Source organism: Capsicum annuum, chromosome 3 (genome assembly GCF_002878395.1).
Source record: "Capsicum annuum cultivar UCD-10X-F1 chromosome 3, UCD10Xv1.1, whole genome shotgun sequence".
NCBI classification, from domain to species: domain Eukaryota; kingdom Viridiplantae; phylum Streptophyta; class Magnoliopsida; order Solanales; family Solanaceae; genus Capsicum; species Capsicum annuum.
The window spans coordinates 157,782,308-157,854,396 of record NC_061113.1 but is presented as its reverse complement, the minus strand read 5'-3'; positions in this window follow the sequence as shown (position 1 = coordinate 157,854,396).

The window sequence follows — 72,089 nt, the reverse complement described above, 5'->3', positions numbered from 1 at the left end:
AAAGTTGATTCCATACCTAAGCTAAGATCAAAAGGTCAAATCTTTGTTCAAAATCTAAATATAAGAAATCATGGCATGCTTAAAAGCATAATCTTCTTGAAATAACATCATTCAAACTAGGGATAGTAACCCATGCATCAAATTCATGTCAAATCATCAGAAAGTTTATGTTTGATAATGAAAATATTGATAATTCGATTCTAATTCTGGAAATTTATGACACAAGCATGAAAATAGGAAAATAAACATGTATTTCAACATTTAAATCACTTGAAATCTTAGAATCTTGCAAATAACACTATTGGGTATAAACCCTTATTTGAAATTCACATAAATCATGTGAAAATAACTTTAAAAACTAATTCTATGCACAAGAATGAAAGAAGTATCCTTGTTGAAAACCTCACATAACTCAATTGATGAAGAAACTTGAACTTGAATTCCTATTTGTGCTTTTGAAGATGATTTCTTGAATATCTTAAATTGAGAATCTTGAATTTTGGGTTATCTTGGAAAAGAATGGAGGAATTTAGATTTCATGAGGGTTAAGATTTGAGTTCTACAGTGTTCTTGGAGTGTAATTTGATTAAAAGTGAGCATATAATGCTTAGAATTAGTTAAATCTTGTGTTTTACACGAATTGGGGGCTTGGGGAATGACTAAATTGCCCTTTTTAAAAATTTTACTTAAAACTGGAAATCCCTATTTTGAGCCCCACCGTGACACGTTACAATCGTGTAGGCTCACTTAAAAATGACAAATGCCATTTTTAGCTCAGGTGTGATATGGTGTAATTGTGTTGCATCAATGTAAAAGAAAGACTTCTATCTTGCACTCCACCATGGTGCGGTGTCTATCTAATTAGGAATTTTGACGCGATACAGGAAAATCACATTGAGCTACTAGAAAGGGATGAATGGGAACTGGAACATCTGCATGGCATAAGCTAATCATGATACTCTACTTAAAATCGGATAATTGTGAATTTGTCCTTTTTCGGAAGATGGTGCTTATGGCGATGTTCTACTGTTTTTACTAAAATTACCATAACTTCTTAACCAAGTATCAAATTGAGGCAAAATTGGTATCTTTAAAAAGATGATTCAATTATCTACAATTCGGTAGGTCTAGAGCTAGGAAATTCTAAATGTACCAATAATTATTCACTTTTCAAGTTGACCCTTGACACACTCGGAGCTAAACTAAGCTATGAAAAAATATAGGGTATTACAGTAACAGTCATACACTTGAATACGACTTTGGTTAAGGTGTCTCATTCCTTGAATATTTTTGGGTCTAAGGAGGAAAGTCTTCGGAACAAGTGGAGGGAACCACTCGTACATAGAGGATACAACTCATAAGTGTTAGTTGTATCCCGGTGACAGAATTTTTGAGCAATTTATTTTAAGTTATTTTGGATATTTCCCCACATATCCTAATAAGGTCCTATATTTTGTATTGCACTTGGGTTGTTATTTTTCCTATTATTATATTCTTAAACACTTAGAATACTCTCTTAAATTCTCTCTAGAGTTCTTGAGCAATGTAGGCTAGGTTTTTACTGTGAGGAGTAAATTGGGGCTTTTCTTGGTGATTTATATCCATCATCATCTTGGTTTAAGGCATGTTTTCTCATTTGATTTTTAGTTCCAACAAAATTCATGGTTTTATACCATGTTTTCATGATTTTAATGTTATATATTTTTGGGTTTTTAAATGTGATTTGGGGGTTTTTGGTTATAAATTCTTTGTTATGGTTTTTCTATGTTTTAATTATGGTTTTACATGAATTAAAGGTAGTTTTCGATATTGGTTGCATGAGAATGGTTCTTTGGTAATTGACTTTGGTTTTGGAAATACTATGTTCCCAATGTGTTTGATAAATTGTCTTTAACAATGTTTTCCCTATAATATTATTTTTTTCAATGGAACTTATGCATGATTTAAACTTTTTAATGGAACCATAAATGATATGAACAATTTTAATTTTTTTAAATGGATTAGAAAGCCCTTGGTGGCCTTTGTTTTTGTTAATTTTAAATCATATGGGGTACATGGGAATCCCCTAAATTTTGGCGAAGGACAATACTTACAAGTTATTATTGGTATGAAAATGCCACTTTTAATCGCCTCGGTTAATAATAATGGAATAATGGTTTTGCTGGAATATGGTTTTAATTAGGCTTAAAGAAGAGAGGTGTAGCAAAGCAGTGGAAAGTAGAGGTACCAGGGGGATATAAACTTGAAACTCATATTTGTCAATGTGAGATTTAGTCCTACTGATTGGGGAATAATATCACACTATATATCTGAGAGATGTATTAGGCATCCCTAGTTTTCTGCTCTAGTCATGTGGTTTCATGCCGTAGGGTCCTTTTAGCAGGGGGAGCTGAACCTATATAGACCGTGGGTGGGACGGCAAAGATACACAACTCAGGTAAAGGTTTTAATGTCTTGCTAAACTCGATCCCCTTTCCCAGCATGGTAATATATATGTATTATTATGTGCATAAGGATGGTTTTTATTTAGTTTTATAATTGGCATTATTTTATCCTTATCATGAGTTCATGCTAGAGTTCACCTGCTATTTTATCTTAGGGCGTTGTCTCCCTATGCAATGCAGGAAGTAGCCATTATACTTCCCATACTTACTGATTCAAACTCTAGTGTCTGTATTTGGATTGTAGAGTTAAGCTTCCATCTCTTCAAAAGGATTTATTTCATGAATATTATTTTACACTTTGGATTATTTATGGATATTTCTTTTGGCTAGGGTTGGAGGCATGTCCTAATAAAATTTTTGTATTCTTTTGGTTAGAGGCTTTGTGGTACTGCTATGGGTTGGAATGGGTGGCATCGGTAATGGTGTCGACCTTAATATTTACATTAGTATTAGGGATGACATCATTGGACATAATTTCTCAGTGTTCCATCATATTTAAATTTAGGATTAACCATATTATATTTTGGATATCTTTTTATATTGCCTAGTTTATGGCCCTTAGTGTGGTATTAGTTTTGCTTGGTGATTTGATTGGTATGGTTTGATGGACGGGATGATATGGTTGGACTTAGATCAGCAAGGTTCTTAGTTGCAAGGTAGTCGAGATGGAGGAAAATGGCTAAAGAAGAAGTGGGAGAGTTATGGTTCCTTTTCTACTGCTAGCGCTCCTTACCTAAGAAAGTTAGGTGATAGGCATCAGCAAGGTGGTGATAATTTTAGAGCACATTGTGCCCAATATCAGGTAAATGGGGGTCCATTGACTTCAGCATCCCCTCCTTGTAGGTTTTATGGTCGTTTTCATCAAATTTTTTATGATAAAGGAAAGGACAAGTGTTTTATAAGTGCCAGCCAACCTATATGCTAAGCTCTAGTTGCTTCATCTCTCTCTCCTATGCATAGTGGTGCTACTTTGGTGTCTACTTCTGTTTCTTGTACCGACACTGGCCAGAATAGATTGTATGCTTTTTCATCTCGATAAGAATCTGAGGTATCACCTAATGTCATTACTGGTGTGTTAAAACTTTTTTTCCGTGATGTGTATTGTCTGCTTGATCTGGGGTCCACTTTTTTTATGTGACCCTATTTGTGGTTGTATGTATTGGTTTTATTCCTGAGGTTGTTTCAGATCCTTTTTCTATTTTTATCTCGATATATGACTCATTTATTGCTAAGAGAGTCTATAGGGGTATATAGTATCTGTTAGATATAGGCAAACTTTAGTGGATTTGTATGAACTTTATATGGTGGATTTTGATGTTATTCTAGGGGAGGCTTGGTTACACTCTTATTAGGAGTCCATGGATTGTTGGACCCATAATATTTTCTTGAGGTTTCCTGATGAACCGGTTATAAACTGGGAGAGTGATTCCCTACATCCTAGGAGAAGGTTTATTTCTTATCTTAGACCTTGGAGGGTGATCTCTAAAGGTTGTATTTATCACATGGTCTAAATTAAAGATTCTACCTCGAAAAGTCCTTTTATAAAGTTAGTGTTGATAGTAAATAAGTTTCCTAAGGTGTTTCCGGATGATCTTCCTGGTGTTCCTCTAGATTGGGAAATACAGTTTGGTATTGATATAGTTCCTGACACCCGCCCAATTTCTATTCCTCTGTATAGAATCGCTCTGGCTGAGTTGAGGAAACTCAAGGAGCAACTTAAGGATCTTCATTATAAGGGTTTTATTTGTCCTAGTGTATCTCCATGGGGAGCACCGTATTGTTTGTGTGAAAGAAGAATGGTTCCCTTTGTATGTGCATTGCCTATTGGTAGTTGAATAACGTAATAGGGAAGACAAACTATCCTCTTCCAAGGATAGACGAATTCTTTGATCAGTTGCCAAGTGCCAAGTTTTTTTCTAAGATAGATCATCAGTTTGGGTATAACCAGTTTTATATTAGGAAAGAGGATATCCTTAAGATGAATTTTTAGAATCAGTAATGGAACTTTGAATTCTTGCTGATGTCATTTGGTTTGACTAATGCCCCTGTGGCATTTATGGACTTGATGGACATAGTTTTCAAGAAGTTCTTGGATTTCTTCATCATTTTATTTATTGATGACATTCAAGTTTATTCCAATAGTGAGGTGGATCATGCTAATCACCTTTGTGTGGAATTGAAGACCTTAAAGGAACAACTGTTGTATGCAATGTTCTCCATGTATGAGTTTTGGTTGAATGCTTTGACTTTTCTAGGTCATAGGATTTCTAGCGAGGGGATCATGGTGGATCCATAAATGGTGGCTATGGTTAAAAGGTGGCCAAGACCCATGACCCAATCAATATTCGAAGCTTCTTGGATTTAACTGGGTATTATTGCCAGTTTATGGAGAGCTTTTAGACGACAGCCGCTCTTTTGACTATGTTTACTCAGAAAATGGTGAAGTTTTCTTGGTCGGATGCTTGGGAGGGGAGTTTCAATAACTTGAAAGATAAGTGAACTTTGGCTTTGATTTTGACATTCCCTGAGGGAACTGAGGGGTTTGTGGTTTATTGTGATGTATCTAGAGTGGGACTTGGTTTTATTTTCATTCAGTAAGGGAAGTGGATTGCTTGTGCTTATCAGCAGTTGAAGATGCATGAGAAGAACTATCATACTCATAATTTAGAGCTTTTGGCTGTAGTTTTTGCTTTCAAAATCTGCCGACATTATTTGTATGGAGTGCACGAAGATATCTTTTCTGATCCTAAGAGTGTAAGTATGTGTTATCTATTAAGGAGATAAATCTCAGGCATAGAAGATGGTTGGAGCTTCTCAAAGACTACGAATAAGACTTCACTATAACCTAGGTTTGGCTAACGTGGTTGTAGATGCTCTTAGCAGGATATCCATGGGGAGATTGGCTCATGTGAAGGAAGGAAAACGGGAATTACTGAATGATATTCACCGCTTACATAATCTTAGAGATCATCTTATAGAATCCAAGGAGGGTGGGGTGATGGTATAAGAATTGGTTTGGTCATTTTTTTGTGTAGAGATTAAGGAGAAACAAGTGCTTGATCCTATCTTGATGAAAATCAAGTGTAATATGGTAATGCAAAAGGTAATGGCATTTGAGATCAGTGGCTATGGTACTTTATGATACCAAAAGAGGTTGTGCATTCCTAATGTCGGGAGTTTGCAACAAAGGATTTTGTCTGGGGTGCCTGAATAGCACTACATAGTACATCCCAACTCAATAAAGATGAATCAGGATCTCAAGCAGATACGTTGGTGGAAAGGTATTAAAAGGGACATGGCTGATTTTCTTTCCAAGTGCTTAATGTTTCAACAAGTTAAAGTTAAGCACATGAGACTTGGTGGGTTGTATCAAGAGATTGTTTTGCATAAGTGGAAATAGGAGGTAATCTATATATATTTCATTACCAGTTTTCTTTGGTCTTAAAATCAATATGATTTGATTTGGGTCATTATGGACTGGGTGACAAAGTCTGCTCACTTCTTGCTAGTGAGGACTACATTTTTCGTGAAGGATTAAGGGAAGTTATATCTTCAGAAGATTGTGAAGCTGCTGGGGTACCTTTTTAGATTATCTCTTATTGCGGTTTACAATTTTGTCTAATTTTTAGAGGTCTTTTTAGAAGGGATTGGGTACTAAGGTGAGTCTAAGTACTTCTTTTCATCCTTAGATAGATGGGCAAGCGGAAAGGAAAAATATTGGATGATACGCTTTAGGCATGTGTGGTTGATTATGGTGGTAGCTGGGTTGAGCATCTACCTTTTCTAGAGTTTGCTTAAAACAATAGCTATCATTCTAGTATTTGTATGGGCCCTTTTAAGGCATTGTATAATAGGAGGTTTAAATCTCCTACTTGTTCTTTCAAGCTTTGTGAGATGGATATCTTTGGTCCATATTTGGTCAATTAGTCAATGGAAAAGGTGAAAGTAATTTGGGATTGGTTTAAGGTTGTCTAAAGTTTCCAAAAGTCCTATATTGTTGTAAGGCGTAGATACTTGGAGTTTGAGGTTGGGGATACAACGTTGATCAAGGTATCTCTCATGAAGGGAGTAATGTGGTTTATAAAAAAGGGAAAGATCAGTCCCTGGTATAGTGGTCCTTATGTGTTTTTTCTGAGGGTAGGAAATGTTGCATATGAATTAGAGTTGTCTTCTAGTTTTAACTCCATTGATCCAGTATTTCTTGTCTCCATAATGAGGAAGTATCTTGGTTATCCTACTTCGATTATTCCTTTAGAGGGGTTGGGTATCTCAGACTCTCTGTCTTATATATAGTTTCCAATTGATATCTTGGATAGGCATGTTTGTCTATTGTGAACCAAAAATGTAGCTTCGGTTAAGGATCTTTAGAGGAACCATAAGCTACATTGAAAGCGGAGAAGGATATGAAGTCCTAGTATTCGAATCTATATTTTTCTCTAGAGATTCGTACAACAGGTATATGTCTTAAATATACAATTATTTTATTACTTTGTATAAGGAAAGATTGTAAATATATTACATAATGTAAATGACTCATGTGTGTGAATGTTCCAAGTGGGGAAGACTGAAATACCCTAGTTTCTGGACCTTACAAATTTTCATGGAATTTTGGTCTCTGGACCTAACGTAACTCATGGGTATGAGCCATATGTTAGGGTATGAATTATATGGTCCAGTCATATGCTGGCAAGTATTGGTTGGTAGGATGGATTTTTTTCACTTAACTGTATATGACTTATTTGTACGAGTCGTATGGCTGGATATAGATCATTTAGTTTCCTTCACTTAACCTTATACTTTGTAACTTAAGTTGGATTTGAGTATTAAGGGGTCACCAAGAGCCATAATCGAGGGTACCAGTCATACCCAGGACTTTTATGGTGGTCAGTGTTCAAAACTCCTTGATTCTTTTCTGCCAGGGGTAAAGTTTTGAGGTATAAGGCGTACACTTGAATAAGACTTAGTTTATGGTGTGCCGTACCTTAGATAGTGTTGGGTCAAAGGGGGAAAGTCTTAGGTATGAGTGGAGGGTACCACTCGAAAAGAGAGGATACGACTCGTAAGGGTCAATCGTATCCCTGTGTTAGGATTTTTGTTCATCTTAAGTGGGGGTATTTGGATATTTCCCACTTATCCTAATAAGTTTCCACGACTTATATTGCACTTTGGTGGTTATTTGCCCTATGATTATATTCTTAAACACTTGGAAAACACTCTTAAATACAACCTAGAGTTCTTGCACAGAATAGGCTAGGGTTTCATCTTAAGGAGTAAATTAGGGCTTTTCTTGGTGATTTCTCTCCATCATCATCTCTTTTTAAGGCATGTTCTCTTCCCTCATTGTTAATTCCAACTAAAGGATTCTTTTAGACAATATTTTAATCATTTGAATATTGTATATTTTTGTATTTTTAAATATGATTTGGGGGTTTTGGTTATAAAAGTCGAGTTATGGTTTTCCAATGTTTTAATTATGCTTTTATATGCATTAATGGTGGTTTTGAATAATTGGTTGCATGGGAATGGGTCTTTGGGAATGAACTTTAGATTTGGAAATAGTATGCCCCTAATGTGTTTGATGAAATGTCTTTAACAATATTTTCCCTATAATATTTGTTTTTAAATGGAACTTATGCATGGTTTAAACTTGGTAATGGAACCCTAAATGATATGAATGGTTTAAATATGTTAGAAAGGCCTTCGTGGCCATTGTTTTGGCAAATTGAAAATCATATGGGATACATGGGAATCCCCAAAGGTTTGGCTAAGGAAAATGCTTGCAAGTTATTGTTGAAATGACGATACCACTACTAATAACATCGGTTAATGATAATGAAATAGTAGTTTGGTTGGAAAATAGTTTTAATAGGGCTTAAAAGAGGGAGGTGTAGCAAAGCCGTTGAAGGTTGATATCTCGAGGGGTTCTAAACTTAAAACTCATATTTTATTATGTGAGTTTTTGTTCTACTCATAGTGTGCATAATGTCACACTACATATTTGAGGATGTACTAGTTATCCCAGGTTTTCTTCCCTTGTTGTGTGGCTTCACATATTGGGGCCTCTCAACAGGGGGAGCTAAACCCATATAGACAATGGGTGGTTTATGATGGCGAAGCTCCTTAACCCAGGTAAAGATTTTAATGGCATGCAAAACCCGGTCCTCTTTCTCGGCATGATTATATATATATGTATGGTTTTATGCAGATGGATGGTTTTTAGTTGATTTTATAAATTGCACTATTTTATCCTAATCATGAGTTCATGCTAACATTAACCCGCTAACCCATCTTTAAGCATTGTATCCCCATGCGATGCAGGACCCAGCCCTTTCACTCTTGGTACTTAGTAATTAGAAATATGGGTCCATATTTGGATCAAAATGGTGAGCTTTCATCTATTTGGAAGGCCCCATTTTATTGATGTTATTTTATACTTTAGCTTATATATGGATTTTGGTTTTGTCTATGGTAGGGGACAGTCCCAATAAGATTTTTGTATTCTTTTTGTTAGAGGCTTTATGGTACTGCTGTGGATTAGAATCTGCAGGATCATCATTAGTGTCAGCCTTAATATTGATACTAGTATTAAGGCTGACATCATTGGAAGTAATTTCTCACTATAACTTTATATTTAAATTTAAGATTAATCATCTTATGTTTTGGATCTTCTTTGGTTATGGCCTAGTGTATGGCCTTTGTTTTGGTATTTGTGTGGCTTGGTGATTTGGTTAGTATGGTTTCATGTATGGGATACATTGAAGGGATGGTCTAGGAATAGATCTATCCCATAGTCAGTCCTTGTCCAGTTATGCTATTTTGTTATATGTGAAAAATTCATCCAACTCAAGGTGGGGGTTAGAGGTTGGGTTCGGTAATATGGCTGGTATCCTATCCGAGTTGGACTTGGGATGCCCACTAGGACAAGGCCCTTGGTCGGTTCATGTCAAGATGGTATCAGAGTTTTAGGTTCATGGTCAATCGGGAGTCCACAAAGTTATGTCTGGTAGAGTCTCTTTTAGGGGTGATTAGTGTGTTACACTCTTAAAATAGAGGCTACAAAGCATTAAGGCATGTTTTACTTTCTTGGTATTTTATTTTAAATCTTAGAGTCTATTTCCTAGATTTTTTTTCTAATTCTTCATTTTTAACTTTGTTGATCATGCCTTAATGATTTCGAATACAAGGAAACTCTTCAGTCCCATCCAGGGAAAATGTTGAAGGGATACGTCCGACATCTTGAGTTTGTCTTTGAACTTAAGGTCCTATCCCCAATAGTTTTGGAGTTCCTCTGATTGATACTAGTCCTCTTCATTTTGAGATGACTAATGTTGAATTTTTCTAGTCTATTCATACTATTTCTGAGTTGATTACTGCTTATGCTCAGAGAGATATGTCTAGTGGGTTGTCTGCTGAAGTCACAAGGGTTGGTTAGTTTATGAAATTAAATCCTCATACTTTTATCGTTGTGAAGGTGGAGGAGGATCCTCAAAATTTCTTGGAAGAAATGGATAAGATATTTCAGGTGGTGTAGGTTACTAATATGGATGGTGTCAACTTTGCAGCTTATCAACTAAATGATAATGCGTACCAAAGGTATGAAGAGTTGCATAGAGATAGAGGTAATATGGAGGAGATGTCTTTATGGGATGCCTTCTCTTGTGCTTTTGTGGATCATTTCTTTCCCTAATAAATTGAGGATAAAAAAATAGAGGATTTTGTGAATCTTACTAAAGGGAGAATGTCTATCAAGGAATATACCTTGAAGTTTCACTAGCTTTCAAGGTATACTCCTAATTTGGTGGCTGGCATGAGAGCAAGGTTGAGAAAGTTCTCTTCTGGGCTATCTCAGTATTTGATCTTAGAAAGAAAGACTGCTTTGATGATTTAGAATATAGACATTTGGAGATTAGTTGTCCACATGTAGCAATTAGAGAATAAGTAGAGGAAATAGGCTGAGTTTGGAGATAGGCAAGGTAAGAGTAGTAGATTTTTAAATCAAAGAGGTTCTCAGTTTCATGGTTGTTAGAATGTAGGAAAATGGCTAAAAAATAAGTGAGGGAGTTGTTGTTCCTTCTCTACTACTAGAGCTCCTTACCCGAGGCAATCGCGTGATAGGCTTTAGTAAGGTTATGATAATTTCTGGGCATAGGGTGCCAAATATCAGGCAAGTGGGGGTCATTTATTTTTTTTATACCTTTCTCGCAGGTTCTGTTGTCATCTATATTTGGGTTATTGTGAAGAAGGAAGGGACAAATGTTTTAAATGTGGCCAGAAAGGCCATATGCTCAAGAATTATCTAATTGCTAAGGGAGCTTTGGGAGCAGTCAAGGCTCTCTTTGATTCCTCACCTACTCTTGTGTCTAGTGGTGTGGCTTTAGTTTTTGTTCCTATTTATCATACTGGCACTGAAAAAATAGATTGTATGCTCTGACATCACGTAGGAAGTTGAGGCATAACCTGATGTAGTTGATGGTACATTATAACTCTTTTTTCGTGAAATGTATTATCTGCTTAATTTGAGCTCCACTCTTTTTTATGTGACCCTATTTGTGAGTGTATGTATTGGTTTTAAAAGTGAGTTTATTTAAGATACATTTTCTGTTACTACCTTGGTAGGTGACTCAGTTATTGCTAACAGAGTCTATAGGGGTGTGTGGTATCATTTGGTGGTAGGCAGACACTGGTGGATTTGTTTGAAGTTGATATGGGAGATTTTATATGTTATTATGGGGATTGATTAGTTAAACTCTTATTATGCGTCCTTAGATTGTCAGACCTGTAAGGTTGTCTTTAGGTTTCCTGGTGAACCAATTATAGAGTGGGAGGGTGGTTCCCTAGATCCTAGGGAAAGGTTTGTTCATTCTCTTAGAGCTTGAAGATTTATCTCTAAAGGTTTTCTTTATCACTTGGTCTGGGATACAGATTCTAACATTGAAGGCTCTTTCTTATAGTCAACTTCAGTGGTAAATTAGTTTCCTGAGGTCTTTCCGAATGATCTTCCTAGTGTTCCTCCAGATAGGGAAATAGAGTTTGGTATTTACATAGTTCCGTATGCTAATGCAATTTCTATTCCTCAATACAGAATGGATTTGGTTGAGTTGAGGGAACTCAAGGAGCAACTTAAGGATAATCTGTATAATGGGTTTATTCTTCCTAGTATATCCCCATGGGGTGCATTGATTTTGTTTCTGTGCAAGAAGGACAGTTCCCTTCAGATGTGCATTGAGTATCAGTAGCCAAATAAGGTAAAAATTAAGAACAAGTATCCTCTTCCAAGAATAGATGACTTGTTTGATCAGTTTTAAGGTGCCAAGTTCTGTTCTAAGATAGACCTTCGGTCTAGGTATCATCATATTAAGATTAGGAAGGAGGATATCCCTAAGAACACTTTTCATACTCATTAGTGGCACCTTGAATTCTTGATGATTTCATTTCATTTGGCTAATACACCAGTGGTATTTATGGACATGATTAATAGGGTTTTTAGGCAGTTCTTAGATCTCTTTTTCATTGTCTTTATTGATGACATTCTTTTTATTCCAAAAGTGAAGTGGATAAGGTTAATCACTTCCATGTGGTATTACAGACCTTAAAGGAAAAACAATTGTAGGTTAAGTTCTCCAAGTGTGACTTTTGGTTGAATGATGTGACTTTTCTTGGTTATATTATTTCTGGCGAAGGGATCATAGTGGATCTGAAAAAGGTGGTTGTGGTTGAAAGGTGGCCTATACAAATGACTCCAACTGACATTTAGAGCTTCTTGGGCTTGTCTAGGTATTATCAGCGGTTTGGGAAGAGCTTTTCTATAATTGATACTACTTTTACTATGTTGACATAGAAAAGGTAAAGTTTTCATGGTCAGATGCTTGTGAGGGAAGTTTCAAGATGTTTAAAGACATACTAATTTTGTCTCTAATTTTTACATTACTTGAGGAAAGTAAGGGGTTTGCGGTTTATTGTTATTCACCTTGGTGGGAATTAGTTGTGTTTTGATATAGCATGAGAAGGTGATTGCCTATGCTTTTAGGCAGTGGAAGGTGCATCAGCAGAATTATCGTAGCAATAATTTTTAGATATTGGAGGTGGTTTTTTCTTTGTAACTCTGCAGACATTATCTTTATGGAGTACACGTAGATGTCTTTTCTGATCATAATAGTCTGCAGAGTGTGGTCCCTCAGAAAAAGCTAAATCTTAGGTAGTGGAGTTGGTTGGAGCTTTTCAAAGACTATGACATGAGTCTCCATTATCACCTAGGGTAGGCTAACATGGTTGCTGATACTCTTAGCGGGTTATGCATGGGGAGTTTGGCTCATGTGGATAAAGTAAAGATGGAATTGGTGAAGGATATTAAACCCTTGGCTAATCCTGAGGTCTGTTATTTGTCCTCTTAGGATGGAAGGGTAATGGTACAAGCAGTGTTTCGGTTATCTCTTAGTGTAGAGAACAAGAAAAAGCAAGTGCTAGATCCTATCTTGATAAAAATCAAGAGTAATATGGGTAGGAATAAAGTAATGGCATTTGAGATTATTAGCGATGGTACTTTATGGTACCAAGGAAGGTTGTTCTTCCCTGATGTTGACGATTTGAGTCAAAGGATCTTTACTCAGGTGCATGAATTTCACTACGTGGTACATCCTGGCTCGACAAAGATGTATCATAATATCAAGGAAATGTATTGGTGCAATGGTATGAAAAGGGATGTCGCTGATTTTGTGGACAAGTTCTTGGTATGTTAACAAGGTTAAGTTGAGCACATGAGACCTGGTGGGTTATATCAAGAAATTGTTTTTCCTGAGTTGAAATAGGAGGTAATCAATATAAATGTCCTTATCAGTCTCCCTCGATCTCAGAATCAATATGATTCAATTTGGGTCATCAAGGATAGGATGACAAAGTCTGCTCACTTGTTGCTAGTCAGTCTGAGTATTGCTTTTCATCTTAAGATGGATGGGCAAGCGGAATGAACTATTTAGAATTATAGGATATGATTTGGGCATGTGTAGTTTATTATGGTGGCAGTTGGGTTGAGCATCTGCCTTTGGTAGAGTTTACTTACAGCAATTGCAATCATTTTAGTATTGGCATGGCCCTCTTTAAGTCATTGTATAGTAGAAGGTATTGATCTCCTATTGGTTGGTTCGAGCTTAGTGAGGCATATATGTTCGGTCTGAATTTGGTCTATCAGGCTATGAAAAAGGTGTAGGTAATTCAGGAAAGGCTTTAGGCTGGCTAAAGTCTCTAAAAGTCCAATACGGATGTAAGGCATAGATACTTAGAGTTTGAGGTTGGGGATAAGGTGTTACTCAATGTATCTCCCATGAAGGGAGCAGTGAGGTTTGAAAAAAAAAGGGAAGCTTAGTCCCCGAAATATTCGTCCTTATGTGATTTTGTGGAGGGTTGGAAATGTTGCATATGAATTAGAGTTTCCTCCTAGTTTGAACTCCATTCATTGATTATTTTATATCTCCATGTTGAGGAAGTGTCTTGGTGATCCTTCTTTGATCGTTTATTTGGAGGGGTTAGGTATCCCAAACACTCTATCTTATATGGAGGTCCCGGTTGAGATCTTTGATAGGAATGTTCGTCGGATGTGAACCAAGAATATGGCTTCGATTAAGGTTCTTTAGAGGAACCATAAGGTGGAAAAAGCTACATCTAATGCAAAAGAGGACATAAAGTCCAAGTATCCACATTTGTTTACTACTCTTGGGATTCATACATTAGGTATGTATCTTCAACACATGTTTATTTTCTGAATTTGTTACAGGGAAAACTAATATATTTGCCTCTTTGTTTTCAAACTTTATTAAAGATTTGAAATATATTAGATAATGTAAATGACCAGTGCATATGGTTACCCCTACCTTATCCGTTATTGAAGGATGAATATTCCTAGTGCGGGAGACTTAAACAACTTAGTTTCTGGTCCTTTGAAAATTTCCTGGAATTCTCGTCTCTAGACTCAATATGAATCATAGGTACGAGTCATATATTGGGGTACAAATAGTGTGGTTATTTCATATGTTAACCACTGTAGGTTGGTGGGATTGAATTTGGTCAATAGAATGGGAATGACTTGCTGGTAGGAGTCGTATGGTTAGATACAGATCATTTCGTTCCTTCACTTAACCTTAGACTTGGTAACTTAAGTTGGATCTGATTACGAGTGTCTCACAAGGAGCTGTAAAGAAGGTTACGAGTCGTACCTAGGATTTGTATGGTAGTCTGTGTTCAAACCTTTGGGATTCTATTCTGCCAGGGGTATGGCTTATGGGCACCAGTCATACACTTGAATAAAACTTTGGTTTGGGTGTGTTGTACCTTCGACAGTGTCGGATCAAAAGGGGATTTTCTTGGGTACAAGTGGATAGAACCACTCATATAGAGAGGATACGACTCGTAAGGGGCAGTCATATCCCTATAATGGGATTATTGTTCAACTTAAGTGAAGGTATTCTGGAAATTTACCCATATATTCTAATAAGGTCTGACGACTTATATTGCACTTGGGAGGTTATTTTCCCTATTATTCTATTCTTAAACACTTGGAAAACACTCTTAAATCCTCTTTAGAGCTCCTTGGAAAAGGAGGCTAGGGTTTTATCTTAAGGAGTAAATTGGGGCTTATTTTGGTTATTTCTCTCCATATTTATCTTTGTTTAAGGCATGTTCTCTTCCCTCATTGTTAGTTCAAACTAAAGGTGTGGTTGTATACAATGTTTTCATGATTTGAATGTTATATGCTTTTGGATTTTAAAATATGATTTGGGGGTTTTGGTTATAAATGCTTGGTTATGGTTTTCCCTTATTTTAATTATGCATTTACATACATTAATGGTAGTTTTGGATAATTGGTTGCATGGGAATGGTTCTTTGGTAATGGACTTTGGTTTTGAAATACTATGCCCCCAATGTGTTTGAAAAAATGCCTTTAACAATGTTTTTCCTAAAATATTGGTTTTTCAATGGAACTTATGCATGGTTTAAACTTGATAATGGAACCCAAAATGATATGAAATCTTTAAATGGATTGGAAAACCCTTGGTGTCCATTGTTTTGGTTTATTGGAAATCATATGGGGTATAGTGGAATCTCGTAAGGTTTGGCTAAGGACAATACTCTACAGTTATTGTTGGTATGACAATACCACTACAAACGGCCTTGGTTAATAATAATTGAAAAACAGTTTGGGTGGAAAATGGTTTAATTGTGCTTAAAGTAGGGAGGTGTAGAAAAAATATATAAGGTAGAGGTCCCGGGGGTATCTAAACTGGAAACTCATATTTGTCGATATGAGGCTTGGTCCTAGTGACCTTGTGCATGATGCAACACTATATGTTTGGGGGATGTACTAGTCATCCAAGGTTTTCTTCCTTGTTCATGCAGCTTTACAGACTGGGGCCCTTTTAGTAGAGAGAGCTAAACCCATTTAGCCGGTAGGTAGTTTAGGATGGAAAAGCTACATAGCCCGTGAAAAGGTTTTAATTGGATGCTAAACCCGGTTCCCTTTCCCACATGGTTATATAAATATTTATGGTTGTGTGTATATGGATGGTTCTTACTTGGTTTTATAAATGGCATTATTTTATCCTTATCTTTAGTTCATGTTTGCTTTCACCCACTAACCCAACTTCGATCGTTGTATCCCAACGTGATGCTGGAATTGACCATTCCACTCTTGCTGCTTAGCTATTCGGACTTTGGTTTCAGCATTTAGATTGAAGTGGTGAGCTTTCTTCTATTCGAAAGGCTCCATTTCATAGTTTGTCTTATTTATGGATATTGCTTTTAGCAATGGTTTGGGTATGTCCTAATCAGATTTTGTTATTCTTTTGGTTAGAGGATTTGTGGTACTACTATGGGTTGGAATATGTGGGATTGCTGTTGGTGTCGGCCTGAATATTGGCATTGGTATTGGGGCTGACATCATTGAACATAATTTCTCATTAATCCATCATATTTAAATTTGGGGTTAATCATATTATTTTTTGGATCTCCTTTGGTTATATCCTGGTTTTTGGCTCTTGGTTCGGTATTTGTTATACTTGATGATCTGGTTGGTATGTTTTTGTGGATGGGATGACTTGGTAGGGCTGGTCTTTGAATAGATCTATCCCATAGTCAGTCCTTTTCTAGTTATGCTATCTTGTTATACGTTCGAAATTCAGCCAACTTAGTGCATATAGCTGCTGGTTGGGTTGGGTAACGAGGGTTATCTTTGGTATCGGTTGAACTTGGGACGCCTATTACGACAAGGCCCTCGGTCGGAACGTGTGACAAGGCCTCTTTTCTAGATCCCAATCATTGTAAAAATTTATTTTTAGAACTAATAATATGTAATTTCTATAATTAGTCAAGGCCCTGACTCACCCTCTTCTTTCTATATTTTTCAATAGTTATGATTTGATCTCACAAAATATTTCTAGTACAAACTGCCCCAAAATTTTTGTCTTGTTATTGAAAATGTTAAAGTTCTACTTAGAACCCACCTAAAAAATGAGACCTTAATTTTCAACTTAGGACCCTCCTTGAAAATAGGGCTTACTTTTCAACTTAGAACAATTCTTGTAAATGGTAATTTAAGTTTCAATTCATGACCATTTAAAAAATTTGACATTAATTTTTACTCAGGTCCCTCCAGAAGAATAGTACTTTACTCTTCAGCTTACGACCCCTTAATAAAAAAAAGTTTACTTTTCAACTCAGTACCATTTTGGAAAATGAGACTTTACTTTTCAACTAAAGACCCTCTTGGAAAATTAGACTTTAATTTTAAACTTGGGACCATCTTGAAAAATTAAACATTACTTTTCAACATAGGACCCTCTTGGAAAATGAGATATCAAGTTTCAACTTAGGACACTCATCATAAAATTGAACCTTACTTTAAAATGAAAGACCTTCCCGAAAAATGGGATTTAGATTAGCAAGACCCTCCTGAAAAAAAGGATTTAGATTGGCAGGACCTTCATGGAAAATTTGACTTTAGTTTTCGATTAGGATTTTCTTAAAAAATTGGACTTTGTTTTATGATGAAGACCATCTTGATATATGGGAAGTTATTTTTTTTCACAAGAACCTCTTGAAATTGCATTATTCTTTCACATCTCAAATCCCATGAGACAAACATACACTAAATGCTGTAAGGGTCCGTGAGAATAACTTTATTACCTATGCCTACCATGCATATAAATGTGATAATCATGAGGCTGTAGAAGACTACCTTTTCATATACTTGTGCAATAATGTACCTTACATTATTTTTTTTATTGCTCTTCTTTTCTGTATTAACTTTGTTATTATTAAAAACAATTAACCAACTAATAAGTAATAGAAAAGTATGACCCAAGCTAGGAATTTTAACCCATGGGATACAATCCTCATAAATATATTAATTAGGATCGGCCTATGAAAGGTATAATAACCCCTGAGTTGCCACCCATAATTACTCAGATTCACTTTACCTTATTTATTAATCTTTAAGATTATTCTTTTGGTGATCATAATATTATTGAGCTTTGGATCTATGGACCAGCAGAGAAGACATGTATGTGTAATATTATTGAGGTAACAACAATTATATAGGAAACAAATGTAAGATCGATGTAGAATAGATAGTGTAATGATCCTCCAGGTAATTTTTTTGTATTTTTTTTGCATTTTCTATATTAAGAGATTTCCTATAGCTTCAATAAGTCATTTATGACTTCATGGAACTGAAAATATGGTTATCAGGTAATTTATACTGAAAGTATGGTTATCGGGTAATTTATTTGGTTTTTACAGCCAATTCCCCATTTTGAAAACTTTATTGTTTCAAGTTAGCTACTAGGGAAAAAATCAGTTAAACGACCTCATGTGCCAATTTTGATTGTTCCAATACCTTTGAAACATCAATTTTAGGTTAGGAGAACCCTTGGTCTTGTCTTGAGGATCTCAAACTCATTTCAAGCTATTGATTAGAAGTTAAAAAAATGGCTAGTGGCTACGAGATCCACTTTTTGTCAAAATAAATTTTGATGGAAATTCTGACTGTGCCATTGAGTTTGGAACGCCAAATTTTATAGGTTAACATAGTCCGCTTTCATATAGGGGATTCTGGATTAATACCGAGGTATTGGCAGAGACTTGGAAAATTCCAAGTCACAGTTGTTATTGGTGTATTGTGTAACTATTGCCTCTGATCACTTAAGCGATCTTCCAGACCCAACAGATGTCATTTAAATGATACTTTTTGTCTTTTAAGTGATGAGCTTAGTAGTGGAGCAAGTGTTGCCTTTGTGATACAATTGTCGCGTATGTGTTGTCTTCTTGACTAAGAATATATCATGTAAGCGATTGGAATATGGGTTCCAGGACACATATATTGCTTAAGTGACCTGAAGTTTGCTTAACTTATACCCATGCACTTTGGAAGGATAAAAATATCCCACTTAGCATATTTTTCACCATTTTTATCTATGTCAAAAATATTAGGACCCTAAAAATTGGGAAAAGCTTAGACAAAAATTTTATGGGTGATTTTGGAGCTTGAATAAAGTTTATTTATTTAATTTTCCATTGAATTGGAGGTAGGATTCCATTTTTTTGAATAGTTTATTTCTTCATACTTTTCTAAAATCCCTATAACCATGGTGTCTTGATTTTTGCACCATTAGGTCTTGGAATTCACCCATATTTGTGGTTAAATATTCCTTGAGCATAGAGAGACATTGTGTTGGTTTTGAGTGTGTGATTCCACAAATGGGACCCACATAAAATTTTCACTTAATATTTGATTCAAATCATAATAGAGTAGTATGGGTATCATTGTTCTCACATTGATGATTAGATTATGACTTTTATAGTGTGGCATCTTGTGAAAGCCTCTCGTAAGGGAAAATTGTTCGGTTAGCAGAATCTTCGGTCTTTTCTTCGTTGTTTATGTATAATAGGTTTACCCTCCTCATAGATTGAGGTATTTAGTAGTATGCTTATGATATTACGCCAAATTTGAGATTGGATTTAGGTGTTGGTGGTATTACCTCCAATATTTGGGGATTAGTTTTATTGTTTTGGCTGTCTTGAAGTGGTAATATAGGCTTAGTTGACATAGTTACTCATTCTTTAGGTAGTATTTATATATTAGAATTAATTATGGATTGATTAACATATAAATGTTGATCTAGAGTCCGGGTAAAAGTTTCCTTAATGGACTTTGAAGACTAGATGAGGGTCCCTCTAGTCCGCTCAAGGCCAACAGTTGGTCTAGTTTTGGTAGACCCTAACGTGCTTGTTTTACTTTTCAAAAATTCTTACTATGGGATTTAAGGAAATAATATACTTAGCGGTCACGATGGTTTGACTTAGAAGTACATGCTATTTATTATAAATTCGGTAATTTAATTATATTGATATGAGCATTAGTTCAAATTTGACAATTGATTATGATATTGGTGATATGAGTGATCACGTTCAACTTACTCCACTATTTTTAGGAAAGACAATTGTTGAAAATAAAATAACGCATCATAACTTGGGGTTGAATCCACGAGGGGTGTGACTAGTTTTCCAATCCTATGTATGTTAAAAGTCACTAAGTATTGATACGTAGTGCACACTTAAAGCAAGCATACATTCAATTGGGGGTAGGAATTGAAATGTGTTTGAATCAAATTAGCTTGTGAAACTAAATGAGAACAATAGTTTTTTATTGCAATCCAATGAGAGAAAGTCTTGGGGCTATTCTTTCCTAGGGGAAATTAGTGTATAGGTGCATGAGAGCGCAAATCCAATTCTAGTTAATGACTATATGGTTAGGCTACGTTAGAGGTTGGTGTTAGTCTTTCAACATAACAAAAAAATTTCACCCATGGATTCTTTGGAATACCTCATGGGCGTGTCAAAATAATCAAAACAAAACTACAATTTGGCATCCCTATTTCTACTAAGATGATGCCCAAGATATAGCAAATCCACAAACCATCATTATTTCAAAGATAATGTTAAGGAGTAAGCTACAATTTGCTTTATTGTTCACTAATACTCATCACCCGCACCCCTCTTTCAAGAATAGTGTGGGATCTGGTGACATACCCGCATCCATATTTTAAGGATGATATGGGATATAAAGAAATTAGGGATTCACTTACAAATTCCAATTTAACAATCAATCATTAATGAAACCCAACATCGTTAACTAAGAATCAAGATTAGCAATCATTACCCATAAACATTAACCATTATTGAATATTGAGAAAAGTATTATAGCCAAGTTGGCTTTCAAAGCCCTCATTGACGCAAAGCAAGAATAATAATAAATCCAATTGCAATTGTAGCCCAAATCACTTTGAATCTAAAGAATAATTGTTCTTTCCAAATTTAGAAGGGTTTCACACTATACAAAATTTGTATTCTAGTTAGAGGATTCCTCCAAAGTGTAAGGGTTATGCCCTTTTGAGAGTTGGAACTAGTTGTGTGAATTTATAAATATGCCCCTAAAATTTTTCGCACCATCACGATCGCCAATAGCTGATCGCAAACTGTGATTGCAGCTAGCCTATCGCAATTGCCAAGCCTTGACCAGGCATTGACTAGTCAATGATCGCTTCCCTCAAACCACGATCTTAGTAAATAAGGTCGATCCCTACTCTGGATTTTCCATCTTTTGCACTAACATTTCCTTTTTTGTTTTCTTTTTAGCTTAATCACTTGTTTTCTTCCAATTACTTGTAAAGCTGCAAACCATCAGAATTAGTGCATTCAAATGGAAAATTCTCCTTATTTACACAATTTAATCATAGTAGTGTGCAAAAATTTAGATGTCAATGAGTGGTAAGTTTACCACTCATAAACACCCCCAAATAATAAATCAACACTACTTCTTATTCAATGAGGCTATGCAATTATAATCCCATTCATACGTCCAAATAATCACAATTATTTCGAACTTGGTTAGCACCAACAAGTTCTTCTTAGTCATAGGCAAAACTATTCTCAGAACTCCTTTCAAACTAAATTACACTTTCAAGGATGCCAAATACTTTGATGAACAATTTGGTAAGAATCACTAACTCTCTAAAAGTGACTCTCCATCAATAGCTACTCAGCCATACTCCTTCCTCAATTAGTCAACATGCCTCCTCACGAAAGAAAATCTCATACACCAAAGTATCTATCATGCAACAAGGGATTTAAGCTCTAGCACTCACTCTCCCAAATAATATCTAAATGAGAATAAGAATATCATATGCTTGCCCTTATTTTCAATTGCCACTATATTGACTAGACTTTATTGGAGATCTCAAAGGACTTTTTCAAGCTTGTGATAAAGGCTCGGGGAAAGCTATGATAACCTTTAGGGACAAAGTGACTACGCTTTTCTTGGATATTTACATCACACTAAATTAAACTTTGGACCATGGGCCACTTCATTTGTTTCCAACTTCACACATTTGCCTTCTTTCACTACCTTAATTCACTCATTTTTTGAAAGACTTTTCTTCTCATTTATTTCTTTTCTACAATATTTGCTTTTTCCCTTTTCTGATGGTTTCTTTCTTTTTCAGTTTTTCACTTGCTTAAATTTTCGTTATCTAATTACAATACAATTGACCAAGGTCACCTCTTCTAAGACTTACCACCCCTAACTTAGTCTTTTGGCCACAAGTTGCATTTTTAAGTTCAAGGAGGGTAGGGTTCAAAAGAGGGGTAAACTTCAAATGATTCAAGGTTTATAATGAGGTTTCCCAAAAAAGGTTCAAAGGCTCAAATTGTGTGACTAGGGATACTATTCTATGCATGGGTAGGATTTTTAGGCTAAAGTGGGTTTCTATGTTGACAAAGAACGCCTAAGATTATTTCACCAATCAGGAATAATCATACTTAGGCTTAAGAAAATAATGGGGAATGTTTTAGCTGATTCAAATAAGCATGCGAGTTAAACAACTATGCTTACCGCACATGACATGCAAACATTTCAAGGAGGCTCGATTTTATTTCATACTAGAGACAAAATTAGGTATGTACCATATAATACCAACTAAGAACTTTGGATTCACAAAAAAAAAGCAAAGTATTGTTACAAAAATTTGCACGTCCATAACCTTTTCTAAAAAAAATGTTTGGACAAAGGGTGTACTTGCTTTGCATTCACACCATGAAAAAATCATTATTAATGGCACAAAACCAAGCCATCATCTCATATTATAGCTCTCGTGAGGGAAAAACATATGGCTATTACGAATTCACCGTAGGTATAAGGGCGATCAAAAAACTCAAATGCTAAAAATAGTTAGACTTCCTTTGCAACTATGGCTCCAAACACAAACATGATGATATTCCCGTAATAATGTCATTACTCAATCTATCATAGGGTAAGGATCATCCGACATTACCTTGAAAAAATAAGAATAAACTCAAATCTAAAAGTAAAAGCTAAAGATTAAAATCATTGATCAATGCATTAAATATAGGCACCATCGGGGTGGCCAATTATTAAAACCCAAAATAAAAAATAAAAATTATCCAAATTAACATAAAAACATCAAAACAATATCCCATAATACATAAAAAGGCATCAAGAAAAATTAATATAGAGATGATCACCCCTAACTAAAAACTTGTAGCGACCTTACCACATAATCAAGAAAGTATAGAAAGAGTAAAGGGTTCTCCATGTAACCGCAACAAGAAATGTTGTCACCCTCAGTATCAACATTATCCCTAGCATTATCCGAGTGTGACCATACAACTGGGACCTCATCCTCACCACCAGCTCGGGGAGAAGGAGTCTATATTTGGGATTTAGGACCTCATAAAGAACCTTCACTCCCTTCTACATCTTTGTGAATAATTTGTACTTCTATGTCTCTCTCTGTTGCATCTTCTCATGTGACTCATGTAATAACTGATGGGATCATTACAATAAGGAGTAGGCCCTCTCAATCCTTGAAATAATATCCCCTTACTTTTTTTGGTCCTCCAATAGTTTCTCATAGTTGGATTGAGCAACATAGGAGTGATGGACGGTGGAAGGCTCTCATGAACCCTAAGGTATCTTGGACACAAGATACCTAAGCTTTCTTATCTCATTTAAGAATTCATCAAATTACCTTAATATGGATGGCTTGCATGAATCTTTATCATCCTCCACTGACTTCCCAAATTCTACCTTACTCTTCCTGCACTTTCCAAGTTCTCCCACTCCTCAGGTCTTTAGTGGGTAAATTAGATTCTTGGGGGAGAACCAACTACCCTATGGATACTCATAAACCCCCACTCACCTACACATTTCCATGATTAATGATGGGCAAAAAGCATGGGCCCCTTTTTTTCCTATAGCATCAAATCTCTATGAGCACAAAACAACCAATATTTAGAGGAATTTAGTCCAAGTGGAAGGCCACTATCAGGTCACACATAGTTGGGACATTTGTTATGTTGTTGGTGGGAGAGACCCTGCATCAAAAAATTGTCAACCCGATCCTAGCATCAACGGTGATGTCACGAATAAGTATCCTAGTCTAAGTTGTTATGCAAGGGACGTCTCTCATCAAGCATAGATACTCCACCAACCAGATCCTAAGAGAACAATCCTTGGCCTCATATTCCCTCATGATTATGTTGTGAAATCCATAAACTCCATTAATATACCTAGCCCCCTAAATGAACTTCTTTGCCCTGATTCTTATTACTGAGTTAGAGAAATCTACTACGCTTGATATGGATAGAATTCTTTTAAAAAGTGCTTATTTTCCTAACATGGTTTTGGGATAAAGCATATCTATCCCGTGGACTATAGCCTCCCATAGAAAATTAGGAGTTTCATGGGCATATTTTCTAGGGAAATACACCTCTCAGGTAGCAACTTCTTTTTCATAAGGTCCTCATAATAATTTATCTTACCTTTTGGGGTAATGAATTGATTAGTATAGTAGCCTGCCATTTATTACATAGTATTCACACACAGAGGGAGTTATTCATCAAGTTTAATATGAATTAAAATAGTCTATCAACATGTTTGAGCTAAAGAAAGCTCTTATGGGGGATGAATAGTCTTTAAAAGAAGAGGTATGAGAAATGGACCAGTTTGCCAGACTGGTCTCAATTACCTCGATTGCAGCTTGTTTGGATCATGATCTATTCTCTATGAGAGTTCATTTAGAACATTCCTTAATTATCACGATAGCGGGGGTAGATTCACGATTATAATGTTGTAATTACGACTATGAGTACCACAATCACGGTACCTGTGACATTTTTGAAAATCTATCTAACACGAAAACAAGACAATATTTTTAGAAATTAATGTTCAATACTAATATAACTAACACGAAAATGGAAAAAACATTTAAGCATTCAAACCTACCTGTTAATCAGTGAAAATGAATAAAAAATATTTGAGCATTTCATCAAACATTTGGTGTGCACAAGCAATGTACTATAATTTTTTAATATTTTGTGTACTCAAGACTTCCCTAAATGTGTGCACACAAATAACTACAACAAATCATACCAAAAAACATAATAGAACAAGGATTTAGCATGCAAATCACAATTTTATGCCATTCCTAAGACATGAGTTCCAAGGCCTTTACATATATATAAAAAGAAGGAATTTGAAGCACATACCCGATTGAGGAATGGGAAAAATTTGGAGTAAGCTGAAATAATTGGAGGGAATATGGTGAGGGTTTTAGAGAATATTCAAGTTTAAAATAGCTCGTGATTGCGATCATAAACCCTGTGTTGGCGAAATGATGAGACCCGTACCATCGCAACTGTGACACCTGAGAGTTGTTTTAGGTCCCCTATTTGCAATAGCGCAGCCCACTATGTAAATTCATCAGACTTTTCTTTACTCAACATTATTCATCTTCAACCCCTTTGGGTACCTAATTTGTGTGGAACAATTTTAATAAACATAAGCTACTCTAAGAAGAAAAAAATCAAAGGATATGGGACACTTTCATGGAATAATGGGTTTTCTCCAATCAAACACCTAGTTTAACATTGTGACATGAAGTTCTTTAACTTTCAAGTTGGATCCTTGAGAGACCCATCATCCACCTTCGTGTCCACTATATTAATGATAGACACCACTTGTAGTTCCATTAATTGTTTCTCGATTTTAATCACCCAAAAGGAAACCTCATCATTTTGAACCAAAAATATCATTTCCCCTTGCCGTATATCAATAATTGTTCTACCGATTTTTAAAAAAGATCTCTCAAGAATAACGGGTATTTCTTGGTTGATTTCATAATTAAAGACAACAAAGTCCTCTGGTAAAATAAAATGATAGATATTCACAAATAGATTTTACAAGATTCCCACCGGTTTTTTAATTGACCAATCCACAATCAAGAGACTTATTGTTGTGGGAATAGGAGTTCCCAACTCATGTCTTGTTTAGATTGCAAATGGCATTAGATTGATTCTTCCACCAAGGTCACACAAGCCTTTTTCAAATTTATCTATCCCAATGGTGTAAGGGATTGTGAAGGCTCTGAGGCTTTCTTTCTTTTCCACTATAGAACTAGTCATGATAGCACTACAACCACGGGTAACTTCAATGGTTTAACCATACACAAGAGGCTTTTTGGAAATCAAATTATTCATTAGCTTAGGATATCCCAAAATTTCTTGAATGGATTCTAGCTATGGTATATTGATTGAAAGATTGCTAATCTTGGTGAGAAACTTCTTGAATTTAACATTCTCCTCCTTTTTCTTGAGTCTTTGAGGGAATGAATAAGGGATTTTCATTGAAGACAAGGGTTCAAGTTGTGCTTCATCACCCACAACTACCTTAGAAGTTCCCTCCTCATCAACCATCTCTTCGATTTAATTCTCAGGACATCTTGTCCATACCCTTCACTTTTGATATGATTCTAGCTTTCACATCCTTCATAATGGACTTTTGAAAATCCATGGGATTTGAATCTTTTATCTTCACTCGGTCTTGGAGGGCACGTATCTATCATGCTTTTTTTCTTTATCCTGTAAATCATAATCTCTATCTCTATCACTCTATTCTCTTTCTCGATCATGATCGTTCAAACTTTGGTTCCCACCTACCTTTGATAGGTTGGACGAGAACCCCCCGAGTAGTTTACCATGTAATTAATTTCTTCATAAAGGGATTTTGACTCATATTCATCATATACTTTTGATGCCATGGCATTTACTATTTTTGCGGATTCACCCATCTTACGCTTTGTAAGAAGGTCTAATTTTGTCATTATTTTTGCCATATTTTCCTTCGTCTCTTATTCTTTCTTTCTTTTCTCGTTATTCTCAATTGAAGTGATGGGAGAACCCGTGGCCACCTTGATATCTTGGGTGTTCCATCCCTTATTTTTCTTTTTGATTTGTTCAAGTAAAGTCAAACCCACACCATATAACAACCTCACACGTGATCGACCGATTGCATTATCCACCATAGCCTTGTTGAGTTGGTCTAACTCCCTATAGGATATTTGTAGGAGCATCTTATTTGGTACTTCATGGTTAGGACATTCCATAATATTTTCATTAAATCTCTGCAATACTTTATATGGAGGCTTTTTATTGAGATGATGAAAATTTAATATTCCATCCCACAATTACAACATCTTTGATGGTGGGAAATAATGATTTAAGAAAACATCAGTAAGATCAACCATAACACAACCTCACCCATTAGAGAGAACAAAAAAAGAAGTAACCACATGGACTCTTGTGAGATATGAGTAATGTCGAATGGGGTGCACACCTCCAAAATCAATTTCAACTGTAGATTCGGGTCTTTATGATATCTACCCCTAATGAGACCCTTTATTTGTAGAATGTAAAATATCACACTCATTACATAGAATTCCCCATTTACTTTATTTGGTAGGATGCAAAAGGCATAAGAACACCCCGTATCATGGAGTTAGTCCTATCATCGAGGGGCTAATCAAAGGTCCCGACATTGCTTCTATGATCACTTATTGTGTCGTGGACACTATTGAAATCTCCTAAAAAGTGAAAAAAACAACAAATAATGTAAATAAAAATCACTATAGGTGAACCTAAAGATACTATCAACACCTCGCAAGAAAAAATAAAGTTTTACTCCTCGGTAACAATGACATTTTGATCATGCTCAACATACTTCATAATTTTTGGGCAAGATGATCATTGTCAATATGCTAACCTAACTTGATTTAGGGTCAAATCCACGAGGAGTGTGACCACTTTTCTAATAATATGTATGTTAAAAGTCACTAAGTATTTACTTGTAGTGCACACTAAAATTAAGACATAAATTAAATTATGGGGGTATGAATTTAAATGTTTTTGAACCAAATTAGCTTTTGAACCTAAATAAGAACAGTAAATTTTATTACAATCCAATGAGACAAGTCTTATGGCTATGCTTTTCTAGGGGCACTTAGTGTAGGGTGCATGAGAGTACAAATCCAATTCTAGTTGATGACTATATGGGTAGGCTAGGTTAGAGGTTAAGGTGTTATTCTATCAACAAAACACCCTAAGTTTCGCAGATAGATTCTTTTTAATATGTATGGCTGTGTAAAACTAATTTACCTAAAACCTTAAGTTGACATCCTTATTTCTAGTATGATACCTAAGACATAGCAAACCCATAAACAATCCATATTTCCAATACAATGTTAAGGATTGATCTATAATCTACTTTATTGTTCACTAATACTTATCACCCATGCCCCTCTTTAGAGGATGGTCTAGGATCTAGGGGCATACCCACATACCTTACCCAAGGATGAATGTGGGTTTATGGAAATCAGGGCTTTCACCCATAAATTCTAATTTTACAATCAAGTATTAGTGAAACCCAAAATGATTAACAATGAATTAGTACTAGCAATTATTACCCATACCCCAAGAATACTATTTATTTATGTTACCCCAAGAATACTATTTATATACCTATGCAAATTGATAAAAGGATTATACCCAGGTTGGAATTCAATGCCTCTATTGATGCAAAGCAAAAATAATAGCAAATCACATTCCAAATTGTAACTAAAATATCTTGGAATCTCAATAATAATTGTTCTTTCCCAATTTAGAAGGGTTTCACATCATACAAAACTTTAATTTAGTTAAAAGATTCCTAGAAAGTGTAAGGGTTTTCCCTTTTAAGAGTTTGGAACACCTATGTGAATATACAAATCTGCCCCTGAAAGAATTCTTCACCAATATGATTGTTAGTTGTTGATCGCAATTCTGAATCTTGTGATTGCAGTGAGCCTATCATGATTGACAAGTCTTTATCAGGCTTTGGATGATTGCAATCACAGCCCTTAGACTGCAATTGCACTAACTGACATCGATCCCTGCCCTATATTTTCTAGCTTTTGAACTAACTTTGCCTTTTTTGTTCTCTTTTCATCGCACTTCACTAGTTTTCTTCCAATACCTGTGAACCTGGAAACCATAAGAATTATAAATTCAAATGGAAAATTCACCTAATATAAATAATTTAATCATAGTAGTGTGTGAAAATTAGGATATCAATGAGTGGTAAGTTTACCACACATCAATGAGCGCCGATTCGAGTTAGGGAATTGATTATTAAAGTAATGATATGATAACTAGTTTAAGTTCAACATTTAATTATCAAATTGATTATATTGCTTTGGTTCAAGTCTGATAATTGATTATAATTTGGATGATATAAGCACCGATTAAAGTCCGACAATTCAGTATGATACTAATGATATGAACAACAGTTCAAGTCCTGCAATTAAGAGTTGCTTATGATATGATATGGTACTGATGGATTTTTCATCATGGTAGGAAAGATGGTAGATTATGATTATTCGTTATTATATTCCTTGATTCTACCCTCCAAACTTATGGGGTCCAGCATTGGGTTATTTATGTTTTCGTGCTTATTGGTGTATGAGGGTACATTTAGTAAATATACTTGGGAAACTTTTATATTACTATGTTAAATTTATTGATTTATTTATGTACAATAGTGTTGGAGTTTATCTCCAGTCTTGCTCTTTACCTTGACTTAGCTTACTTTATCTCACATTTTTTCATATTTATATCATGATTTAGCTTATTCGGCAATTAATTCCTACTAAGTACCCACTGTTTAGGTACTGATACTACACTTCTTTACCTTTTTGGTGTAGATTTAAGTACCAGTTGTCGTTGCTAATTTGATGATCGAATCATTTTGAATTCTCATGTAGGGTGAGCTCTCGGAGTCGGAGTTGACCCTTTTTCCTTCAATATATCTATATCTAGTCTTTTGTTCCAAAGATAGATTCTATTTGACTATTTCAAAACTTATGGTATATTTGTAAAAGCACCTATAGTAGGTCTACTAGGTCATGGGATAGATATCTATGTTTTAGCTATCTTTTGGATTATATTTATTTTATAATATTTTTCAAAGCATTAAATTGTTGAGTTTTGGCCTTTTAGGCTATTTTCCAATCATATAGCCCATTGCTCGTAGCTCAGAGATTCAGTTCCATTTACCTACTAGTGGGAGTATAGTAGGTACCATCATGACTCTCCATGAAAAATTAATATCATAGCCAGTTTCACCAGTATTGTTGGTACAAGAGAAAATTTAGGGTCCTGTGGATCAAAATGATCTATTTCTTATGTTCGAAAGTTTACAGACCATTATTAGGAGTTCTTCACATCTTTCACTCATTTCATGATAAAAGTCTAACATGGTTTCTAAAACATTCTTGTGGTTTCACTCATTTATAGAGAGCTAGGACATGTGCTATCGATATATGATATGAGGGTCTTAAGATCGATCCTAGGGATCCTATTGATATTTGTTTATTACCTAGAGGTCAAAGAAAACATCTAGATGTGTCCCAAGTTAGGGTATAAGATAAGGGCCTTCCTAGGCCTTATTCTTGTTCTTGAGTTACAGATTCTCCCACCATAGCTACCGGTGGGCTAGGGACTAGCCCATGCTCTATTGAGGTTTATCTTTTCTTCCATGCTTAGAGTTCATTATCTTATATTTTGGATTTGGTTGGAGGTGCACCATCTTATGGTTCATAGTCTATAAATTAGAGTAGCACTGAGGCAGGTGTGCATCCTATAGTTGTGGCTTTTTGAGTCAATGTTCCTCCTGTGCTGATGGTTGCTCCGCAATAAGTAGCTCGGCCAGTGGTTTATCAGTCTACATTGTCTAGTGAGGAGAAAACTATTTAGGGTAGATTCTTGAAATTAGCTCCACCTAGGTTTTCTGTTGAACTGAGCGAGGATGCTTATGATTTTTTGATATCTTATAAGGATAAGATCTGTAATTTAGGCCTATTTTTGACTCGTGGTGTAGAAAACACTAACTTTTAGTTGGAATTGTCAGCTCGACATTGGCAGAGAGGTCATCTTTATTCAAGTCGAGTTGGATCACCTACTTTGACATGGACTCGATTCTCTAAGATGTTCTTGGAGAAGTATAAGCCTTAAAGTCTTAAAAATCATCTAAGAGATCAGTTTTCGAGGTTGGAGCAAGTCTCCATGACTATTATGAAGTATGAGGCTCAATTTAATAACTTGGATAGGCATGCTACTTCTATTCTAACTACTGAGTATGAGAAGGTTTATTTCTTTATTAGGGAATTAAGAGTCCTTCATCACATGTATACTCTGAATTTGGTCTTTGTAGGTAGGTCGTTTGCTGAGGTTTCTAATCTTGTACAGGTTAGGGTGGAGATATATTTTAAGGCCTAATGGGTCAGTGATTAGAGGCCATGATATTAAGGTAGTTTTAGTGAGAGTCTTAGTAAATCATGACTCAGAGATAGTGGTTCTAAGGATAGGTACGCTATTTCTCAACCGTATAAGTATTAGGGTAAGTATAATAGACTCATTTATTCAGGTCTTAAGATTGCCAAAGGGTGATAGTCTTGTTTTAAATTTCATCTTTGACCAGGCAGTGTTTAGTATTAGAGGGGTTTGCTTATAGTTATTCTAGCCACGGTGGTTATTTTGATAAGCTAGATTTTCTTATTTTGGTATAGTTCATAGGGCATGTCATGTTTGTTGAGTTTTTCGTCATTTTGTGTGAGAGTGCCCCTATCATGGAGAGATTGTTTCCTAACTCAGGATGTTCAAACTATTAGGGTAGTTTATCTCTTAGCTAGAGGTGGTGCATAGTTGTATTGGTGCCTCCCAGGGTGTTCAAAGAGGTTCTCAGGAAGGTGACAAATCCCGAACCAGGGCCTTGTCTTAATGGGCATCTCAGGCCAAACAACGACCGGAGATCGCCCTGATACCTAATCAAACCAACCTGCATATACCCTGAATCAGATTAATTATGATTATATACCAATATACGGTGATTAACAACATAAAGACTTTGGGATGGGTCCAATATTATGACTAACCCAAGCAAGTTTAAACAATCAATACCCAACTAACAGCCATAACAAAACTAAAATAATCACCAAGCCTATATCCATACTATAACGTACCCATGTCCATAGTTTATCTATACAAAGCTTCTAAAACAAAACAAAAATATCCTTTTGGGACATGCCCCTAACCATAGGCAAAAGCAATATCCAAGTCGAAACCAATAAAAACATAAAATAACTCAAAGCAAGAAATGGAGACTATCTAATTAAGGAAGCTCATCACTTTAAGTCACTAGAAATTGTTCCCAATTCCAATCACTGAGTAGGAGGTGTAAGAACAAGACCATCACCTACATTGCATAGGGATACAACGTCAAAGACAGTTAGCGGTTTAAGTGCTAGAATGTAACTCAAGGGTAAGGATAAAATAATGCCAACAGTCAATTCAATCATCTAATGCATATAACGAATGCCATACATATGTATATATACCATGACAGGGGTAGGGAACAAGATTAGCACAAACATTGAAAATATTAACCTGGGCTTTCTAACATAACTGTCATATACCAAGGCAACCATAGGCTATATAGGCCCATCTCTCCCCTAGCACGAAGGGCCCCAGTACGTATAGCCGTATGAACAAGAGAATATCCAAAACCGTATATGCCTATAAGGGGAAACAAACCTCCTGGAATAATTAAGGTGACAAAGCACCAATGTATACTACATTAGGGACTAGAACTTCCCATTCATATAATCATTTGGGTGACTCAAACCACCTCGTAATAAGACACCTGCACTGGCTAGCGCAATTTCCAAAGTTAGTCCTTTGGACTCCACTTTCATGGCCCAGCTACACATCCCACTTAAAAGTCCAATTTAAGACCATCATTTAATATGCACAACCATTAAACCAATTAAATACCCAAAGGCATCCTGTTGGTATCTTCATGACAAACCCACTTGCAAGCGTACAACAATGCCATAAGCATTATCATTAAACTTTGGTACTCGAACCATTGACAATACAATGCTATCAATTCGATATAGCATTAGGAACTTGAACCCATTATCAAATAAAGTTATAAATCAATTTAATGTTTAGGGACTCAAACCCTTTTAGTAAAGTAAACAACTACGGTTACCTATTAGAAAATTTCATTGCCAACAAGGCCCTCATAAAGCCATTTACCAATTATTCATATGCATTAGGCCAATTCCTTGGTTCGAAACACCATTAATATGTGAGTAGTTTACTCTTTTGGCATTTTTACAAAAACTTTGAGGGCATACCTCTACCAAGTCCAAAACCAAAGTAATAATCAACAAGTTTAGGGTACCCATGTCCAATTTATTAAATTACAATAACCAATCACCCAAATGTGCAAACCATTATCAGAAACCTGTTTAAACACAATTTAAACAAAGTTTAGATAATACTCAACATTATGAAACAATACACTCAATTATGGTTTTCAAAATAGCCATTAATGAATCAAAATCAATGTTTAAAACACATGATATTTGAGAACTAAAAATTAGGGAAGAGTCATATGCATTATTCATGAAGATTCACGGAAGAAACTTAACCCTTGAGCCTTAAGATGAACACTTGAAGAAAACCCTAGCCCAATATTCATGATAGAGTTTAGATAGTGTTTTGGAATGTTTGATCCTTTAGAAGTGTGTTATGAGAGGCCACAAAATGTTATAAGGCGTTGGGACATAAGGGTTTTGGGGTTGGAAGTGTCTGGAATACCCTTAGCTTAAAAGCTAAAAACTTGGCCACAGGAGGTATGACCACACCCCCTAAACCGTACCCTAGGGTAAGTGTGGTACCCTATCTCATACTCTAGTCATTATCTTTGACCTCCATACAGACAAACATACGACCAGAAAGGACTAAGTCATAGCCTATCATACAATAACTACCCTTAGAACCATATTTTTTTTCAGAATGATGTTGACAAAACTTGAGGCATCATACGATTTAACAACAAATACCTAGTTTCATAACATACAACTTGTAAGATGCATAATCATACTTTCGACGAAAACCAACCAGACCAAATGAACCAACATATGGGTGGGAAGACCTAAACCATACCCAATCATATGACTATTACCCTCAATTCATATGATGTCCAGTAGCTCAAACTCAAGAATTTTCTAAGGCATACAACAAGGTGTTTCAATTCTCCCTTACATGGATTATTCAACCACGAATGTTGACAAAGGGCAAGCACAAGCATATGTTAACACATCATTATACCTCAAACTAACATTTAGCAAAGTTTGAAAGAAAATTTATACAATAAAGATGAGGTGATCAACATATATCTAAAGTATGATTTTCAGAATGGAAAACAAATGTTGAGACTTAGACTTCATGTCATTTTTCGCCTCCAAAGTAGATTCTTCACCATTATGGTTCCTCCAAAGGACTTTTACCAAAGCCACATCCTTTGTTTGCAACCAAAAAACTTGACCATCCAAGATCTTTATTAGAACTACCTCATACGATAAGGAATCTAGAGTACCTAACCGTTCCAAAGGAACAATCGATGAGGGATCACTAATATATTTTCTTAACATAGAGACAAAAAACTGGAATAATGGAGCTCAAACTAGGAGGAAACTCCAATTCATAAGAAACATTGCCAATCTTCTACACAACCAAGTAGGGACCAAGATACCGAGTACTAAGTTTCCCCTTCTTATCGAACTGCATCACTCCATTCATGGGAGACACATTTAGGAACACGTAATAGCCAACCTCTAACTCCAACTACCTACGTCTCATATCCGAATAGGTCTTTTTTCAAATTTGAGTAGATTTCAATCTCAAATGAATCACCTCCATCGTCTCTAAGGCTTGGTGAAAAAACTCAGGGACAAATAACTTACCCATACAAACTTCAGACCACCCAATAGGAGAATGACATCTCCTATTATACAATACCTTGAAAGGAGATATACTAATAAAAGAATGATAGCTATAATTATAAGCAAATTCAATATAAAGAAAATGGTCGAACAACTACAACCATAGACAATAACACAAGCACGAAACAAAGTCTTCCACTATCTGAATGGTCCACTCTATTTATCCATAAGACTGCTGGTTAAAAGAGGTACTAAGGCATACCTTAGTTCCCAAACCTTTCTGAAATGACTTCCAAAAATGCAACGAGAATGGAGTAGCATAATCTAAAATAATATGAATTGGTGCACCAAGCAACTTTACAATCTCCACAAGATACAACTTAGCATAATCCTCCACTGAATAACAAGTCCTTACCTATAAGAAGTTAGCTGACCATGTCATTCTATCTATAATGACCTAGCATTGATTGTAAGATTAAGGAGGACCAGTAATGAAATCCATATTAATCACCTCCCACTTCCATTCAGGAAACTCTATTTCTTGGAACAAACTTTCGAGCCTCATATTCTCAACTTTCACTAGTTAACACACTTAACAGTTAACCATATAGTTAGTGATATCTTGTTCGAAATTATTCAACCATTAAGCTCTTAGAGATCATGATACATTTTTATAAAACCATGATTAATACCTTAATGAGATCCATAAGCTTCGAACAAAATCCTTTCACTTAATTCATCAACGTCGGGAACACATAGCCTACCTTAGTACCTCAAGATACAATCTCCACCAATAAAAAAGTCAACAAACCTCTGTTGACGTACATTTCCCCTAATATTCAACAAAATAAGATCCAACATTTTCTTTTCCTTTATCTCAACAAAAATAAACAACTATGATATCCGATGTGCAAACACACCACCATCCTCAGAGCTTATGAGATAAACTATAAGACTAGCCAAACATTGGTTATCCTTCATGAACTCCATCTTATCCTTATCCATATGAGCTAGACTTCCAATGGCTAACCTACTAAGAGCATTAGTAACCATGTTACCTTTACCTGGATGGTAACAGAGACTTATATTGTAGTCATTCAACAACTCAAGCCACCTCCTTTGCCTGAGATTTAAGTCTTTCTAATTAAACATGTACTGTAGGCTCTTATGATCATAATAAATGTCAACATGAACCCAATACACATAGTGACACCAAATTTTTAAAGGAAATACCACAACCAACAACACAAACACATAAGTAGGGTAGTTCTTCTCATAAACCTTCAATTGCATAGAAATATAGGTTAGAACCCTACTATGTTACATCAACACACTAATAATTCCAATATGAGAAGCATCACCATGCACTATGAATCCATTATTACCCACGGGAAGGGTCAAAACTGAAACGGAAGTTAATTTATCCTTCAACATCATAAAATTACCTCACATGCATCCGAACACAAAAACTTGACATTTTTCTGGGTCTACTTTGTCAATGGGCAGCAATGGTCTATAATCTTCCCACAAATCTCCTTTTGTAACCTTCTAAACCTGTGAAGCTCCAATATTGGTTGGAGTAATAGGTCTAGGCGACTTTTTAAAGACTCAACCTTTTGTAGATCCACCATGATCCCTTCACTTGAAATAATATGATAAAGAAAAGTCAAAGCGTTGAACCAAAACTCATAGTTAGAGAACATGACATATAAACGCTGATCATTTAAAGTCTGCAATACAACATTGAGATGATCAACATGATCTGCCACACTCTTATACTAGAACAAGATGCCATCAATGAATATAATAAAAAATAAATCCAGAAACTGATGAACGACCATATATATCAAATAGATCAACAGTGTTGGAGCATTGGTTAACCTAAAAGACATAACTAAGAACTCATAGCGACCTATATCAAGTTATAAAGGAAGTATTTGCGATATCCACTTCCCTAATATTAAGATAATAAAATTCATATCTAAGGTTAATCTTTGAGAAACACTTTGCACCATGAAGCTGATCAAATAAGTCATCGATCCTAGGAAGAGGATATTTATTCTTTATAGCCACCTTATTCAACTAACAATAATCACTAGACATTCTAAGGAAACCAAACTTCTTACGCACAAACAATAGAGGAGAACCAAAAGAAGACACACTAGGACAGTTAAAACCTTTGTCTAAGAGATCCCTTAATTGTTCATTATGCTCTTTTAACTCAGCAGAAGTCATTCTATAAAGATGGATAGAGATAGGATAAGTGTTCAGAACAAGATCAATCTCAAAAATAATTTCCCTAACGAGATCAATGCCAGGAAGATCATCAAGGAAAACCTCAGGAAACACATTAACCATAACAATGGATTTTAGAGAAGGACCTTTGAGTTAGGAACTTTAACCCGGGCCAAAGGATACAAACATTCTTTAGAAATTAACTTTTTCGGTTCTATTATAAGAGTTGACCCTTTCCTCAGGTACAAAACATTCCCCTCCTAGACAATAAACGACTTATTAGGGAATTTAAATATACCCTTATGGGTTTGAGAATCTAAGGAAACAATGCAACAAATCCATCCTTAATGTAACTTCAAAATCCATAATATATAGCTCTATAAAATCCACAAGAGTTATCTACCATAAACAGATACCACACACTACTATACACTCTTCTAACAATTAGACAGTCATCAACTAGGATAGATATAGAAAAAGGATTAGAAATAGACTTAAAATCAAAGTCGAAATGCATAGCCACAAATGAGGTCATATATGAAAAAGAAAACCCTAGTAAAGTAAACAATATATATCACGAGAGAAGAGTTTCAACATACCAGTAACCATATTGGGAGATACATCTGAATCCTAGCAAGATGCAAGTGTGTATAATCTATTACACCGAGTACCTATACCAGAAGCAGAAATAAAAATAGAAATGGCACCCTTTGGTGTAGGAACATATAAAGAAGAAATCACAACCTTGATAGCCCCAAAATCCATTCTAACATGATTATCATGATATATATGACCAATCTGACCAGAATAAAATATATGTTCTTCCCTTCCTTACATAACCCATGGTGATAACACCCACAAAATCTACAAGGAGGGTAAAATAGAGTCCACTAAGCACTACTAGCATGAAATTTGGCACCCTATTCCTGAAACCCACCATTATACTGAGATCGACAATCACCCGATGACTTTGAGTAATGAGCTCTAGCCGTGGACAAAAAATTAGAACTCCCCCACTTCTTCCTTGTCCACTTACCACTATCTCTTCAATTTTGCTCAAAAGTCCTAAATTTTATCCCTTGTCTTTTACTAAAATCAACATATTTATTCTCTTATTTCTCCACTTGTTTCATGTACAAAACTAATCTAGAGATGTCCATGCCTTTTATCAGCAAAGCATCCTTATACTCAAGCATCAACTCATGAGACAATCCCAAAGTAAGGTTACACATTTTAGCCCTTATGTCAGAGACCAACTCAGGAGCAAACCTAGATAACTTATGAAATTTCAAGGCATACTTTTTGACAGTCATCTTACCTTCCCTTAGATTTAAAAACTCTTCTTAATTTCTTCCCTCAACTCCAATGGAAAGAACCAGTCCAAGAATGCACTAGAGAAATCCTCTAATAAGGCAGAACTAAAATCTTTTCCCCTCGATTTTTCCTACTCTTCATACCACTGCTATGCCACATCTTTCTATTGATAGGCAACAAAAACAATGCCATCCACCTTGGAAGCATGTATAATCTAGAGAATTTTCTCTATTTTATCAATGAAACTTTATGGATCCTTCTCAACCTCAGTACCCAAAAGCATAAGAGGATGCAACCTCATAAACTGGCCAACACTTGTGGCCTCAAAAGATAGAGTAATAGGAACACTACGCTTAAATTAAGATATTACCAACTAAGTCAATAGGGTAATAAAGCAATGGAACTCAGTATTAGTAACATTTATTAAGGAAAGTAAGTATGCGTATCGCCCTAGGGAATATGATTAGTGAGGATAGGTGGAACCCCATAAGGATAGTCAGATGCAGTAACCCTTGACTGGGTTTGGACTCTAGAATTAGAGTGTGTCCCATCAATATTATCCCTAATTGGAATAGAGAAGTTTGCATGATCGTCAAATCTTGGAGGCATGATGTAAAAGACAAGAAAATTGAAATCGGAAGAATCCAAGACCTTAGACTTTATGGCTCGAAATAAGACAACAAGAAAGTGAAACATTCTTAAATGTCTCATAGCATTTCTCTTAGAAGTGTGGTATGCTACACACCTATAAAAGAGACACAACTTAACATGGCATTGCAGACACCTAATTGAACCTAAACGTACCAATGATACTAACTTAAAATGACTCTAACTAGGTCATTTCCATAAGGGGCATCTCAATCTAAAAGAGGATCGGGGATCGCCTCCTACCCAATCCAACCAACCTATATTTATGTAGAATCAGATGAATTTTTAACTTATACCAATATAAGGTAATTAACAACACAAATACTTTGGGATAGGTTCAAGACCATGAACCACCCAAGCAAGTCTAACCAACCAATACCCAACCAATAACCATAACAAAACTAAAATAAAAACAAAGTACATATCCATAACATAACGTACCCAATTCCATAGTTTATCCATACAAATCCTCTAAAAAATGAAGAATGTTCAATTGGGATATGTTTTTGACGATAGACAAAACCAATGTCCAAGTCCAAACTAATAAAGACATAAGAAAACACGAAGAATGAAATAGAGTCTTCCAATGTTTGGAAGATCACAACTTCAAGTCACCACAAGCTATTCACAAGTACAATCATTGAGTAGAAAGTATAGGAATATGACCACCACCTGCATCGCATGGGTATATAGCGTTGAAAATGATTAGTAGTTGGATCTCTATCATGTACCTCAAGGGTAATGATAAAATAATGATAATAGTTCAATCCAGTCATCTAATACATATAACCAATGCCATACATATGTATATATGCTATGATGGGATTGGGAACAAAATTAGTATGATCTTTAAAAATATTAACCTAGGCTCTATAGCATAATCATCATATATCAAGGTACCTATGGGCTATACGGGCCTATATCTCCCCTTGCTTGATGGTCCTAGTGTGTGTAGCTGTATAACTAGAAAATATCCATAACTATTTATGCCTATTTGGGGGACTCGAAGCTCCAGCATAATCAAGGTAATATTGCACCAATATATTCAAAATAGGTAACACGAACCTCGCATTAATATATTTATTCGAGGGACTTGAACCACCCGATCATAAGACACCCACACCAGCTAGCAGGTTTACATTGTTAGTCCTTTAGACTTTCTCGGCTTGATGACACATCCCGCTTTCAAGCCAAATTTGTGACCAATAAGTCACGTGCACAATTATTAATCAAATTACATACCCAAAGGCATCCCAATGGTATCATCATACAAACTACACTTTCAAGAATACAATAATACTTTAACCATTATCATAAAATTTTTAGACTTGAATCCATTGACTATACAAAGCCATTGATTTAATTCCACTTCAAGGACTCAAACGCATTTTCAAATAAAGACATAAATCAATTTAATGTTTATAGACTCAATCCTTTTTAGCGAAGTAAAACACTAAGGTTACCATTTTGATCATTACATGGCCAAAAAGTACCTCAAAAAACCATTTACCAATCATTCATATGCATTAGACCAATTCCATGTTTTGAAACACCATTAACATCTGACTTGTTTATTCTATTAGTAATTTTTACAAACACTTTGAGGGCATACCTTTACCAAGTATAAAACAAAAGAAAAACCAACAATTTTAGGCTACCTATGACCCATTTGTTAAACCATAATTAGGAGGCACCCTCATATGCAAACGATCATACAAAATATGTATAAACACAATTTAAACCAAGAGTAACGCAATTTAAACCAAGAGTAAACATTACTCAATATTATGCAACAATACCATCACCTATGGTTTTGAAAACCACCATTAATAAATCAAGATCAATGTTTAAAACACATAATATTTTAGAACTAACAATGAGGGAAGAAACACTTTCCATATTCACAAAGATTGATAGAACAAACTTGAACCATGAGCGTTTAGATGAACACTTGATGATAACCCTAACCTAATCTTAAAAAGAGAGTTTAGAGAAGATTTTTGAATGTTTGATACTTTAAAGTGTGTTATGAGAAGCCACAACATATTATAATGTGTGGGGAGTTAAGAGTTTTAGGGTGGGAAATTTCTGAAATACCCTAAGCCTAATAGTTTAAAACTTATACATATGAGGGTATGACCACACCCCTTAAATTGTACCCTAGGGTATGCATGGTACCCTTATCTCATATCCTAGGACTCATTTTGGACCTCCATACTAACTATTGTACGACCACAAAGGACTAAGTATTATATTATTACATGAGAAGTTCCTTTAAAATTGTACCTTAGTCAGAATCATCTAGACCAAACTTAGGGCATCATACAATTTTTTAACATACACCTCATACCCTAACATGCGACTAGTAAGATGCCTAATCATTTCTTCGACAAAAACTAACCAGACCACACTGATCAACATATGAGTTAGGAGGAATTAAGCTATATCCAATTATACAACTAGTACACTCTAGTCATATGATATCTAGAAGATCAAACTCAAGAATTTTCAAAGGGAAAAAAGTAAGGTGTTTCAGCAGGTGGGGTAGAAGATCTACTAGAAGCCTAGCTAGGTGGTGAGTGGTGTCAGTTGTATGCGGTACCTGCTAGACTCAAGTTTAAGTCTTCAGTTACTATTATTACAAGTATGATTTTAGTATGCCATCGGTCCACATTTTCTATGTTTTATTCTAGATCCTCTTAATCTTATGTGTCGGCTTCTTACACCCTACAGTTAGAGTTATCTTGGGATTCATTATATGTGCCACTATATGTATGTAATCACGTGTGTGATTCTTTTGTAGTGTATAGGGTTTTTAGATCATATGTTATGATTGTTAGAGATTTTGATACTCATGTTTATCTTTTTATATTGGATATAGTGGATTTTGATGTGATTTTTTAAATGTACTAGTTCTACCACTATCATATGGACTTGGACTATTTTTTGAAGACAGTTACCTTAGCCATGATTGGCATACCACCCTGTCATGTGGTAAGTAGAGGTTAGAGGCAACTCGATGGAGATTATTTCTTTTTGACATGCTATGAGGCTTATGTCATTGTGTTGCAGTTCTAATCTCAGTTATGTTTTTTATGTTTGAGAGGAGAGTCTTTCGCTTGACTATGTTCCTATAGTTAGTAAGTCTTGATATTTCCTAACTGATCTACCTATTACTCCTCCTACTTGTTATATCAATTTAATTATTGATCTTAAGCAGTACACCCAAAATATGTCTATTACTCCTTGCTATATAGATCCTTCCGAGCTTAGCATATAAATTCCCAGATTTAGGATCTTCTTAGTAAGGGTTTTAATAGATTGTGTATGTCTTCTTAGGGAGTTGTTTTGTTATTCATAAAGAAGAAGAATGATGTCATACATATGTGTATTGATTATAGGAAGCTTTATAAGGTGACGGTGTAAAACCACTATCTGACACCTTATATGTATGATTTGTTTGACCATCTTGTAACACCCTATATTTTTGCCTCTAAAAACTTCTTGAGTTAGGAGTTTGTTGCTTAGACTACGGCTCACCTAATGATTAATAGGGTCTCCTTATAGGTCATACAGCTCGAGTCGTAGTGTGACAAGTTAGGGCAGACCATGTTTGTCTTGTGACTATGAATGGGATGCCACTAGTCATATTGACTTTATATGGGTTGTAGGGTGGTTTCTATAGCCAATGATAGTAGGTTCTTAATGTCACTATTATGGTTACGACTAGGACCATAAGAGTCACAGGGTCTATGCAAGAGTTATAGAGTATGACTCATGGGGTTAATAGCAAAGAGGCCCTATGTTCCTACCCAGACAATGAGTGATGGAGATGAATCTTAAATTGAATTATGAGTCATAACGTGTCTCGACGTCACTGCCGATAATTTTTCTTTTATTTTAATTGAGGGCACTTTGGTAATTTTTCCCTTTCCTCAATTGTGACTCATAACCTTAAAACCCTTTTTGGACCTTATTATCATCCAAAAACATAATCAAACACACTCTTAAACTCTCTCAAATCTCTAAGTCAAGAACAAGTTAGGATTTATCAAGATTAATAATTTAGAGCTTCCATGTGGTGATTTATCTCCATAATTGTGTTACTTTAAGGCGTGTACCTCTCTTTTAAAGCTTTTTTACTTAAAATATGAGTTTAAATGGTTATTCCTAGGGATTTGATTATGGATATTGATTTTCCTGACAATTTTAGAAGGATTGTTACTTAATTTGCATTCCCATGATTTTGATGCAAGTATCAATGTTTTATTGGTACTTTGAATCCCGTTGGGGTATATGGGTATGGTGAATGGAATGGGGGTCGGTATATTATCCAAATTTAATGATTTTTGTTTGGAAATTATGTTCTCTCAATCCACTTTCATAATTAGATTTGAATTATGTTTAATAATATGCTTTCGCATACATTCCTAAACTATTGTATTTCATTAATGGTTAAGATAATAAAAAAGGGTTTGAAGGCCTTGTTGACCATGTTTTTTATATTAAACTTGATTTAATAAAAAAAGGTGGTTTTGGTATTCTCCCAACTTGATTTAATGAACAAAATGGGTCGTGGCATTTCCCTAACTTAATTTAACAAACAAAAAGGGTTATAGCATTCCCCCAGCTTGATTTAATGAACAAAGGAAGTTATTACATTACCTAATGTTTATAGAATTGGTATGTCCTAATTATATGTTTACAAGTATTATGTTATTACGATACCTATTGTTGATGCTTTAGTAGATAATTCCATAGTTAAATGGATGGGTTATGTGAAAATTTTTTTAATTAGGCTTAAAAGGGGTTGTGTAGCTTATCTTGGAAGGTAGTGGTCCCGAGGGTACTAATAATAGAAACCATATTTGTTAGTATAGGGGTCTTTATGACCATGAGCATACTTCAAACATATATATTTGGATTGTCTAGGGTCGAGGAATTCAATGGCTTATCTGGATTTTCCTGGTTTGTGCGACTAACACATACTAGGACCCTTTCAATAGAAAAACCTAAACCCATATAGATTGTAGGTGCCCTAAAGACAGTTAGAGCTACACATTTCAGGTTAATGGTTTTAAATCTCATGTTAAACCTTAATCCCTATGCTAGCATCTTATATATGTTTGTATGTGTTTATGCATATAAACATATACATTGAATTTTGACTAGATTTTGAATTCACATTATTTTATCTTTATCATGAGTTACATGAGATCGGTCATCCTGCTAACCATCTCTCAATGTTGTATCCCTATGCGATCCAAAAAATAGTGACACTTCTCTATTTTTTTAAAGTATTAGGTGATCCCTGGATTACTTGTGAGTCAGCTTAAAGTGTTGAGCTTCAATTCAACAGAAAACCCTCATTTTCTGTTTTGGTTTAACTATATCATTTACTATCTTTTGGTTTCTTTTTGGATATAATTAGGGGCATGTCCCTACTTAGGCTGTTCTTTGTTATTAGACTCTTTGAGGATTACTATATATTAGGATGAATGTTAAAGTTCTTCTATTTCTTTCTGAGTGAGTGTCATAATAATAATTTTATATCTTTAGAATTTATCTTCTACTGGTTGTATTATATTATGGGTGGCTATAGTAAAAGGGGTGGTCTTTGACCCTTCGAAGACTTGAGATATTTATCATGGCTAAGCCCTGGTTTAAGTGGTGATAAGATTTGTATCATAGTATAGGTTCCTGGTCATTTCGTGTCGACAAATCTATATGGGGTAGAGTTTCTTTCATGGGTATATCATGTGCCACACTAATAATGGAGAGGAAACGGGGCATTTAGGAATGTTTCCCTTTGTTATGATCTATTTTTTGTACTATAGAGCATATAGTCTTGAAATATCCTCTAATTTTGTTTGTTTCCTTTATAAATCAGGTGTTCTCATAGATTTGATGCTCGTGAAAACTCCTTTATCTCACCTGAGGAAAATGTGGATGGATTTTATCCTACTTATGGAGTACAGGCCTATTCTAGGGCCTCTGTTCCTAGCTACCAATATGCAGTTCCACTGGTCCCTACCAGTTATTCTCAGACTCCTCGTGTTAATGATGTTCATGCCCCACCGCCCCAAGAGAAATTTGGAACGTCAAACTCTGTCGATATATTCATTTTTTGACTTAGTTGGTGAGTTGTCATTCTAGTCATCTTGACTATGTTTGTTTTGTTACTCCATCTTCCAAGGTCACTAGAGTTTGTGAATTTGTTATGATGAATCCTCCGACCGTTACCAGCTCTAGGGTTGAAGAGGATTTTTTAATGTTTTTTGATGAAATAGAGAAGACATTTAGGGTGATGCATTCTACTGATGTTAATGGTGTAGAGTTTAGGTCATATTAGTTAAAGGTTATAGCATATCAGTGGTATAAGGAGAGATAGCATTTGAGGGGCTATGATGCGAAGTAGGCTTTGTGGGAGGAATTTTCTTGTCCTTTCTTTGATCATTTCTTTCCTAAAGAGTTGAGTGAGGCTAAAGCTATGGTTTTTTTTAAATTGAGGGAAGGTAGGATGAGTGTGAAAGATTATGCCTTAAAGTTCCATTAGTTTTCTTGTTACGCTCTTGAGTTAGTCCTAGCATGAGGGCTAGGATAAGAAAATTTTCTTTGAGTTTGTCTAGGAACTTAGAACTAGATTTTAAGGCAGCGATGTTAAATAATGAGATGGATATTTTTAAGATGGTGGTATATATACAACAAGGTTAGGATCAGAAGAATTAAGAAAAAATGGGACAGAGGCAAAATAAGAAAATCAAGTACTTCTAGTAGGGTGAAGTCTAGATGAATAATGGTAGAGATGGTAGGTAGTAGAGCAAAAAGAATACTTAGGGAAACTTGGGTTCATAATTTATTACTAGTGCTCCATATACTAAATCATTGGGCGATCTCACTTTCAGGCTTACGGTGGGTTTAAGGCACAAGGTGCTCAATCTAAGGTTAATAGAGCTCAATCATCTAGAATATCCTCATTGTAGATTTTACGTACAATTGCACTGGGCTTTTTGTGATGGGCGAGAACTAAATATTTCTGATATAGCCAACCTGGTCTTATTTAAAGGAACTATCATTTAGGAAATATTGCTACTGGAGATAATATGTTTTGATTTCTAAATCATCATCTCTTGTACCAAAGGGTGCTATTTCTAGTATCGACTCTAGTCAAAATTGAGTTTATACTTTTTCAACCTATCTGGATTGTAAGGAGTATCCCAATGCTATCAGTGGTATGTTATAACTTTACTCCCATAATATGTACTATTTACTTGATTTGGGGTCTACTCTTTCATAAGTAACCCCTTATGTGGTTGTTTATTTTAGTTTTTGTCCTAAGATTATTTCTGATCTGATCTTTTTATCTACCCCGGTGGTGATTCGGTAATGTCTAGAAAGGTCTATAGGGGTTGTCTGGTATCTACTGGTTATAGGAAAACATTGGTAGATCTTATTGAATTGGGTATGGTAGATTTTGATATGATCTTGGGTGTGGATTGGATCCATTTATGCTATGCTTCTTTAGGTTGTCGTACTCGTAAGGCATGTTTAAAATTTTCAAAAGAATAGGTAATGGAACGGGAGAAAAGTTCTTTAGTTCCTTAGGGAAGGTTCATTAAATATCTTATAGCACAAAAGTTGATTTCTAAGGGGTGTATACACCATCTAGTTTTGGTCAAAGAGCCTAATTCTATGGTTCTCTCTTTATAACTTATCCCTGTTCTTAATGAGTTTCCAGAATTGTGTCTCAATGATCTTCTGAATATTCTTACCGATAGGGGAAAAGACTTTGGGATTGATCTTCTACCTGATACCCTTCTTTGTGCTATTCCTCCATATAGTATGACTCTGATGTATTTTAAGGAAATTAAGGAGAAGTTAATGGATCTTCTTGATAAGGGTTTAATTCGACCTAGTATGTCTTTGTGGGGTGCTTCCATTCTTTCCATACGTAAGAATTATGGCTTCCTTCTGATAAATATAGATTATCGGTAACTGAATAAAGTGATGGTAAAATATAAGTATTCTCTTTCTAGGATAGATGATCTCTTTGACCAGCTCCAAGGTACTAGATGTTTTTCTAAAATTGATAAATATTCGGGTAATCATCATTTGAAGATTAAGAAGGCGGATATCCCTAAGACTATCTTCCAAACCTTATATGGTCATTATATGTTTTTGTTATTATCACTCGGGTTGAAAAATGCACCGATTACATTTATGGACTTAATGAACTGGGGGTTTAGGTATTTCTTAGATTTATCATAATCAAGTTTAATGATGACATCTTGCTATATTCTAAAACTGAGAAGGATCATGCTAATCACCTCTGAGTAGTGTTCCAGACTCTCAAGGATCAACGTTTGTATGCAAATTCTTTGAATTGTGAATTTTAGTTTAATGCTATGAACTTTATTGGTCATATTTCTTCTATTGACAGGATTATAGTGGATCCACAGAAAGTTGATGCGGTTAAAAAGTGGCCTATACTCACTACCCCAATTGATATTTGAACGTTCTTAGATTTAGCTAGGTATTATAGGAGATTTGTGGAAAGTTTCATATATTGTTTCTCCCTTGACTATGTTGACTTAAAAAGGTGAAATTTTTGTGGTCCAATACCTATGAGGCTAGTTTATTGAGTCTGAAGGACAAGTTGTCTACTGTTCTAGTTTGGACCCTGGCCGAGGGTACTGATGGGCTATGAGAATGTATTTTGATTGAGTGTCATGAGTCGAGGAATACAATTCATCCGGGCTTAACGAAGATGTATCATTACTTGAACAGGACCTATTGGTGGAACAACATAAAGAGGGATATGGTTAACTTCGTGGATCAGTGTATAGTCTGTAAATAAGTGAATGTAGAACATTTATGGCCTGTGGGATTTCTCTAAAGATAGAGTTTCCCATGTGGAAGTGGGAGATGATTAATATGAAATTTGTCACGGGTCTTCCTCGATCTCAAAATCATTATGACTCAATTTGGGTTATTATTTATAAGATGACTAAGTCTACTTACTTCTCGCCTATGAGGACTACTTCTACTGGAGAGGATTATACAAAGTTGTTTATTTAGGAGGTAGTTAAACTACATGGTGCTCCAGTTTACATTATTTTTTATTTAGGTACACAATTCTCTTTATATTTTTGGCATTCATTTCAGCAAGGCTTAGGTAAACGGGTTAACCTTAGCACCCCATTCTACCATAAGATGGATGGACACGCCGAGAGGACTATTTAGATATTTGAAGATATGCTAAGGTCAATTGTGATCCATTTTAGTGGTAGTTGGGTAAATCATTAGCCATTTATTGAGTTTTCCTTTAATAATAGTTATCACTCAAGTATTGGGATGGCTTCTTTTGAGTCTCTTTATGTTAGGAGGTGTAGATCTCCTATTAGATGGTTTGAGGTTGGCGAGACATAGTTGTGTGGTATGGACTTGGTTCACCAAGCCATAGAGAAGGTCAAGGTGATTCAGGATAGACTTAAAATTGCTCAGGGTCGCTAGAAGTCCTAAGCAGATATGTGGCAAATAGGATTAGAGTGTGAGGTTTGTCATTGGGTGTTCTTTAAGATATCTCTTATGAAGGGAGTGATGAGATTTAGGAAGAAGGGGAAGCTTAGTCCTTGTTATTTTTGTCCATAGTTGATCTTAGGAAGAGTGAGTCATGTTTCTTAAGAATTGGATTTGCCTTTGAGTTTGGGTTCCGTTCACCTGGTTTTCCATGTTTCGATGTTGATGAAGTGTGTAGGTGATGCTTCTTTTCTGGTGCCTATTAAGGATACTGGTATGTCAAATTCCTTGTCTTATGAGATAGTCCTAGTGCAAATTTTGGATAGACAAGTCCATCATTTTGCGACTAAGGATTTCACTTCAGTAAATGTTCAATTGAAGAACCATAAGGTAGTAGAAGCTACATGGGAAGTCGAAGAGGACATAAAGTCCAAGTATCCATTCTTGTTTCTCATATTAGACAATCATTCTTAAGGTATTTGTTTTCCTTATCATCTATGTTAAAGGAAATTATAGTTGTGTATCTATTCTAAAATCGTGCTAATGGATGCCTTGACTCCTTATTCATGGACTAATGATCATGGGGGAGGTAATGTAACACCCTAGATTTTTGAATTTGAAAAATTCATGAGTTTGGAGCTCACTGCTAAGACTATGGATCACTAAATGATTCATAAGATCTCCTTATGGATTATAGGGCTCGAGTCATAAGGTGACCAGTGAGGGAATTCCGCATTTATGTTATGACTACAACTGGGATGTCATGAGTCGTAATGACGCTATACGTGTTGTAAGGTTCATTTCGTAGAAAAACCTAAGTAGATTACTAATTTTACTATTGTGTTTAGGAATAGGATCCTACGAGTTATAAGGTCCATGTACGAGTCCTAGGGTACGATTCGTAGGGTATGATTCGTAGGGTTAATAGTGAAGAGGCCTCATGTTTCTGCACAAACCACGAGTTGTGGTGACAACTCATAACTAGATGTCACGAGTCGTGACGTGACTCATAGTCGTTGGTGATAGTTTTTCCTATGTTTTAATTGGGGATCTTTGGTCATTTACCCCTTCCCCAATTATGACCCATGACCTTAAAAACCTTTTGGTACCTTATTATCATACAAAAACCTAATCGAACAAACTATTAAACTCTCTCAAATCCTTAAGTCAAGTTCAAGCTAAGGTTTCTCGAGGTTAATCATTTCAATCTTCCAAGTGGTGATTTCTATCCATAATTGTGATACTTTCATTTATGGATCTCTCCCCTTAAACTTCATTTATTTAAAGCATATGTTTAAATAGTTATTCATATGGCTTTGGTTATTGATTTTTATTTGGATTGAGTGTTTTGGAAGGATTGTTACATGATTTGGATTCCCATAGTTTTAATGAATGTGTCCATGCTTTATTGATGTATCTTGAAGCTCGTTAGTATGTATGGGTATGCTAAATGGCATGGGGGTTGAGGTATTCCCACAAATTGATGACTTTGATTTGGAATTTGGTTCTGAAAATTGTGCTCCCTCAATCCACTTGCATAATTGTATCTGAACTGTGGTTAATCACATGATTTGGATTTCGTTTCTAAATATTGCATTGCATAATGGTTAAGAATATAAAAAGGATTTTGAAGGGCTTGTGTCATGAACCAAACCAGAGCCTGGCTGTGACGGGGATCTGAAGAACCACATGGACCAGAGACCACCCCCTGCATTTAACCAAGAATAGCATCCCCGTATTGGATGAATTCTGAACACATATAATGAAATGATAAGAATAAGATTAATGATAATTGAATCATGTCAATAACCAAAGACCAGTAACTGGACGAACAACTCACTAACATCACCCAAGTCTATATTAATCCAACTAAGCCTTCTAACAAAAGAATCAAAAACCAGTCTTAGTCAGGACATGCCCACGACTTTGACAATGACAATGATAATGTTAATGATAATGAAAGCCCTCAATTCTAAGATAGTATAAGAACTAATGAAATGTCTAAGCCTTTTGGATAATGTAGGATCACTGCTTTACAACAACGAACCGACGAACTGAATCGATCCAACTATCTCTGTGCAGTAAAACTAGCGGTATCTTAGGTTCCTGCGTTGCATGGGGATACAACATCCAAAGAAAGCTAGTGGGGTGAGAACTAGAATGTAACTCTAGGATAAGGATAACATTATGTCATCTGTATAGTTCAAAATAATTGTAATCCAATGAACATAATTTTATACATAAACAAAAATACACACACACATACATATATATATATATCGCATGCCATGACACGGAACAAGTTTTAACATGAACTTTTAAACTTATCATTGATTGTGTAGTTCAATATTCATAATATAAAAAAGCCCCTACGGGCTATATGGACAGAACTCTCCCACAGCTGGTCGGGCACCACTATGTATGGCTGCACGAACTAAAGGGTATACATATGTACTATAGAGGACTCAAACCTTGTGGCATATCAAGGTGACACAAGCAACCAATCATGTAATATAATATGGGGGAATCAAACCTTTGAATCATATGATAATAATAAGGGGGACTCGAACCGTTTTATAATTTAGACCCCCATGTCAGGTAACAGTAGTTTCTAGAAGTAGTGGTCCTTTGGGATCTCAACTTTTGCGACTCAGCTTCACAACCCTCATTAAAGCCTAAATAAATATTTTATCACACATTCATATTCATTGAACAATGATACACATTTACGCATACATTATAGGTATCATAACAACTACACTTGCAAGGTAACATCAACATACCGAAACAATTTCATTATTTGGGGAAATTCATGGACCCTGGGTTCAATTATACATTAGCTTAGGGAATTACACAACCTATAAGTTTCAATTCAAAATATTTATACTTCATTAACCTTTCACTTCATGCAATAATTCAACAGTAGTTAATGTTACATATTTTTCATATTCATAATATGGGGATGAGGTCATATGTAATACGGCGTACTTCTACCTAGCTTAATATCATCCAATAATTGTTAAAAACTTATTTCAAAGATGAATCAACTTTTATACATGTGGTATTTACAAGATTTTCACTTTTTATCATGTGGGAAATTGAATAAGCTTTCCATCGATACAAAAGTCGCCCAAATCTGACACCTAGCAAAGAGTTAGAGCCATTTTAGTAAGACAGCATACCACCTGAGCCATCAACGAGTTGTGGAGTCAGCCAAATTGGCAATCGTCAAAATTTGGTGCACCTTCACGATTATGGCGCATCATGACAAGGCTTAAATTCAGAGTTGTCAAATTCCATTGACACAGGGCGATGCTCCGTGTCGCGCCAGGGGTCCACGTTAGGAAATTTCACAGAATTAAAATATGCATCCAAGAGTTAAAAGGGTCAATTTCTCACCCCTATAGATACCCAATAACACATGATTCAGACATAATTGACCCAAAATATATTGTTTCTCTTAAGTTTCTATTAAGAACAAGCAAGGTTTTTCAATTGGGGATTCAAATCCAAGACTCAAATTCAAGAATCCCTCCGTCAATCTTCATAGAATAAAGAACTAAGGTATGCATAGTGTTCATTCATGAATTCCCTTCATCCATAAAGCCTAAGAATCAAGTTTTAAATCTTGTATTGTGAATATTTTATTGTGGGTTGATTATGTTCATGTGATTATGGTTGTATGATTCTCAAGTTTGAATATTTATGTGTTGTTCATGAACCTATGCTAGTATCTGGTCTGAAACACGTGAAATTGAGTTAAAATATGGAGTTTTGTTGTATTAATTTGATCGTCATGCCTATTCCCTAAGTCAGGCATCCTAGGTGTTTGATAAAATGCCTAAGAGAATAGCAATTATGCATTATAGCTTAATTGTTTCCCAAGTGATAAGTGTATGCGTTACCCTTTGACTAAGAATAACTTCCATGATATTGTGTGCATTATGAATGGTTGAGGGAATGTCCATGAGATTAGGTTGATGAAAGTATGACATGTGTATATGTAATTCCATTCATGTACAGGACTATGATAACCATGATCTTCATGAAATCCCCAAATTAATGTATTATAAATTGTTAATATTGGTCATATTTTCAAGAAGTGTCATGTCCTGTCAGTTTCATGCTATCGAGTCCAGGGAGTACTTGTACCCGACAATTTAGCTGTGCGCCTAGAGCTAGTGCGATGTTTTAACAATACTCTCAGTCAAGCCATGATCCTTAGAATTCAGTCAGCCTCATGAGTCAGGAAAACTCAATAAATTCAGTATCAGTCTAGTCCTACTCAGTAATCTCAGTGGCCTCAGCGGTCTCAGTAACATCAGTACACAGTAATCTGAGTAACCTCAGTATTCCTAAAAATCTCAGTAACTTCAGTACTCTCCGTCAGTCCTCATATCTCAGTAGCATTCTATTAATCAATGGAGCTCAGTAAACTTAGTTTAGCTCTGCTAATCAATACCATTAGTACCAATTCAGTTCAGTTAATCATGTTTAGTGTCTATTCAGTTGGGAGTAGGATTCAGCACAGAGTGAACCAAGGGATGAGGACACTCATTGTCTAGCAGTAGAGGGTGTGATCCTTTGGATCAATCCCTACATTCCAAAACTATGTAGCCAGCATAGTTTGAGATGTACCCCTACGAGTCTAGGGACTATACATCTCCTTTGAGTTTTTCTTCTAAGAGGGGTTGACGGAAGATTTCCCTATCAGAGAGGGTTTACTCACAGCTTGTCTTTACCCAAGGAACAGTATTGACACTCTTGCAGCTGGGGTTATAAGTTGGAGCCCACCAGTTTAGTTTTTAGGGCATGTTGATTAGATGATCACCTCCCACAGTCTCATTTTTAGACCAGTTTTAGTTATAGAACTCAGTTTAGTTCTACAAAAATCCAGGACTGCCAAGTACAGTCAAATCAGTACAGTGCGGAATCCAGCTAGTTCCATTAGTATTAGGACTGTCAGATATAGTCACTCATGTTATTAGTATTCATACTCAATAATCATGTTATCATGAACTCAGTTAATAGTGTATTAATTGTACGAAATCCATGTTATCAGTATTCAGTCCTGACTGTAGATACAATCAATCAAACTAGTCCTTTATAATTAGAAATGTCAAAAATTGTTATTTGTTTATTAGTAATATGACATTAGTTCCTCGGTATTTAGTAGACTCATTCATTTAGTATCCCAGAATAAGTGCTCTAATATCATTAAATCCACATTATCAAAATTCATGAGTTAACGTTATCACGATCTCAGTTACAATTATGTATTCATGCATGTATTCTCACGTTCATGTTATACAGACAGTTATTATTGTTCATGCATATGAACCCTTGTATTTAGCCTACCTCACTTGCATACAAGTACATTAAATGTACTGACACATCTGCGCTATGGTGTTTCACACAATAGGTCTAGAAGCACGAGCTCCCGAGCATCCTTAGTAGATCAGACGTTCAGCAGCCAGCCAAGTAGCTACCCAAAAATTTTGGTTCCTCTAAACAACCTTTACCAAAGCCATGTCCTTACTCCACAACCAACGAACTTATCGATCCAAGATCTCCACCAGAACTTCCTAATAAGACAAGGAATTTGAAATACCCTCAACTTATGAAGGAACAACCAATGGACGATCACCCAGATACTTCCTCAACATCAAGACATAAAAGACCAGATGAATGGAGCACGAATTAGAAGGCAATTCTAATATATATGCAACATTGCCAACCCTGTTCAAAACCAAATATTGACCAACATAATGTGGACTGACTTTTCAATTTTCCCTAAAATAAATTATGTTTTTCATGGGAGTCACCTTTAAGAACACCCAGCCACCAAAATTAAACTCCAACTCCCTCTACCTCATATCTGCGTAGGACTTTTTGTCACTATAGATAACCTTAAACCAATCTCGAATCACCTTCACCATCTCCATGTCTTGGTAAACCAAATTAGGACCAAATAACCAAGCTTCAATAACTTTGTACCACCCAATAAGTGAATGACACCACCTACAATACAAAACCACAAAAGGGGCCATACCAATCTAGAGTGATAATGTAATACCCCGTATGTTTCTAAGCTAGGAGACAAACCATTTTTCCTACATATGAAACCTCCTATCCTGTGGGTAGCATTTTAGTTCATGACATACAATGAGTATCCTAGCAATAAGATAGCTTATGATTCATTAAGCATGTTCATATGAGTCCCTTATGGTAATACAAGCTAAGAGTTTTTAATCCATCAAGTTTTAGTGTTCGATTTTGCAAGAATTATCTTTGAATGAGTATAAATTGATGTTAATGTGGTATTTTTGCGTATTTATACCCAACAAATTGTAGATAGTTGAATTAGATTTCCCACGATACAAATTTTGCCTTAATCTAATACCCGAGTAAAAAGTATGCCTATTTTCATGAGAGACAGTGTGGATAGGCGATTGGTTAGGCGTCGACCAACCAAACTTACGCGATTGTTTAGGCGCCGCCTAAGTCAGTTCCAATGCCAAAAACACTCCGTTTTGAGTTATTTTGAGGGTAATTAAGTCTTATAACACTCCTTACACATCCCTAAACTTAACCCTACGAAATATATAGCTTCTAAACACATTACAACCCTATTAACATCTCAAAGCTTATCATCCAAGAGCACCATAGGAGAGAAACAACTAGGGTTGCACAATAAATCTTGAAGATCAAATTTCAAGGAAATTCCTCCATCAATCACCAAGAACCTCCCTTCCAAGGTATGCGTAGTGTTCATCCATGGATTCCTTTGGTCCGTGGAGTTCAAGAATCAATCTTTAAAATACAAAAGCTTGGTTGATTGTGGTGATATGATCATACTCATGTTGATGCTTGTTTCTTTTGCTATATAATAGTATGCGTGAGTTGATTTATGGATGCCTATTCATCCATAAAGCGCAAAAATCCTTTTTTTCATTGTATAGTATGATTTCTATATTGTTGGGTGTTGATGATTATGTTGTTGATATTGGATGATTCCCAAGATGGAATCTTTATATGTTTTTTTGAATTTCATGATATCATATGAGTTGCAAACATGTAAATTTGGTTGTTCATGATGTATAATTTGATGAAATCCACCTATGCCTTAAAGAATGCTTGCAAGGTGTTCGATAAAATGCCTAGTATGTTAGAACTTCATATTTACATGATTTCATGATATCTAAATAACAAGTTTATGTTAGTCATACACTCCAATATGAATTTTCATGCAAATTATGTCTTATTATTGTTGTGGTATAAAGCATGTATGATAATGGAGATATAAATTATGTACACAATATATATCCATGCTTTCCCTACCATGTTTGAGATGTTCAATAAATAAATGAAGTATAATATCCCCAAATCATTACAATATGAACTACTTGACATGTTGTCGTTCCCTTATGCTTGAATGATTTTCATGCGATTGCTATGAATTGTATATGTTGTTGGAATGCCCATGATATTAGAATATGAGATTTATGACTTGATTATAAGAATTCCTATTCATGATAGATATTATGATGACCATGTACTTTATGAAATCCCCTACTCATGTATTATGGATTTTTTTTATGGTCGTGTACTCAAGAAATTCAAGTTGTGTCAGTTTCCTACAATCGAGTCTTGGGGGTACTTGTACCCAAAAAATTTAGCTGTGTGCCTAGAGCCATGTCATGTTTTCACGATACTCTTAGTCAAGCCATGATCTATAGAATTCAGTCAGTCATGTAACTCAGGAAAAATCAGAAATCTCAGTAATCTCAGTAGTCTAGTAATCTCAGTAATCTCAGTGCTCAGTAACCTCAGCAACCTCAATATTCATAGTCAATCTCAGTAACTTTAGTACTCTTAACCATTCCTCAGAACTTAGTACATTCTGTCAGTCATTAGAATCCAGTAAACTTAGTTTAGCTCTGCTAAACAATGCCACTAGTATCAGTCCAGTTAATCAGTGTCAGTTCAGCTAATCAGTTCAGTTTAGTTATTTCGTTCAGCTTAGTTATTCAGTTCAGTGTCCTTCATATGGGAGTAGAAGTTAGCACCAAGTGAATCCCAAGGATGGGAACACACCCGCCAGTTCAGGGTGTGATTCTTAGTAGTCATTCTTGTGTTCCAGAACTACGTAGCCAGCGTATGTTGAGATATCTTAACCCATCAGATTAGGGTTGATGAGGTGTCTTAACCCATCAGTTTAGGGTTCCCACCATTCTCATTTGAGTACCTGCTAGTATAGGGTTCCCACAGCTGTCCTTATCAGTGGCATGGTATTCAGTTCAGCTAGATACTTTCAGACTAGATGTCAGATTAGATGTTCAGACTTCAGTATTTATGTTCCTTTTTGGTATTGATCTACCACATTTTTCAAATATGTATTAGTGTTGAACCTTATGACCTTACAGTTCATGTTTCCATATATTTTATGATATATTATGCAATTTACAGGTACAGATATCAGTCATGGGTTAGCTTGTAGTCCTTTGGGGTCATGAGCATCGTGTAGCATTTCGCTTTAGAAAGTAGGGGCGTTACAAACTTTGTATCAGAGCCTAAGATTAACAGTGTCCTAGGAAGTGTAAAAGCTGCATCAAGTAGGGTCTGGTATATGGGCGTGTTGTGCACCATACTTATGTGCAGGAGCCTATGAGATGTTTTAGGAATAGTTTCCCTTCTTTCATGTCTCAAGATCGTGATATAGCAAGTTTCTTTAAGGAAACCATGTAGATTCAGGTCATGCACCCCTTATCTTCACTTTACCTTACTTTCAAGGTAATCAAAACAGTAAAGTTCAAAGTCCTAAAGACAAGGCTTTCTCAGACAGTCCCTACGGTCAGTTATGAGATTAGGAATAGACTCAAATAGTATCCCATTAGTTCATTATTGTTCTAAGGTCGTATAGATTTTATTCATGATCATTAGAACTTATTCTTGAACCCAAAAGGTTAGCAATACTAGAGTTGGGATAGTATTATTCTATTTGATTAGATTATGTATTCATGGGGATTAGATCAGTAGGCTTGAACAGTACGAGCTAAACACTTAAGTTTATTGACTCAAAATTTAGCATGAAGGTGTGAATGTGATATTAGCAATATATAAGGAAACAGAATCAGATGATGTTTTTAGTAAGACAGACAGGTGTTGAACATAATGTAGGTATGTGATGGTAGATCAAGTACCTAATCTAGGCCCTCAGATTTCAGTAGTAGAGCCAGTATGTATAGAAAGTAGTAAGGGAAGACAATTCCTAACCCATTCTCATCTCAGTGTATAGTTTTTCACTTCAGCTATCACGAAACCAACTCATTCATTACATACCAACTCTATGGTCACAAACTATAATCTTGTATGAATTTAATTTCTAGGATAAGGAGTCTCTTTTACTCCACAGTACGAGATATGTTCCATGAGAATAATCTACTTTTACACACTTTCCATAAGATTATATGCGCCTTCAGTTCCCAGTATAAGGGGTTCAGTTCTAGCTTCCTCAGTATTTGAATCATGTCCCACAAGTATAGAAAACTCTAGACTCAGGTCATGCAGCTCATGACTCATGTACGCTTATCATGCTTTCCACTATACTTAGCTTCCATGACTCATGCTATTCCCCTACAGATTAGATATATTTAGACTATGTCATGTATATCCTCAGTTCAGACCTTATTAGTAAATCCAAACTATTGATATTTTATCCCTCAAGTTTCAGTCATGTGTAAAGTTTAGTTTGTATCTAGTAATGTTTCAGGTCCTTCTAATTTACTCCTCCAGTTAGCTCTCCTTATGGAACAGTGTAGTGATGAGCAATTATTTAGATAAGAGAAGATTGTTGCATGCTTACTTTGCACAAGGGTGTAGTTGTGAAGATAGGCTTGAATGTCATAATAAATGTGAAAGTAAACGTCTAGCAAGGGGTCGTATTTAGAAGTTGGGAAAGTACAAAGTGTATGTGTACATTTAGATCCTTAACTTATGTCAGTCCCCAGCATGTAGCCATCAAAAACTAAGTTGCCAATTCAATTATAGTTTCAGTATCCAACACTCAGTGATTAGTGTTCAGTCCTTGAATTCCCTACTTCTATACTAGCTATAGGCTTAGTTATAATGTCATCTTTAGTTCAGTAACCAGATTTGAAACTCAGTTCAGTTCCTGAGATGCTTGACCATAGCATTTAGGTTGTCAGTACTCAGTTATTAGTGTTTTAGTACCCTAGTTTATAGAATACCTCGGAGCAATGTCGTACGCTTGGTCTTGTATTCAAAAATAATACAGAATTCATGAATCCATGCTCAGATATCTTGTTCTATTCAGTTAGTCCTTATCTGCCATGCATAAAACTCAAAAATCTCAGCCCAGCTATTCAGACTAAGTACATTTTAGCTTTGCAGATCCAGTATTCAGCTATCAGTTATTCAGTTAATCAAATAAGTTAGTGTATTGATGCACTCGTGTTCAGCTCAGTTCATGTATCATGTCTCAGTTTTAGATCCTAGCTATTCAGTCATGACTCAGTTCATAGGTGTTTTGAACATCGCCTCAATTTTCCTCAGTAGCTCATCCAAGTCAGTATTCTTTGAGGGACCCAAGGGGGAGATACATCATACCCCCAAAATTTCATGACATAAACATGTTGCTATATTTTCTTTTGATGAATCCAGTTTAGAGAAGGGGCACTCATAATTTAACCCTCAAACTCCAACTTCAGTCGTATGCCATGTTTTCAAGATTCAGTTCAGATCATGATATTCAGTATATCTACCATGGCCCAGACATAGTTATGCTCTCATGTTTCTGATCATGCATATAGAGTGATTAATCTCAAACTTATCGGTATTATTAGTTCAAGGTAACAGTTTTCCTTAAACTTACTCGTTCTCATGTTTATATTTTAGTACCAAACTTGGTATTCAGTTTCATGCTTAGTTTGCAGTTCAAACTTGATACCTTTAGCATTTCTTGTTCATGAGTAAGTTTAGTCATGAATTCACGCATCAGATATGCGTGATCAGCTCATCAGTACTTTCAGTCATGCATTGACATATCATGTCAGTCATATAATCATGCATCAGATATGCATGGATTCAGCCTTTCAGTTGTGCATCAGATATGCATTATCATTTTGAGGATACTTACTTTATTAGAATCCTTAGTCTTATATTCATGAATCAGCTTTCCATGCATCAGATATGCATATTCAGTATGTTGTGCTCAGCTTTCAGTCATGCCAGTCATGAACCCATGTTTCAGTTGTGTATGTCTTGTACGTACTTCATCTTATCATCTCTACCGCTTCAATTAATCTCCATTCGAGGATGAATGTTCCTAAGGGGGGGATATTGTAATAACTCGTATGTTTCTAAGCTAGGAGACAAATCATTTTTCCTACATATGAAACCTCCTATCCTATGAGTAGCATTTTAGTGCATGACATAAAACAAGTATCCATGAAATAAGATAGCTTATGATACATTAAGAATATTTATATGAGTCCCTTATGGTAATACAAGCTAAGAGTTTTTGAATCCATCAAGTTTTAGTGTTTGATTTTGCAAGGGTCATCTTTGAACGAACATAACTCAATGTTACTGTGGTATTTATGCACATTTCTACCCAAAATATTGTAGAAAATTGAATTAGATTTCCAACGATACAAATTTTGCTTTAATCCAATACCCGAGCAAAAAGTTATGCCCATTTTCGTGAGAGACAGTAACGATAGGCGATTGGTTAGGCGCCGCCCAACCAAACTTAGGCGATTGGTTAGGCACCGGCTAAGTCAGTTTCAATGCCAAAAACACTTCGTTTTGAGTTATTTTAAGGGTAATTAAGTCTTATAACACTCCTTACACATCCCTAAACTTAACCCTATGAAATATATAGCTTCTAAACACATTACAACCCTATTAACATCTCAAAGCTCATCATCCAAGAGCACCATAGGAGAAAAACAACTAGGGTTGCACAATCAAGCTTGAAGATCAAATTTCAAGGAAATTCCTCCATCAATCATCAAGAACCTCCCTTCCAAGGTATGTGTACTATTCATCCACGGATTTCTTTCGTCCGTAGAGTTCAGGAATCAATCTTTAAAATACAAAAGCTTGGTTGATTGTGGTGATATGATCATACCCATGTTGATGCTTATTTGTTTTGCTATATAATAGTATGTTTGAGTTGATTTATGGATCTCTTTCATATAAAAAGCTCAAAAACCCTCTTTTTCTTTATAAAGTATGATTTCTATATTGTTGGGTGTTGATGATCATGTTGTTGATATTGGGTGATTCCTAAGATGGAATCTTTATATGGTTTTTTGAATTTCATTATATCATATGAGTTGGAAACATATAATTTTGGTTGTTCATGATGTATAATTTGATGAAATCGACCTATGCCTTAAAGAATGCATGCAAGGTGTTCGATAAAATGCCTAGTATGTTAAAACTTCATATTTATATGATTTCATGATATCTAAATAACAAGTTTATGTTAGTCATACACTCTAATATGAATTTCCATGCTAATTATGTGTTATTATTGTTGTGGTATAAAGCATGTATGATAATGGAGATATAAATTATGTACACAAAATATATCCATGCTTTCCCTACCATGTTTGAGATGTTGAATAAATACATGAAGTATAATATCCCCAAATCATTTCAATATGAACTAAACGTTACATGTTGCCGTTCCCTTACGCTTGAATAGTTTCCATGAGATTGCTATGTATATTATAGGTTGTCGGAATGCCAATGATATTAGAATATGAGATTTATGACTTGATTATAAGCATTCCTATTCATGATAGATATTATGATGACCATGTACTTCATGAAATCCCCCACTCATGTATTATGGATTTTTATTGATAGTCGTGTACTTAAGAAATTCAATTTGTGTCAGTTTCCTACCATCGATTCCTCAGGGTACTTGTATCCAAAAAATATAGGTGTGTGCCTTGGGCCATGCCATGTTTTCACGATACTCTCAGTCAAGTCAGGATCTATAGAATTCAGTCAGTCATGTGACTTAGGAAAACTCAGAAATCTCAGTAATCTCAGTAATCTCAATGCTCAGTAACATCAGTATTCACAGTCAATATCAGTAACTTCAGTACTCTAATCCAGTCCTCAGAACTTAGTACATTCCATCAGTCATTGGAATCTAGTAAACTTAGTTTAGCTCTGCTAAACAATACCACTAATATTAGTCCAGTGAATCAATATTACTTCAGCTAATCAGTTCAGTTCAGTTATTCAGTTTAGCTTAGTTATTCATTTCAGTGTTCTTCAGATGGGAGTAGAAGTTAGCACCTAGTGAACCCAAGGATGGAAACTCACCTGCTAGTTTAGGGTGTGATTCTTAGTAGTCATCCTTGTGTTCTAGAACTACGTAGCCAGTGTAGATCGAGACATCTTAACCCATCAGATTAGGGTTGATGAGCTGGCTTAACCCATCAGTTTAGGGTTCCCACCATTTTCATTTGAGTACCTGCCAGTATAGGGTTCTGACAGCTTTTCTTACCAGTGGTGCGGTATTGACACCCCTCCAATCGGGGCAGAGATTGTACCCCAGCTTAGCTATTATAGCATTTTTGGGGCATGTCAGTTAGATAACAACTTCCCACAGTTTAAGTAACAGATTTCAGGACTGTCAGCTATAGCTACCCAGTCTCAGTAAAGAACAAAGATAATTTTTCATATTTTAGTATATCAAGACTGTCAGATACAATCAATTGAGAAATAGAATTAAACTCAGATAGTTTCCTTCAAATTTATAGACTGTCAGATACAGTCACTTATGCTATCAATCACAAAAGTAATAAGAACTCGTGCTATCAGTACACAGCTTCAGGACTGTCAGATATAGTCAACCATACTAGTTCTTCATAATTTAAACTATCAGAAACAATTATTTCTTTATCAGTAATATAGTATCAGTCTCCCAGTATTTAGTAATATAGTATTAGATCCATCACTTATTAGTGATTTATCTATCAATATCAGTAAACTCAGTCTTTCAGAATCTTATTATCAGTACACTCATTTTGTCAGTATTCAGACTCAGTAGTCAGTATCTCCACGAGTTTAGTTACAGTTACGTATGCATGTATGTACTCTCACGTTCATATCATTCAGTATTTTTCATGCATATAACCTTTTGCATTTAGCCTACCTCACTCATATACTTAGTACATTCAGACGTACTGACGCATTTGCGCTATGGTGCTTTCTCTTATGTTACACCATAGGTTCAGAGGGATGAGATCCCAATCAGTAGTAGATTCTAGGATCAACAGTCAGAGTTAGACGTGAGTCCTCAACCTTTGAGGAAATGATGATTTTATTTTTATTTCAGTTTTCACTTTATTTCAGTAGTTGGAGTTAGTTGGGGACATGTCCCATCTACTCCCTATTCAGTTCCGTTAGAGGCTTCCATACTAGATATCAGATTAGATGTTCATACTTCAGTATTTATGTTCCTTTTTGGTATTGATATACCATATTTTTCAAATATGTATTAGTATTGAAGCTTATGACCTTACAGTTCTTGTTTTCGCATATTTTATGAGATATTATGCAGTTTACAGGTACAGATATCAGTCATAGGTTAGCTTATGGTCCTTCGGGGTCATGAGCACCGTGTAGCATTTTGGTTCAGAAAGTCGGGGAGTTACAGATAATTGTTATTCTAGGAAAATTCTATGAGAGAATAGTGGTCATCCCAACTACCACCGAAGTCGATCACATAAGATTTGAACATATCCTCTAATGTCAAAATAGTTATCTCTGCTTGTTCATCTGCCTGTGGGTGAAAAGCGGTACTAAGGCTCACCTTAGTCCCCAAGCATCTGTGAAATGAATGCACATAAATGTAATGAGAAATGGGTACCTCGATCAGAAATGATGGAAACTGAGGCACCATGCAACTTGACTATCTCTTCAAAGAGCAGCTAGGCATAATCCTTTGAAGATAAATTATTACTCACTGGCAAGAAATGATCATACTTAGTCATCCTATCCACCATGAACGCAAGATAGGGTCAAACATATGTTTCTCCTTTACCTCAGCACCAAGAGATGAGTTCAGCACCACTTCTACAATCATACCACTATCCTCGAAATCCAAATGACAGACTCTAATATTAGCCAACTAATGAATATCCTTTACCAAATCCTAGTTTGTTTCATCCACGTGAGATAAAATCCACATTGACAGCGTTCTAAGAGAATCAGAATACCATGTTAGCTTTACTTGGGTGATATTTGAGACTTGTGTCATAGTCCTTAAGCAACTCAAGCCTTCTTTTGTAGAGATTTAGCCTATTCTAAGTTATCATGCATTCTAGACTCTGATTACCAGAATAAACATCTCCATAAGCCCTATACAAATAGTAACTCTAGATCTTCAATGCAAAGAACACAAATAACAATTTTGAATTATGAGCCAGATAGTTCTTCACATAACCTTTCAACAACGTAGAAGTATATACAACCACTTTGCCATGTTGCATCAACACGCAACCCATTTACACCCGAGATAAATTACAGTAGACAACAAAACCATCAGTTCCCTCATTTGAGTCAAAACCGAACCCAAAGTCAACTTATCCTTTAACCTATCAAAACTACCCTCAAAAACATTAGACAATAAGAATTTCACCTTCTTTAGAGCCAACATAGTTAATGGGGAAATAATAGAAGAGAAACTTTCAACAAACAGTCTATAATATCCGACTAACCCCAGAAGCTCCGAATGTCTATTGGAGTCATGAGTATAGGCCCCTTCTTAACCACCACAACATTTTTTGGATCAACCAAGATTCCTTCATTTGTAACAGCATGACCTAGATAGGTCACAAAATTCAACTAAAACATATATTTTTGGAATTTAGCATACAACCACTGATGTTTCAAGGTTTGTAGCATAAGGTGAATATGATTGGTCTGATCAACCTCACTCTTAGAATACACCAAAATATCACTAATAAATACAATCACAAATAAATCCAAGAACTAATTGAATACCTAATTCATAAATTGCATAAATGTTGTTGGGGCATTAGTAAACCCAAAGGACATCACCAAAAATTGAAAATGATCATACAATGTTCGGAAGATAGACTTAGGGATATCCACTTCTGTAATCTTTAACTGATAAAAACCCAAACAAAGATCAATCTTGGAGAAGCACTTAGTATCCTAAAGTTGATCAAAGAGATCACCGATCCTAGGAAGCGGATACTAATTCTTCACCATCTCCTTATTCAACAAGTGGTAATCTATATACATTTTAAGAGACCCATCCTTCTTATGCACAAAAAGAACTGGACCTCCCCAAGGAGAAACACTAGGGTAAATGAAACCCTTATCTATAAGATCTTTCGAATGCTTCTTGAGTTAATTCAACTCAATCGAAGCGATTATATAGGAAGGGATTAAAATAGGATGAGTGTCTAGAAGAAGATCAATCCCAAAATAAATTTTTATATCAGGGGAAATACTAGGAATATAATTATAGAACACCTTAGAAAATTCACAGACCATAGGGACAGTCTGCAAAGAAGAACCTTCAAATAGAGAATCCTTAACATGCACTAAGTAACAGTGGTACCCTTTAAAAATAAACTTTTAAGCTGTAAGATATGAAAAAAAACATTCACTTAGGTACTAGGGAATTATCTTCCATTCAATAACCAGCTCATTAGGGAAATGGAAATTGACCCTTTTGGTCTAACAATCAAGAGACGCATAGCATGAATCCAACCAATCCATCCCCAAAATCACATAAAAGTCTATAATGTAAAACTCTATCAAATCTACCAAGGTCTCCCTACATTGATCTACATCAGACAACCCTTATAGATCCTTTAGCCATAATAGAGTCACCCACTTGAATGGAAACATAAAAGGGATGCATAATACATATAGGGTCTACAACAGAATAGATAGCCATATAAGGGGTCACATAAGAGAGGGTAGACCTAGGATCATGCATACAATATGCATCTCATGAGAAATGTTTGAGCGTACAAGTAATAATATAGATGGATGCCTTCAAACACCGATGGATGGAAATTGCATACAGACGATTTTAACCAGTGCTGAAGCCTAAAACATATGTAGTGCCATTTTGTGACAGAGCTAAGGAAGTAGCAATCGGGATCTTACTTGCCCCAAAATACACCCTGGAAAGACTATCCCTCTGCATATGACAAATTTGACTACATTTATAGCACTTGTTCCTACCCTCTTAACAAACACCACGATGCACCTAACAATACAATTTATAAATAGATATAATAGAGCTGACTGAGCAACACTATCCTGAAGATAGGTACCTTTTACCCTTGGACCCATAATATTTTGGTAATGTTGGTCACCCAATGACCTTAGATAAAGAGAATTATCCATAGAGTAGGAACAAGAATTGCCCTACATCTTCATTGATTATTTTCCACCGACTCTACCTCTCTGCTACTGACTTCCATCTTGATTCGAATACCAAAACTTCTTATTCTGCCTTTCAATCAACTCTGCTTTTTTCTTTTTTTCATCTTTCACTTGTTGCTTATATACTATAAGTATTGAGATGTACATATACTTATTCAACAAGGTAGCCTTGCTCTCCCAAACTAACTAGTAGGATAACCCAGAAACAAACTTTCTCATTCTATTGATAACACACAACTTACACATCAAATTATGTACAAGGTGAACAACGTTAACATATTTACCCAACATCGAACTCGGGGCCGAATCCATGAAGAACTGTATGAGTGGCGATAAAAATAATTTAAAATGATAGATACAAGTTAAATTCAAACCAATGGTATAAAAAGATAAAATAGAGGAGATAGGTTCCTACACTAGTATTTCTTTTTTAGGGGGTTTTACTAGTATAAATTTGGGGCTACGAATAATTATTGTTTTAACAATTAAGCACATATCTTGGGATTATATATTACTAAGAGAGTGACATGTGGGAGTTAGTTATAAACATCAATTATGTAAGACAAATATGGGTAGGCTTTGTTATATATTTTGATGCTAGTCTTTCAAGAAAACACAAAATTTTTACCCATTAATTCTTTAGAATATATAATGGCTGTGTTCGGCAATTTGTAAGATCAACCTCAATCTAGGCATCCCTATTTGTAGGATGATACATATGGTAGAGTCAACCTCATATTCACCCTTATGTCTAAGATAGTAAAAATTTAGCAAACTACACATATAATTATCTATAATTGCTTTGGTTTACACATTCCTCTTTCAAGAATGATATGGATTCCTACACTTAATAGAAAACCCTTCTTTTGAATATCGCCTTGAACTTTCTAGAGCTTGGAGCTTTTACTGATCAAACTCATATGGGTATTTGGGGCTTTCACTCATCAAATCCCAACCAAATTAGCATAGAAGTGATAAAACCCATAAACATGAATTACCAAATAGATGCTAATAGTAACAACTCACACACACTTTAACCCTGATTCAATTATAACCCCAAGAGGGAGATTTAGCTACATATAAGATAGATAAGGATAGATATACCCATAATCTCCATTAAAATGAATTGTTGAAGAAACTAATGTTACTTCAAACTTGGCTCTCCCAAAATATCAACAATCGTAGTGATAGATTCTTCAACTTAGAAAGTCTCTAATATATTCTACACCCAAAATTTATACAGTATATTCTTCTCCTAAAATGGAGGCTATAGAGTCAAGAGCTAAACCTAAAAATTGGAGAAGATGGAATATGATACATGAGATTAGGGTTTGAGTTTTTTTGTCAAAATTAGGATCGGCTACTTGTATTTTAAATCTTACCCTTGGGATGAATATTTTCGCTGATACGTGATCGCACCAACTTGGCCGTGACCATGGTTACCACAACCGCAAAAAACTCACGCACAAGAGGTTGACTTAATCTGCTCTATCCCAAAGTCTACTTTCCTTCCTTAGATAGTCATCATTGGGTACGCAAAAGAATCTACGCTCAGATTGGCATAGAATTTACGTACCCAATCCTCCTTAGCAGTATAGGGTTTTGCGGTAAAGCAGTCCCACCTAATCTGAATGTGTCTAGTATGAAACATGGGAATTCCTCCTCTACTTTATCCAAATTGATACCCCTCTCAAGGATTAACTTATTCATAGGGAAATCTTCATAGTATAGTTTTAGGCATTCTGCGGCTATAAATCTAGTCTTCTGATAATCTCCCATCTTTGACTTAAAGAACCTATAAGCAATGTAACTTAGGACCACATTAGTACTATCACATACAAAACATGCTAGAACTAACAGATAAGCTCATATGATAGTGTTATAGAAGGCTTTGGGGGAAGTAGATAATGTACAGAAGTTTTGAAGTCATCCATAATCTGCCATCAGGTATAGCAATTACGAAACATTGACAGGGACCATGGCGATGCGACCGCAGTCATCAGGACTGTAATTGTGGTACCTGAGACTAGGTTGATAGTTTCTGCACATTAATTCAAAATGCAATTTTAACCTCTAATCTCGTATTTCAACTAGGCATAACAACCTTATAAAAATATATTAAAGCCTAGAATGTGTGATTACAACCCCTAAACTTGGGAGATTAAGGGTATGGGAGAGTAAAATAATGTAAAATGATTTGAAATGATTTTGAGAAATTAAAAAAAATCTTCTACCTAAAGAAAAGAATTTAGAAGGATTAGGGAAGATTTGAATTTGAAATTTAAATTTTGAATTTTGAACTTGTTGAGGACTAAATAAATATATAAAATGAATAAATACTAAATTAATAATTGAAGTAAATAATACTAATTAATAAATCAACCATTATCTTTATAATAAAAGGAATAATATCTCTTGAATATTTAATCAAATATTTATAAATAAACTAAACAAGAAATGAAAAGAATAATTAAATAAAGCTTTCCAAGAGCAAAATATTATATAATAAACGTACAAATAATGATGATAATAATAATAATGAAAAAAAATAATCATACTTAAATAATTTAAATAGTAATTAGATTCACAATTTTGATAAAAATAGATTTAAAAAAATAGAGATTTAGGCCTCGCGAACAAATAGATGCTTGACTGGAAAAACTGACAAATAGGAGGGTCAGAATTGGGTGTCAACAACCTCAAAGGAATGGATGGATTAAAGGAAAATTTCAAGTGGATGCCCGCGATGACGACGCGCCGCATGCTCAATTTCAGTTCTCTAATAGCTTAGAAAATATTTTGGGATGTAATTACAGTATGAGCACGCGATATGCCCGTGATGCGGGCTTTGTTTTGGTACAGCCATGCCCACAGTGCGCCCTATATTTTGGTGCTCTATAGCATGCGATGCCTACTTTATTTCATTGCTAAAATTGTATGTGAACTCTTCTCCTACCCAGCATATGATTGGTCGACCATCAATTGAACACTCCTACTTGGAGTATAATTTGCTTAACTATAAATGCATAAGTTTTGTACATATTATGGGAATCTTCTTAATCTTGGACAATTCTAGCAACGATCTTTGGATGCATTTGGACAAAAATGGAGGCTGTTGCTACTATTCATTAGGTTCAATAATTCTTTCTTTACCTATTTAATTGTTCATATTATGTATTAAATTATTTGGATCATAATTATGAATATTATTGCCTAAAAACTTAGTTTCCGGGGTTAAAGCCAAGAACATGAGTATTATAGTTTTGAATTGTGTTTGTTTAATTTTGCTTATAATTATTTGTTGCTTGTTTATTCCTGAGTATTATCTTATGGGTTGATCACCCAAAAAATATATCTATTGTCTACCTTTTTATATCTTGATAGGGAATAGGGAGATAGAATGTGGAAATAAACAAAGAATGGTTCTTATTTATTTATCAAATAAGGAGTTTGATTTAGCATATAAAATAGGGATGTACCTAGAAGTCTTACTTTATTCAAACATAGGATGATAGTGTAATGAACTTATTTGTATTATTACATCCTCGCTCAACAATGTAGTTGTAAGATCCAAATTTGGTAGATGGTTAGAGTTTGGGATACTATGAACATGAAATTAACCCTACAAATCAAAACTAAGATTGTATGATTGTTCAAAGTGTTTTAACCCTCGGCCTTACTCCATTGATTGTATCAAGTGCTTTATTTTACGCACTGTTTACTTTACTTGAAATTTACAATATTCCAAAGTCTTGTTGGTTATGCTTGCATCAATTAAATCTAAATTGTGAACAAAAATTGAATCCTTGTTTAATCAAGTCCCTGTGGAATTGATACTTGGGTTTCTTGAAGGACACCTTACTACTTGATAGACCACATACAATTGTGTGTGCACTTGGGTGTTACCAAGTTTTTGAACCAATGCATAAAATACTTTGACAAATGATCAATGAAGACATGTGACAAGTGAAGACATGAGGACATGTAATGAATGATCCATTAAGGTCTATAACTAGTCCGAAATTAATATTAGAAAGCATACAAAAATTGTGGCAAATTCAAGTGTAGAAATTTTCATGTTTTAGATGGGGGAATATGTTCATACCAAGTGGAGACATGTAATTCCTCAACTAAAGAGGTTTTGAATGTACAATAAATACTTACTAGGTAATAATATTTAAAAGAGTAAGTGACTATGGGAACTTCTTAGGCACGTGGGCAGATTTCAATTAAGAACAAATGCACATTCCAAGTAAGGACTTATAAATTGTAAATTTTAAAAAGAAAGGACTATATAATATCACCTTATATCTAAACACAATGGGGTTAATTTCCAAAGAAAGAAACATGTGAAAGTTTGAGTCAAATGCAATATAAGTTTAATTCGACAATTGAAGCAATTTGGCATTATATGGGCAGATTGTGTATCATATATATGAACACCCTTAACATGCGAGTCTAAGATTTTTTTTGACTCATATAAGTTAAACAAATGATATTTTGAAACATTTTGAGACTGCAGATAGTAACAAAAAGGGCCATTAACTATAATGTGAAAACACTATCGCATTGTTTTTTTTTCTGTGAAAATCATCTGGGATGCTCACTTTTCTGGTACACAAGTATAAGACTTTATGCCAAAGAATACAAATTAGAATAGATTTACATACCTTGCTTTGCAACCCAAAAATTTCAAAGAATTAACCTTATTTCATTTAAGTTGTTATTATACGATAACATTATATAATGGAGCTAATATTAGTAACTAATCATAGTGTATGGCTTGCAAAATAATAGCTAAATACAATGATGGGCAGTAAGACTGTCCAGCCTCGAAATACATGGTGTATCACCACAACCTTAACTTCTACTTTAATTAAACTACATTGCACTCGAAAATGTCGGAAAACTTCTTTACAATAATAACACACCTTTAAAAACCCTAAATCAGTTCGTAAATCCCATTATACAGTAAGAAAGCTTGAATTTAGGGCTTTCGATCACCATCCCACGAGTTTGTAACAAAAGCACACGTAAAATCTATCTTTCACAATTATAAAAAGGAGACATGAAATGGAGCAGTGTCCTTACCTTTTTTGGCGAAGATTATTATACTATCACTTTGTAGTCTTTCATAAACATAAGTTTTCCTTCAACTTGAATTAACAAAGAGAAGGAATCTAATAAAAGTTAAATGAGGTAGAACTTCCAATCTTGAAGAGGGTTGTCCTATGCTATAAACAAAAGACAAATAATTACATAACCTTCCATAGGAAAATCAATCTAAAAGCATAAACAAATCTACTTGTTTTTATTGAGGAAAGAAAGGAAATCCCATGAAGCATAATAGGTAATTTTGGGCTGCTCTATGAGGCTTTGAAAGAAAGAAAGAGAAACTGCGAGAAATCTATTTTTTCAAGAGAATAGGGAAAAGTAAGTTGATATTGTACCTTAAAAAAACTAGTTGAACTACCTTTTTTTTGCCAATTTTCAGTCATATTTTTGTCAAGGATGTATATACTTGTCTATTAAATTGAGATGGGAAAATATCAAAGTAGGTTATGCTACTGCTTTACTACAATTTATGTATATTTATGGGCTTCGACCTTATTGGGCTTAGGAATAGATTTTGGTGTGTTGGAATACCCATTCTCTTTTTCTATTTTTTATCGCTTAGTTTGGGTAATAATTCTCAGGTAGGTGATGGATTTACATGGGCCTATAAACTGGTCAAAATAGTTTTAGTAGGCAATACACCTATTTAGTTCTTAGGTTGGTCAATAAGTTGAAGTAGGTGACACACCTAATTGTCAGCTACTAGTTTAATTTAAGTCAAGAGGGCAACTCACTTATTTTATTCCATATTGTAAATCATATAAAATTTACGTTAACTTTACACTTTATATACTTGGACTCTTTAAACCTTAAGAGAGAATACCATCTTCCTATCTCATATTTAAATACTTTCGGCTATTTAACTTGGCGAAAGAAATGCTGAAATTTATGGGGTATTATACTAACCTCAAAATCTAGTTAAAGCTACTATTAGTCACTTAAGAAACTTGGTACATAGCCTGTATAATAAGGTTACATCAAGTGTCATATGACTATACCTAGTATACATACAATACATGGTATTACATTGTAATACCCCATACTTCTACCTAGCTTAAAATCATCCCAAAAAAGTTAAAGACTTGCTCTAAAAGATGAATCCACTTTT